Source organism: Lagenorhynchus albirostris, chromosome 3 (assembly GCF_949774975.1).
Source record: "Lagenorhynchus albirostris chromosome 3, mLagAlb1.1, whole genome shotgun sequence".
Taxonomy (NCBI): domain Eukaryota; kingdom Metazoa; phylum Chordata; class Mammalia; order Artiodactyla; family Delphinidae; genus Lagenorhynchus; species Lagenorhynchus albirostris.
In genome coordinates, this window is record NC_083097.1 from 11,415,771 (window position 1) to 11,487,859 (window position 72,089).

A 72,089-nucleotide genomic window follows, 5' to 3' on the forward strand; every position below is an offset into this window, starting at 1 on the left:
TTCTTCTGGAGGTGTTTAGAAATTCTATTATTTGTGTGCATGTGTGTGTGTGTGTGTGTGTGTGTGTGTGTGTGTGTGTATTTTGCTATTGCTGCTATTACAGAGGCACAGGCACATGCCCATGTACACATATACAGCAAAGAAGAATTGAAAAGGATGGGATGGGAGGGAAAGGCAAGAATGGCAGGCAAAATTCGGAGAAAGAGGCAAGACTTCCAGGACTGGCAGATTTGCCGATATAATCTCCTCTCCCTGAGTGAAGGCAGAATCCATGAATATGTTGGGATATCACCTCCATGATTAAGTTACCATACAGGACAAAAGTGAAAAAAAATTAGCAGATATAATAAAGGTCCCTTATCAGTTGACTTTGAGTTCATCAAAAGGGAGATAGTCCTAGGTGGCCAGACCCATTAAGGTGAACCCTTAAAAGGGACTGGGCCTTTCCTGGAGTCAGATACTGGAAGCATAAGAGAGATTCTTCTAGCAGCCTTAAATGAGCAACTGACATGTTGGAGAGAGGGCCTGTGAGAGCTTCATGTAGGAGGGAATGGTGGCCAGCCTCTAGGAGCTGAGAATGAATCTCAACTCACAAACAGCAAGAAGAGGGAAGCCACAGTCCTACAAATGCAAGGACATGAATTCTATTGACAACGTAGGAGCTCGAGAAGGACCCTGAGCCTCAGATCAGACTGAACCCCCACTGACACCTTGATTTCAGCCTGGGAGACCCTAAGCTGAAAATCCGGTTAATCTTCATCTGGCCTCCTAACCCCTGGAAACCGTGAGAAAGTAAGTATATGTTGTTGGAAGCCCCTCAGATTATGGTTCTGTTAATGCAATTCTGGACAACCAATACAGGATGTAATAGGAGGAAAGGGTCCTGGAGGAAAGGAAAGAGAAAATTTAATCAACAGATGAGGTTTACCTCCTTCTTCTACTCTGCTTTAAAAGTATTCACTATATGGCAGGCGTTATACAGCCTGGTCTGGAGGAACGCACCTGAGGATCTGGAAATGGCTCAGTGTCTCACTCCTTTTGTGCCCATGGAATTTTTCACAATGACTAATGTTGCTGTGGCAACATCACGGGATTCCAAATGATTTCTTCTAATTCACTGAAATAGTGAAATAAGGCATGCAGTGAGCAATGCTTAGGCTCAGTGAGAGCTCCAGTCACTGGCTGTGATAAATCTGTTTCCATTACTCCACCTGCTACCTGAAAACATGCTAATAAAAACTTCAAAAGACTGAATAGTTTTTACCTGTACGAAAGTACCCATTTCCCACAGAAGAAATTCAACTGTCCATATTACAGGTAGCTAACTATAATCACAGAAATTATTCTTCATTAAAGCTCTCTTAAAACTAAACTCCAGTGAAACTCTTTCAATTCTGTTAACTATCAATACAGAAACAAGTAAAAGTCATTCAGGTCTTTTGCCTTTAGCTAATTGTTTCTATTATAAAATGAGCACTTTTATTTGAAGATTTATTTAAAGCAAAACTAATAAAGTTTGGCCCTATTCGAAGGTTTAGAAAAGTTAAATGGAGCTCCCAAACAAATGAGGTGTCATTTTGGAAGGTGTTTGAGCACAATTTAACAATCGTTCAACCCTTAAAATGCCTCTAACCATCAGACTGGCAAGGAATAAAAAAGCTGGAAAATCTCTAAGAGCCTTCATGTAAGCAGGTACTACTATGTCACATACCAAATAAATCAGTAAATATTGAGGCCTGTGATGTGGGTTGCTTACCCATCAGTCACTGCCCACTCTTTTTCTGTAAACCAAATCCTGATTTTGTCCAGTGTTTTGTGACTGTGCACTTCTGGGAAAGCTGTACTTCTCCCTATCCCAGAGGGTAAATTGGCATTCAGTCTAAGCCAATGGTTCTCAATCTTTATCTCTCATCAGTTTCACCTGGAGGGCTTGTAAACACAGTTTGCTGGGCCCACCCACAGAGTTTCTGACAAGTAGGTCTGGGATGGGGCCCAAAAATGTGCATTGCCAACAAGTCCCCAGGTGATACTAACACTACTGGCCGGGGGTTGCCAACGTGAGAACCAAGCCAACCATTTCTCTCCCTAGTGAATGATTTGTTTAGATGGGGGCCAATGATACCATTCTGAGCAATAAGCTGAGAGGGGAAATCTGCTGAGGACTTTGGAAAGATTTTCATTGAGTTTTTTTAAAAGTACACCTGAAACTAATACAACATTGTAAATCAACTACACTTCAAATTTTTTAATAATAAATAAATAATACAAAACAATATGAAAAAAATAAAAACCTGAGATATACTAGCAGGTTGCCTCCCTTTTCTGCTTCTGACCTTTTTAAACTTTATCCGATTATCTTACAGGTAGACAGCCTGAAAGAACAAGCCAATGTGACAGGTTGGAAAGTTAGAAAGAACCTGGATCATGAAGCTGGTGAGTTGCTGAGCTAACCAGCCCTGGAGCAATTTCCTTCTGAACTTGTTATTGCACGTGGTTTATTAGCGTTAAGCCAATCTTGGTTCAATATTCTGTTACTTGGGATCTAAATCTCCTTCACAGGACCATCAAAAGTTGGAACACTCTATTTGCCATTAGAGAGCTTAGATTAAATAAATAAGAAAAAAATATTATCATTAATAAAGAATTGTTCATTATATATTATTTGTGTTCTGGGTCTTATTGCCCTAGATATTGAAATAATTAGTCTCCTCTTATGAAAGCTGGACAGGTTCCAAACATTATTTTTGATAGATCATGAGAGTTGGAGGAGAGAGGGTAAGACAAAAAAATTATTAAAATGTAAAACTAAATTTTTAAATATATTTCAAAATATTAGTATTCCAGACTTAATTCTAAGCATTTGCATTATTGCATTATTGTCAATAGTGAGTAGGTTAAAATGAGTTAACTGATTGAAATTAAGTGGTTGAATAGTTGGCTTGTAAAAGGGTTTCTGTTGTCATTTCACTTTTCTTTTCTAGGTCAAGTCTCTGTTTTATTCAGATATAGGTGAGTCAAAGGCTTCAGGCAGCCTATTTTGCAGGAGAATATTTAGCATCTGAGTGTCTCCCTATCTTACCTGTTCCTGCAGATGGAACATCACCCTTTATGTCAAAATGGGGCTCTTCTCTGGGCTTTCAAATCCAGGTTGGGTCTGCCATCCTAGTTAAGGATTCTTTAGGCTGTAAAATGGACAACGAAATATTTGGCTTTGTACACTTTGGTGAGGACATCATACTGGGGACTCCAGCTCCTCTCCCTGGAGAAACCCATGTGGTGTCATGGGTGAGTTCTGCAGGATCCAAGGACATCTTGGTCAACCCCTCTGGTGGAGTCTTTCCCATCCAAGGAACTCCTTTCCGGAAGTAACAGCAAACACCACATCTTTCACTAAGGTGTAAATGGGCTTATCTTTGTCCTCCCTGCCATGGGCAGGGCGCGGCGACTGCTTGGTCAGGACCACAAACAGCTCCCCAGCCAGCGTTAGAATCAGAGCCTGCGCCAGCACCAGGGCCAGCGCCTGGACTGCGACCTGTGGGGCCGCCGCGCTGCCAGCTGCTGGGATTGAGACCTGCCATGGTGAGTCCACAGAGCCAGGCGACATGTGGCCTGGGCAGTGGAGTCCAACGTTCCCACCTGAGGTCCAAGAACCCAGCCCCACACACCTGTCACTTTGTCATTTTGCTTGAGCCTACTATGATAAAGCCTACATTGGCAATCCCAAGGCCTAAATATTTGCAGATGAAAGTCCACTGGCAAATCAGTTTATTACTTTAATTCGGTCAGAAAAGATCAAACCCCACCTATGAGAAGGAACTTACAAAGTTCATCATGAATCCTCCACTATGCGAAGGACAATGGAAACTTCAACTTGAGCTCTGTCTCGGGTAATTCAGTTACTGCAATGCTACAAGGAACTCATTAGGGAGCAGCTGGAGGGTTCCCTAGAAGGCCTCGACATACTAGACATACTAATTACTGTCCATACTTTTAAAGAAAGGGGCTTTTAACATCAAAAATGATGCAAATACACCTGTCTAAAGACAGAGGGATGGAGGAGTTGATCTGATATACATTTAAATCAAGTTCCATCTTTTTTTTTTTTAAAGAAGATGTTGGGGGTATGAGTTTATTTATTTATTTTTGCTATGTTGCATCTTCATTTCTGTGCGAGGGCTTTCCCTAGTTGTGGCAAGTGAGGGCCACTCTTCATCGCAGTGCGCGGGCCTCTCACTGTTGCGGCCTCTCTTGTTGCGGAGCACAGGCTCCAGACGCACAGGCTCAGTAGTTGTGGCTCACAGACCTAGTTGCTCCATGGCATGTGGGATCCTCCCAGACCAGGGCTCGAACCCGTGTCCCCTGCATTAGCAGGCAGATTCTCAATCACTGCACCACCAGGGAAGCCCCAAGTTCCATCATTTTAAGAAAACAATTTACTGTGAAGTTTTCTCCTAGACAAACTCCCTTTTGATCTCTATCATTGCTTCTTTATTTTCTAGTGTAGTTTATTTTCATAGAATTCCCTTTGCCATACACAGAAGTACTGTACACAGTTATAAAGTACAGTGAAGCTAGAAAAAAAGAATAGTCATTTGAAACAGGAGATCAATGGTTTTCCAACTGATGCTCTACAGAAGAGCTTAAGGCTTTCCCCAAAGAATAAAGTATTTTTCATCAAAAATGACTGTTTGAACTGCCTGAAAAGCCTACTCAGTGAGCCTACCATATTCATATATTAGGAACACAAATAATGTTTCATTGATTTTTTAAGTCCACTGCTTAAAAAAAAGAAGAGAAAAGAAAACACAACCACAGCACCAAAGCAACAGACTATTAGTCTATTTGAACATTAAACATTTTAAAGAGAAACTTTCCTTTAACTCATTACTTCTCTGGACTCTAGAAACTTAAAGTTTTTCAGAGTGCACCTTATTTCCAGGTTTTATATTTGTGCCCCTTCCCAGTGACTTTGGAAAGTATTGATCAGTTATTCTTCTCTAGGGAAGAAAACTCCATGAAAAGTATATTATTAAACTTAATTTGTTTTAAAATACAATGTACTTTTTAATTTCAGAAGCAATATCTATAGAAAATTAAGAAAAAGTGGGAAATAGAAAAGGAAGAGAAGCATTCATATTTTCAATGCCCAGAGATTCACATTTTGATAAATTCCCTTCAAGTATTTTCTTCTTGTTTTAATCTCTACATTTTTCAAAATTTACAAACTTAAGTTTATTCTCTGGCAATGGTTTTTCACTGTCTTTAGCTCTTTTCTCTTATTGTGCCTACCTATTAAACTTTGGCATTCTTTAATTTCTGACCTTAATCCTCTTCTAGTCTTACCTGCTGCTTAATGTAATCAATATGTCTGGCTTTATCCCATCTATGAGCTGATAAATCCCAAATAAAGATCTTCTATTTATACAACTTTCTGATGATTAAATCCATGCTCCATTTCCTTACTGGATAACTCCACCTTAATGTCTTTAAAATTAAATATCTAAGCCTGCCCTTTCTTCTCTACTCTCTTAAGATTATTTTAGTTTCAAGTAAGAGAAAACCAAGGTCAAGCTTGGGTAAACAAAAGTAAAACTAAAAATAACTTATTGGTTCTAGGATAGGACTGGCTGAATACAGAAGCTCCAGTACTGATACCAAGTCTGACTGGTCCTGCTCTATCTCTGTTCTCCTAGTTTCTTTTCATTTTTTTTTTTTTTGAAATTTCATCCTCAGATTGATAGCCATTTGTGACCACCAGATGGCTACCACCATCTCCCCAGTCTACATGTTCCAGGTTCTAATTGGGCAGAAAAGAATGAGCAGAACTATGCAGCTTCTGCTTTCATTCTTTTCCCAGGATCCCCACCAAAGTTCTGAGAGGCACTCAGATTAGACTGGCTTAGGTCACATGCCCAACACTCAACCAATCACACTGACCAGAGAGATGCTATGGGCTGTTTTGTTTGGCCCTTGGTCTCACTCTCCATAGGGCTCCTGGGGACCTCCCATGGACTGAGAGTTGGGGAAGGAGAGACAGAACCTCAGATGAAACTCAGAGCTGCTACCAGAATAAAGCAGGCAGATGCCAGGCATTAACAAATAATATTTGACCCTCCTTTTGTTAATGACACTCACTTACCCAATTCCAGAATTTGACATCATACAAGACACCTGTATCTTCCTCCCATAGCCAAATAGTCAACAACCTTGTCACTTCTATTTCTGCAGTTTTCTTCAAAGCCATTCTCTCCCTGCATTCCCACTGCTACTCCCTCACACCCGACTTTCTCAGATCCTCACAACTGATTCTTCCTGCCACTAGTTTTATACCCACAACATTTATTGAGCCACCGTTGGTTTATCTAAAATGTGTATGTGATTCTGCTACTTCACCATTTTAATGGTTTCTTTCACCTCCTACACAAGTGTAGCACCTTTGCACCTCCCTTCATGTGTGGCCTCATCCAGCCTAGCAGCAAGCTTTTGAATATATTCTGATGGTCACTCTTTCTTATAGATACATTGGACAATTTTAAGTTCCCTAAGAGTATAAACTCTTTTCTGTCTCTAACCATTCCAATTTCTATTTTCTTCCCTGGAATATCTTTCCTTCCCTGGAATATCTTTCCTTCATTCCTCCTCCTTTACCACCATTTCCTACCACCAGCTGAGGCCATCTAATTTCCACTGGATTTATTTTCTCTTGCTCCTGTAATAAATTACCAGAAACTTAGTGGCTTAAAACAACACAACTTTATTATCTTAAAGTTTTGGAGGTCAGAAGTTCAAAATAGGTCTTATGGGGCTCAAATCAAGGGGTCAGCAGAGCTGCATTCCTTCTGGAAGCTCTAGGAGAGAATCTGTTTTCTTGCCTTTCCAGATTCTGCAGGCTGCCCACATTCCTTGGCTTGTGGCCTCCTTTCATCTTCAAAGCCAACAATGGCATCACTCTGACCGCTGCCTCCATCATCACATCTTGTATGATTCGTCTCCTACTTTCACTTGTAAGGACCCTGAGATTGCATGGGACTCACCCAGATAATCCAGGATAATCTCCCCACCTCCATAACCTTAATTTAAATATCCATACAAAGTCCATTTTGCCATATAAAGTAATCTATTAACAGGCTCCAGGGATTAGGATATGGACATTTTTGAGGAACTATTATTTTACCTCTCTCACCCACACTTTCCTTAAGAACCATGTCCAGCATCACCTGCTTTTAGACATGTCTCTTCTGGGTTTCTCCTCTTTATTTGCCTACCACCCTGTACCCTTCACTGTGGCACTCAATCCCCACTCTGTCTCTCATGCAACATTAGGAGTTCCCCATGCAAAATGGCTTTGATTTATTCATTTCTGAGTGATAATGTGTGTCTGGCACAGCCAAGGAAATTAATAAATGAATTAGAGTTCCATGGTCCTCTAGCAACCTAAAAGCTTGATAGTTTTTGATCAGCAAATCTCAAGCTAATATCAATGTGTCTCAGAGTGACTCACAATTGAACTATTGAAATGGAACTTGACCAAAATTCACTTTATTTTCTACATTTCAAACCAACAAATTTTATCTCTGAATTTTAGTGTTTTATATAATAATGTGGCATTGCTCTTGGTCAACTAAGAAACAGAAACACTAACTTCTTAAACAAAGCTTAAAGTTAGTTCTTGGTTTCATCTTTTACAATGAAGTTCCAAGTGCTTCCTAGGAAAAATGAAAAAAAAACAAACTGTGGACAGTACACAGCCACTCGTAAATACACTCACTGACAGGTGTATGCCTTACCTTTTATACTCTATGTCACATTGCTCTGAATGTTCACTCTTCAGCCAGTCTTGGAGCACTATTTTGCTATGTGCCAGAGTCGCTTTTCAACTCTCAAAGCACACAACCATCTAAAGATGCAATGGGAGCCCTGCCAGTATCAATGTGAAGCCTCTGGCTGAATGACATATCAGTAGACATTCAATCACTGCCCCTGTGCCCTCCTTTTCATTGGAAGCTGTGAAGTAATTGCACCCGTAAGGCAGAATATAATCACAATTCACAGAAGGACACTTAGAGCTCAGTGAGCCAATTGTCAAGTAACAAGAGAATTGACCCAGATGGTTTTGTGTAAATGAGAAGCTGCTACCCCGGGGGTTCACAAAGAAGGGGATCTGCCAAAAATGTGTAAGAAAGCTGTGCAGATGGCCACCTTGATATTTCAGTGGAAATACATTTCCTTATAGGTTGAAAGACTCATTGTGCTTAACTGGGGATGCTGCAGGGTGGACAGATTTCTGTAGTGCCTTGCCATCACCACACCAGGACACAGAGTCCACAGAACAGGTTATGGTACAGCTGTGGGTAGGTACACATTTTTGTGATTAATCTGCTTGGAATTACTCATTGCCACAACATGAAAACATCTGGAACTCTTGTTTCTTGATTGTGATTATAGAGGCTTGAGGTATGGTTATCAGCTATTTGTTTATGTTGCCTAATATTTGCTCCCACAGAAGACAGTAGATTTAGTAGTCTCCTTTGCTCCACTCATCAAACTAGCCAAATATTTATCTCTCTAATGATGTCTATATGTGTTGTGTGTGTGCAGTGTTCTGGATTCAGCTTCTTGGCAATCAAGTAATACCTTATCTTATTTACTAGGATACTGATCTATATGTCCTGCCTCTTTAAACCTTCTACTTTGTTTTAATAGAATAGTATATATTTTTAATGTGATTTGACTGAATTAGCTATCATTATTAAATTATATAACACATACAGGTAGCAGTCAATTAGAACCGAACGACACAGTTGTAGGTAAAACGCGCCCCTATTAATCTGTCTCAAGTTCTTTGGATGCTAACTGCTTACCACCAATATGACCTGCTTTTCTCACTTTGAAAACATTTATTGATAAAAGAGGCAAGAATACACAGTGGAGAAGACAGCCTCTTCAATAAGTGGTGCTGGGAAAATGGGACAGCTACATGTAAAAGAATGAAATTAGAACACTCCCTAACACCACACACAAAAGTAAACTCAAAATGGACTAAAGAGCTAAATGTAAGGCCAGACACTACAAAACTCTTAGAGGAAAACATAGGCAGAACACTCTATGACACAAATCACAGCAAAATCCTTTTTGATGCACCTCATAGAGTCATGGAAATAAATACAAAAATAAACAAATGGGACCTAATGAAACTTAAAAGCTTTTGCACAGCAAAGGAAACCATAAGCAAGACGAAAAGACAACCCTCAGAATGGGAGAAAATATTTGCAAACGAAGCAACTGACAAAGGATTAATCTCCAAAATATACAAGCAGCTCATGCAGCTCAATATCAAAAAAACAAACAACTCAATCCAAAAATGGGCAGAAGACCTAAACAGACATTTCTCCAAAGAAGATATACAGATTGCCAACAGACACATGAAAGAATGCTCAACATCATTAATCATTAGAGAAATGCAAATCAAATGCAAATCATTAGAGAAATGCAAATCATTAGAGAAATGCAAATCATTAGAGAAATGCAAATCAAAACTACAATGAGATATCATCTCTCACCTGTCAGAATGGCCATCATCAAAAAATCTAGAAACAATAAATGCCAGAGAGGGTGTGGATAAAAGGGAACCCTCTTGCACTGTTGGTGGGAATGTAAATTGGTACAGCCACTGTGAAGAACAGTATGGAGGTTCCTTAAAAAATTAAAATAGAACTACCATATGACCCAGCAATCCCACTACTGGGCATATACCCTGAGAAAACCATAATTCAAAAAGAGTCATGTACAACAATGTTCATTCCAGCACTATTTACAATAGCCAGGACATGGAAGCAACCTAAGTGTCCATTGACAGATGAATGGATAAAGAAGATGTGACACATATATACAATGGAATATTACTCAGCCATAAAAGGAAACAAAATTGAGTTATTTGTAGTGACGTGGATGGACTAGAGTCTGTCATACAGAGTGAAGTAAGTCAGAAAGAGAAAAACAAATACCATATGCTAACACATATATATGGAATCTAAGAAAAAAAAAAAGGTCATGAAGAACCTAGGGGTAAGACAGGAATAAAGACACAGACCTACTAGAGAATGGACTTGAGGATATGGGGAGGGGGAAGGGTAAGCTGGGACGAAGGGAGAGAGTAGCATGGACATATATACACTACCAAATGTAAAATAGATAGCTGGTGGGAAGCAGCCGCATAGCACAGGGAGATCAGCTCAGTGCTTTGTGACTACCTAGAGGGGTTGGATAGGGAGGGTGGGAGGGAGAGAGATGCAAGAGGGAAGAGATATGGGAACATATGTATATGTATAACTGATCCACTTTGTTATAAAGCAGAAACTAACACACAATTGTAAAGCAATTATACTCCAATAAAGATGTTAAATAAATAAATATTTATAACTCCCAAAATAAATACCCATGAGTGTGCACTGATTTAAATAAATGATTAAATAAATAAACAAAAGGAAACGAATAGACACATCCCCCATACAGAAAGATTTTAAATAATTTGTGGTGGCACTCCACCCTCAAAGAGGTAGAAAATAGCTGCCCACTTTGTAAATGTGGCCTTTACATGGTGACTTCCTTCCAAAAACGTACATTATGGAAATGGGAGAAATAGTAAATTTACAGTGGAGAAATCTAAAAAATACTACCTCATTCAGATGATCAAAGTAAACATCAACAATGATAAGTGATGTTGAGAGTACATACTCATAATGTGATGAAAATGACACCTCACCTCAGTGTTCTTCTCCAAAAAAATACATAACCCCAGTCTAATCATTAAAAAAAGAAATCAGGCAAATCCCAATAGCAGAACTAACCAGTACTTCTCAAAACTGTCAAGGTCATCAAGATCAAGTGAAGCCTGAGAAACTGTCATAGCGAAGAGAACCGTAAAGAGATGTAACAACTAAATGTGATGTATCTTGGATGGGATCCTGGAATGGAAAATAGATAGTATGCTAAAAGCTAAGGAAATACAAATAAAGCAAGGACTTTAGTTGATAATAATGTATCAGTGTTGGTTCGTTAATGGTAACAAATGTACCATTCTAATGTAAGATGTTAATGATAGAAGAAATTGAGGTTGGGGGAATGGGAATTCTTCATACTGTCTTTGAATTTTCCTGTAAAATCAAACCTGTTCTAAAATAAAAAGTTTTTTTTTTAATATCAGCATTAAAATCTAGTTTACTTTCCTTCTTATCCTATTCTTTCTCAATTGGTTCAAACTCAGGAGTTTTATTCATCCCCCTGCCCTCAGGGTCATCAAACACCAACATTCATCTTTACAGTAGAATCTACTTTTGTCTTCAATATGCATGAAGAATCATTTTTCCAGAGCATTTATGAACTATTTGCATTTTCAATCAATTGAACCATTAGCTCAAACAGTTGGACCATTATATCAAGAATTTCTAGTCATTGAACCCTACAAATTAAAATGGAAGTTACAGATGTATGATTCAAGTCAATATAGGGTACAGAAATTTGGTTTCCTGAAACAATTCAGTGCATTTTTGATACCTGTATTTCATTTTAAAGGACTGGACAAAAAGCTGAAAATTTAATCATCAGTTTTGATACAACACAAATATTTATGACACTGTGGCTTATTTACTAGGTATCCAAGGTTTGAAAAAGAAAGGCTTCAACAGACTTCTAATACCTAGTTCATGTTAATATATGAAATTTCTTGTATTTCATTAAAGTTGATGTGTCTTTGGTACTACTTCATGTTTATTAATAACAATGCATGCAGCACGGCAAAAACTGTGTAAGTCACTTGATGCTGAGTTTGTGGTTGATGGTTTGAATTTCTTGTATAATTATAAATTATATAAAAGATGTTTCTCGGCCTCAGTGGAGAGCAAATTCTGCGAAATTCTTCTGGGTATTTTTTTTAATGATATTATTGGACTTATCCTTTCTTTACAAGAGTCCTGTTGTTACATTTGTCTTGTGCCTTCTTTGATGTGCTTGGCCTGTTTTTTGAAAGAAAAGAAATTCATTAAAAATACATTTAAATTACATATGCTAAACAAGAAAAATGACATCATTTTCTCTCAGATCTAGAGAATAGCATGGTTGCAGTTTATTTCTTGCTTCAAAAGCCTCTCTCATTCTTATGGACAACCACGTATCAGTTAAAACATTTGTCAAGAATTACTGATAAGGAATCATCTAAGCCACTGACTGAACGCAGATTTGTTCATTACTTAGTCATGGACAGAGGAATTTCAGCCTGCTGGTGATTATTCAACCATTTAGTTTAGCAAACATCTGAGCTTGTTCTTCTGTACCCTGCATGTATCAGAGAGTAGGAGTCAGTACACCCCTGAAAAGGGCCAGAGAGCAAATATTTCAGACTTTGTGAGCCTTAAAGAATCTGTCACATTGAGTCAACTCTGTTGATGTAGCATGAAAGCAGCCATAGAAACTGTAAATGAACTGTGTGGCGTGTTCCAATAAAACTTCATTTACAGACAGGTATCCAGTGCATCAAGTCAGGTTTGGCCCATGGGTTTGGGCCCAGGTTTGGCCCATAGTTTGCCAATCACTGTCATAAATTGTGGGAGAGAAAATGGAGATGCAGAGACTCGTCACTCTCTGAGACCCAGAATGTTCTTTGCTTCCTTCTCTGACTGGAAAATCTCCTCTCACTTTACCACACCAGCTCACATGTCCTTTCTTCCATGAAGTCATTCTCAGCTTCACCAGATAGAGTTAGTTTTCTCTTTTTTTGCACTATACTATCATGACTGTTAATTTTCACATCTTCCATTCTTGCTAAATAATGGGAAAATGCAACCTCTGTTGTCCAACTAAACTCATACTGTGCGTAACGTGGTCAGTTCCCCTGTAGTTGAGCATAACTCATCCATCTCTATTTCCTTGTACATTGCAGAATGTCATTACTTAATGAACACATTAAATATAAAGAAGAAAGTGATGAGTAAAACGTGTGTAGGACAAGAGCATGTTACCTGAATTCAGAGGAAGTAGAGAGTATCTTCAAAGGGAGGGATGAGAAAAAGAGGTATAGGAGGCTGTGTATTGACACAGGGGTATGTGAAGGAGGAAACAGCATTTATTCTAGACCCTGTGTGTGATAGGCAGCCTCCAGCATGGCTCACATCATCCCCACCTCCTGATATTCATTCCCTGTGCAATTGCCTCATCTTGCTTGTTGGTGGGACATGATGACTCACATCTAATGCATAAAATACTACAAATGTGGTGAGATGTGTCTTCCAAGTTCAGATCATAAGAATACTGTGGTTTCCATCTTGCTCACTTCTTCACTCACTCTGAGAAAAGCTAGCTGACACATTGTGATCTGTCCTATGGAAGGACCTTATGACAAAGAACCAATGGCTCCAGCCAACATCAAGCAAGGACCTGATCCACAGGAGGGAGCTTGGAAGTGGATCCTCACCCAGCCCAGCCTTAAGGAACCTGCAGCTCCAGTTGACATTTTGATGCAGCCTTGTGAGGAACCCTGAACACCCTGATGAGTTGCAGCTGGATTTCTGACTCACAGAAAATGTGAGATAATAAATGTATACTGTTTTAAGCTGTTAAACTGTGAGCTAATTTGTTATACAGCAATAGATAACTAATATACAATGTCAGGTGTTTTAGATACATTTTCTCATTTAATCCTCATAATAAACCTATGGAGTACTTATTATAGTCAATTTTCCTGAAAAGGAAATAAAGCCTCAGGAGAGTATGTGATCTATCCAAAAATTCATGGTTAATGAGTAGCAAAAGGGGCATTCAGATTTTGCTCCTTCAGTCATCACAGCAGTAAAAGCACGAACTAAATGAACAATAAGGAAAGAAGATAAGAATAAGGAGAGTGTTCAGGAAACCAGCATGCACGGTCTGTTCTATTTCAGTAGATACTGGAAAACATAGGTGATCTTAGCCAGTTCTCCACACATGCAGGACTTATCGTTGTAAAAGCAATTGTTTTTCTTTCTTACGGGGTCTCTCCCTGTCTCTCCAGATCTGCTCAGCTGGGCTGTCCTTCTGCTTTAGAAAGAAAACTCTGCTGAGTCTCATAATATTTGGGGTCACTCTTAGGTAATAGAAATGGCTGCTTTGTCCCAGACACAATCTAAATTCAGTGATTAAAAGTCTCCAGTCTAATACACTGATCAGCCCTTCAACCTTTTTCCAGGTGTAACATCCCACCATCCATTCCCGATGCAGAAGAGCTGCCTGGTGCTGGCATGTGGCTAACATTTCTCTCTATCCCATGGACCTCTGCCCCCACATACTAGCTCATATTTCTGATCCTTTGAGGGTTGAAGAGGACAGGGGTTTGAAAAAAGTCTTGATGGCTGGAAGAATCCATCCTTGTCTTGTACCGTTGTGAGATGGCTCAGTGATTTCTGGACCTAGCAGCTACTTCAAGTTGATTCTTCTCACAGCACTTTCTCCAGAATCTCCTGTGGGTCCCTCTGCCTGCAGCATCTTTGAAAGGAGCTGGACCTCACCTTCTGCTAGCCTCTCCCCATCCCCACTCAGCCTCTATTCCTGGCAATATACTTTATATCATTTTATTTGAGCACCCACCCTCACATCTGTTCCCTTGGGCAGAACCCCTTTCAAACCATGCCAGGCTTACACTCCTGCTCAGAAGGACAATGGCATCCGTTCTGTGGTACCAGACTGCTTTAGATTCCTCACACAGGAGTCAGGCATCATCCTGCTGTGTCCTCCAACTGAAGGGGACATGTAGCAAGGACTCTGAGTGGCCCCACTGAAGTACCACTCTTTAGTCTTGGAGGTCTCTCCATCCCTACCCATTGCAGGAAGGGGGGACTCACAGTTCAGCTCTCTCCCATAATATCATCCTCAAAATCATCTCCCAACTTCAGTCTCTCAACTCATCAAAACCACCCTTAGGAATGGAGCATTTCAGTGTTGTGAAGCTGATTCTCTGATATTTCCTTTGAAAATCTGCTTATGGTCTAGCTCCTTGCTGAGGCTTCAATTTTAACATCAAGTTTCAAGACAAGCAGAGTTTTGCTTTAAGGGGATTGATCTAGTGTATGCAGGTGAGGCTGAAGGCTGAAGTCACTGAAAGAGAAAGACTTGAAAAGCAGCTATTAAATAATCTAAGCTACAGAGAAGTGAGGTCTGAACTAGGGCAGTTGTCATGGGAATAAAATTAGGAAGAATGTCTCAAGAGGCATGGTGGAGGTAGATCAATAGCAACTGAATGAATATGAATAGAAGAAAAGACTTGAGAACTGGAAGAAAATTCTGGTCAATAATAGAAATCAGAATTCAGAAGGAATGCATTTAAAGGGGAAATGGGATGATCAAGCATGCGGCTCTTTAGGCACTGTGGCAATGTTAGGTAGAGACGAGCATCAGGGAATTAGAAAACGGGTCTCGGAATTCATAATTGAAGTTTAGCATCAACTGCACAGAGATCATTATTGAACCCACAGCAGTCATAAGACTAACATTAAAAAGTAATAGAGGGCTTCCCTGGTGGCGCAGTGGTTGAGAGTCCGCCTGCCGATGCAGGGGACACGCGTTCGTGCCCCGGTCCGGGAAGATCCCACATGCCGCGGAGCAGCTGGGCCCGTGAGCCATGGCCGCTGAGCCTGCGCATCCGGAGCCTGTGCTCCGCAATGGGAGAGGCCACAACAGTGAGAGGCCCGCATACTGAAAAAAAAAAAAAAAGTAATAGAAAATGACTGAGAAAAGGAGGAAAATCTGCCCCTAGATATAGCGAGACTACTCAAAAAACTGGAAACCCAGAAAAAGGCAAGGCTTTAATGAGGGGTAGTCATTAGAACCAAAAGCCGAAGACAAGATATGAAACGAACTATTGAATATAGCCTCAGGAAAATGTCCATCATCACAGATTTTTTCTGTAGAGTTGTTGAAACCAAGCCCAAATTCCAAGGGTCGGAGACTGAATGAACAGTTAAGAAGTAGAGGCAACAGGTATAGAATAATCTTGGGGAATTTGTCTATGAGCAAGCAAAGGTCTCTTGAGAAGACAGCAGGGTCTAGGAGACATTGCAAAATTTGGACATGCTTATAGGCAAAGGTGGAAGAGCCAGTGAGCCAAAGGTGATTCAGAGGATCAAGAGAGAAGGGAGGTAACAGTGAAATAAGATCCCCCCAACATGCAGCAGGACAGAAGGACAGGCACGGGGAAATGGGCTGCCGTTATAATGACAGGGAAGCACGTCTACTAAACAGAAGAGAAGGAAAAGGAATAGTGGGGGAAAGCCTGAGATGCAGAAGAGGAAAGTTGAGAGAGATCAAATTCGATGGTTTTAAACTTTTAATAAAGTACCTCACTCTTAGGGAGTGAGATAGATACGGGTTGGTTTCTTGAAAAACAAAACCCAAAAATTTTGAAGCCATTGCTTTGGGAGGCAGAATGTTAAGACAGAGAGTCAATCAGATACAACTAAAGGACTGCTGATCCAAACTTAGAGTTCACCTGAAACTAAACTTTTCTTCCTCACTGCTCACTTCATTATTAATGTCCTTTTTCTTTAATGTTAACTAAATGGCATTGGGCTGTGACTTTCTTCAGACATGCTTGCCAATTCAAGAAATGCAGGAAATAAGCAACAAGGATTTGCTGTATAGCCCAGAGAACTATATTTGATATCTTGTAATAAACTATAATGGAAAATAATCTGAAAATATATATATATAAAATTGAATCGCTTTGCTGTACACCTGAAACTAACACAATATTGTAAATCAACTATACTTCAATTAAAAAAAAAGTGCAGAGAAAGCAGATAGAGCAATTACCCTGGGCAGGCCCTTGGCAAAGCCATTGTGGATGTAGGTCAGTGTTGGGAGAGAGTCCAGGGTGAAGACAGGTCATCTTTAAGTGCTGGCCACTGGTCATACAAGCAGACAAAAAGAAGTAGTGGGATAGAGGGAATGGTGAAGATCACAGTGATGCAGGATGGAGGTGAAAAGGCAACAGGTAAGAACCAGAAAGAGGAGTACTGAAGGAAGGTGTCAAGGTTCCTCACGTTGGTGGAATACAGAGATGCAAAACGATCTGAGAGTTATCAAACAAGGACAAAGACTAAGAACGCTGAATCTGTAGCTGCTGTTAAGGGGAAGCTTTTGCCCAACTCCTAATATTTTTGTCCAGGTAGTCTCTCCCATATGTATTCACTCTGCCCCACTGGAGGTGGTGTCACTTTCCTGATTGCTAAATTGGGAAGAAAAAATTAAGAGGGCTTAGATCAGCTTCTATCTCCTTCCTCTAGGGCAGAAGCTCCCCCTTAGAAAAACACCATCCTCGCTGCTATTCCATGGATGGAACACAGCTGGCATCAATCATCTTCTGCAACTGGGCAAGTAAATGTAACCAGTCCGGGGTTCTGGTCCATTTGACTCTCACTAAGCTACATCCTTCAGCTTGGCTGTTATCAATCATTTTACCCTCCATTGGTCACTCTTGAGGGAGGAGAAAGAAGGGAATTTTATTACTAAAGCTTCTGAGAGACCATAACAGCCCACTGAAACCTCCTGATGTCTGGAATGTTTCTGGCTTATTTCAGTTACAAACTGAAACTATGAAAGAATCCCACTTAAAAATTCTCCTTGTTCCTTTCCATGCCTACTTTATGTATGTCATGAGTTTAGTCTGAAAGTCATGACTGTTTAGTTTTCTATGAATGGCTATCCATTCCTGGCAATGCAGAATGTCTAATCTAGCCCTGAAGAGTAAGTTGGACCCAATTCTGCTAGCTAAGAAAAGCTTACCAGTGGCAGAAAATTATAATTCCAGACTGGTTCTGATGGAAAAAAAAATGTGTGAAGAATTAAAATTGTTCATATTTTTTAGATCAAAATAAAATATTGACGTATTGAAGGTTAAAAAAATAGAATAGACCCAAGAAATTTAAATTTGATGTAATAAATAAAAATAAATTTTCACATTTTAAAACCTAATTCCCTTGTGCAGATTCCTCTTAGGCCTTTCCTTTGGATGCATGAATTTATAAACATGCAAAGATCATACTAGCCCATCACCCCAGTTCCATATAAGGAAACAACTTCTACGTGATTATCTTTATTTCTGACTTCAAAGGTATAAATTCCAATCCAACGTTTAAATTAAGTTTATATTATATGTATGAGTCTTTGAAAACTCTGTTTCTGCCTATGAAATAGTTGCCATAGTAACTAATGCACTTCCAAAGAGGGGAAAATGTGCACCAATTTTTTTTCCACTTAAAAGGTAAAAATTAAACTAAATAACAACAGATAATGGCCATGTCATTAAAAGGTTGTTCTCTCACATATAGTATTACAAGTCTCACACATTTCTTTGATGTAGAGAAATAATATTCTCTTCCCCACCCTTGTGTGTTCGCACTCAAGGACAAAGAATAAAAAGTCCTTGAATGGGACACTGAGAGATTCATGAAGAATTCACTAAACAAACAATGTGAAGTAAATGATTGCATTGCATGCTGTATCTTAAATATCTTTTGTGAGATAGCTAATTCAATAATAATAATAATAATAATGGTCACCCCATACATAAGGGAAATACATACACAGAATATTTAGGTGTTAAAATTTTATTAAGATCACTTTAAGCTCTAAATTTCAGGGACCTAAAAGAGATCTTGGACCACAAAAACAATTATATTCATCATATGTCACTGAACATCCATAAATTAATCTTTTGCCTTAATTTGTTTGGCTGCTATTTTCGGTATAAAGAAAAGTTTTGATAAAATATTTTTTAATTGAGCTTATTAAACCAATTTTTTCTCTAGTCATGTTGAATCACTGTGATATGAAAGGTAAAAAGAAATTCATAAATTTCCACTTAATAAATTTTATCTTGTTAAAGTTCACTGACTTGTATAAGATAAAATGAGGGAGCCAGGGCAAATGTCAGAATTCAGATTTTGGTCACCTGAATATGTCCTTCTCTAACAGCCTACCATAGCCAAATAAATTTAATGCTAACCCTGAGATTTAAAAACATAGTCTTTCTAAAGTTCAGTATTAATTCTTTCATTTGATGTCCTCACTGCTATCTATTTTGTGTCATTATCTTTTTTCCCATTAGGAAATAACGTCTCCAATAAATATTGGAAGCATTATGCTTTGTATTTTCCATAAGCCACCAACTTTGAAATCTGTGCAGTAAAGCTATATACACTCCCTAGTAATCATTCCTGTTGGCATATGCAATAGGAAAATAAACAATGTGAAATAAACAGAAATAGGACCAAAAAAATTGCACATCAAAAGGTGTGAAAATATCATCTTTCTTTCATTAACAACTCCAGAGTAAGAGACAGAGTTCTTTAAACCAAATATTATAGGTATAACTTCAGACACTAAAGCAATGCTATAATAACAAAAAGAGAAATGAGATTTAGATACCAAACAGATGGATGATACACAGATGTTCCTGGAATGGCTGCTATAACAATAATAGTTGAATAGTCTTTGGGAAAATTTAGGCAATTACTTTCCATTTATGGAATGAACTGTATTTAAGATTTAGATCTAATTAATACTGCTACCGTATGCCTGCATGTGCTTATTAGCCAAATCTGAAGTGCAGTGAATTAGACATTCATTTCAAAATGTCTGCATCTTATAACAATAAAGACGTTCAACCTCGTGGTCACTGCTGTCATTATCAGATTATGTCCCTCAATGATCATAGCTGGCCATAGCTTTCCTGGGAATGATTCTAATCCAAATGTTGTTGATTATTATATACAGCATTCATTTGGAATGATGGATGGCTTCTGGTGCCATGTGAAAGCCATGTACCTTGGCTCCACTTTGCGGCAACCCAATCCATCAGAACTCCAGCCAAACCCAGAAGACATTTTGAGTTCTGCCATGCATGCTGGGGAACTGACAGCTGACTGAGGACAAAAGCTCCATCTTAATGAGTCTCCTTGGTCCTGAATCCATCACTGCCAGACTGACAAATGTCAAAACTTGACACCCTCCATTAGAAACTACTTAACCTTTAAGTCTGTATGGTGTAAAGGACCGCCAGCCTAAACTTTCTAATAATGAAAACTTGCTTAGCTAAGCTGCAGGATCAGGTGATACATCTGCCTCACCAATGAGAACCTTGAGGACTGAGGCATTAAACACTGGTGTTCCATATTTTTAACAAGTGTAGGTAACTATTAAAATTGTAGTTTTTACTACTGGGTGTAAGATAGGTTCAAAGATGTATTGTACAATACAAGGAATGTAGCCAATACTTTGAAAGAACTGTAAATGGAAAGTAACCTTTAAAAATTGTATAAAAAAATTAAATTTTTTAAAAGTTTTTAAAAAAAACTGTGGGTCTTAAGGTTACCAGGATCTAAACACTGGGTACAAAAACAAAGCATAAAAATCCATACATATAAACTATGTGTGTAGAAATTGGCATTTATAGAAATGAATGCAAATATACCCAAAACAGAGCACAGGCCTATCCAAGATAGCCTGGACACTAAAGCAAAATTGACCCTTCACAGTAGAAACAACAATTGTAGATAGTCTAATGATGGAATGAGATCACCCATCTGTGTGAGGCATTGTCTCTAGGACATATGGACAGAGACATGTACTGGTCACCAATGTGCTTCTCAACATGACCCAGCCCCTTGCAGGTAGCAGGGGCTGTGTGACTCTTCAGGACAATGCACTATGTGTAGGAATGAAGTGTGCCACTTCTGGTTTGGGGCATGTAAGACTGGGTATGGGTTTCCCACTCTCTTGTGCCCTGCTATAGTAAGCCACGTTTTGAGATGCCAGTGTCATAAAATAGTGGTGCTTCTGTGAGTCTGGGTCTCTGACCACCACCTGCAACTTGCACTGAATGTAGCTTAGGCAAGAAAAAATTTGTATATATTTCTAACTGAGATATTGAAGTCAATTTGTTGCTGCAGTATAACCTAACCTTATCCTGACAGAGACTGTTGAGAGTAAAAAGTTACCCTCAGGCCAGCAGTGCGTATCAGGAATGTTCTAGAAAATAGTAGTAGGTGATATCTGACTACAAGTACGGCAATGAGCAGTCTAGGTACTAAGTGCATAAAGAGTTCTATGCTGATAAGTAGATGTAGGGCCTTAGTCATGGCACTTTCTGAAGCAGAACTTCATGAATGGGTGTATAAGACCTCATGACTGGAACCGGAATTGCAATGAGGGAATATGATCACAGAAACAAGAAAGATGCCAGATTATCTGCATGGAGACACAATATAAGAAAAGAACCATAAAACTGCCTGTGACTAAGGATAAGACTTTTACCAAGGCTTGAGATGGGAAGAAAAGTAAATCCCAGCTCTGAACAAAGAAGCTTATTCTGGAGCAGAGAGCCAAGCTGGTCCTGAAAACTAATTCAAAAATTTTAATGGAAAAGTTTAAACAAGATGCATATGATGATCAATTCAATGTTTGTTATTAAAAAGATCAAATTAAAAAAAATAAAAAGAATTATTCTGTGTTCAAATTGAATTGCATCAATGAAAATGAACACAAATCCTGGTGTAGAACCCTCAAGCTACCCCGAGGCCCAGTGGGGCAAAGCGGGGCTCCTGGAGATGTGTTTTTTTAATGATCAGATAAAATGATGATGAGTCATTCCTCTCTCATGCTGTGTTGATTCTCATTAGGCCACGTGCCCTAAAAGAAAAGAACTCAGGTAGCAAGAGTTGGTTCGAAGCCAGGTTTGTGCCGAGGCTACTTCATTTGTATATTAGCATAAAAGAAATCTCTTAGCCCTCCCATCCAAAAAGCTTTTCATAGAAATTTAATGTCTGCTGTATCAATAATGGATTATATCCTTTATATATAATATAATAATATAATTATATATTAATTATATAATTATATATTAATTATATATTAATATATTAATATATTAATATATTAATATATTAATTATAATAATTAATATATATTATATATTATATATTAATTAATATATAATATATTAATTATATTGATATATAATATTAATTAATTAATATATAATTATATATTTTATATTATATATTTTTTATATTTATATTTATATTTATATATTAATAATATATATAATTAATATATAATTTATATATATTATTTATATATATATTTATATATATAAATTTATATATATAATTTATATATATATAAATTTATATATATATAAATTTATATATATATAATATATATAATTAATATATAATTTATATATATAAATTTATATATATTTATATATATATATTTATATATATAATATATAATATATATATAATTAATATATAATTAATAATATATATAATTAATATATAATTATATTTTTTATATTATATATTTTTATATTTATATTTACATATATTTATATATATTAATATAATTAATATATAATTAATATATAATATATTAATATATTAATTATATATTAATTATATAATAATGGATTATATCCTTTGATGGCTTTAATAGAATAGTGTTCCTCAATTTGTTCCTCAAATCAGTTCATAAAATTTCTATTTCCACATATTTTTTAAAATGTATTTTCAAAAGAATATCTGACTGCTTTTTGAAATATAGTGAAATATAGAAATGTATAAAATAAAGGAATGTCTTTACCTATTGGCTTTGGGAAAGGCAAGAAGCCTCTATTCTTGAGCAAAAATGCACAAATTTTGTTTTAGCCATTGAGCCTAAGCATGTCAAAAAAGAAAATCAGAAATTAAAAGTAAATTTAGATTTAGACTTTGTCCAGATACAAATTGATTTTGCTAAATTTGGAATCATGAATAGAATTCAGCAAAACACCCATATTAGTCTTTGAAGTATTAAGTCAGCAATTTGGCAGATGTGTTTTCTTTACAGATTTGCTCTGTCATGTTGCAGATAGAACCAGATCTAGTTTTGCAAACCAGGTTTCAGGTGATTTACAAAAGAAAAAAAAGGTTGCCAGCAAGGAACCCCCCCACCCTGAGATTTATGAAGAAGAGGTATACATGAAAAGAAACTGGAATTTCATATGGAACTAAGTCTTGTGGTCAGTAGATTAAATATTTTCTGCACATATACTTTGGCCATTATCTTGGCCAAATAACCACCAAATGGTTGACTCAAATTGATCATTAAAGCAAATGTAAAAGGCTGTTAATCAGTTAGTTAAAACAATAATCAACTTGCAAATAATCATGTATTTGATGTATTATTACACATAGACAAACTATGTCTATGTTCAAAAAAATTGTTTGATTTGATTAACTAGTCAACTAAATATTTAAAGTCACTTAAAGTTCTTTCTTGTAGTATACGTTCTCTTACTGACAGTAAAAAAGCATTAAGTTCTTTTATTCTTTATGAATTAGTGCAATATTATATATCTCTGTCTTCTGAGCATAAACATTGAACTGTCACTCTGGTTGTTTAATAACCTGACGGCAAGTGCGTATACATGGTCATACACATCACACACACATGGGGCTTTAAAACAGCATCCCACTTAAATCAATAGTGTAAAATTTATTGATTTAATTCCATCTTGAAGAGATAGAAAAATGAGCAGTGGTGCTTCCTTACAATTTATCATTGTTCATACAGAGTTTCAAATTCCTTTATGGTTATAATGAAATCCATTTTCTTAAAGTCAAACCTTAAAGTCAAACTTTTTCTTTAAGTCAAACCTTAAAAGGTAGGCCAGGGAAATTTCAAGGGAATCAGATCGTTTTCAAAAAGTCTGTAGATGAAAGCATCAGAAAATATTTTGTGGTTAAAGAATTCGGGAACATTAAACTCTTCTAAAACCATATATTTTACTTTTTTACTAATTATCACAATATCAAAATACTTGGGATTTTATTCAAAGAATGGGCAAAAATATGTATGTGCACATACGTTGTGCATATAGACACACAAGCTCAATTATACACATTCCCCGACACACTCTGTTGTCACAACTTTCTTAAGCAAAGTTAATTTAGCAGATGTGTTCTAGAATATCATCAAATTATAAAATATATAAGTAATATAAAATAACAAGAATACAAAAAATCCAATTAACTACCAAGTAAAATACTGGGGTACCTGATATATGCAATCTTCTCACAAGGATCAAACTTCCTCCTGTAAGTGGGTGGCTTAGTAACCAGTTTTCAGTGGGCATCACTGAGTTTATCCTTTAAGTCAAGACTAGCTTCTCCACCATCCACATGGCCTCAAAATCCAAGGTTACAGATAGGCAGGTGGGCCAGCTTGCCAACTTTCCTGGGACAGGACTCCAGGTCATGATACCTCCAGCCAGGAGCAACATGGGGCTGTGACCCAAGGGCCAAATAGAGAGAAGGTAGTAACCAGATGAGAAATATGATATGAAATACAATATATCATAAGAAAAAAGACCAAAGAATGCTGGTTGAATTAAATATCCAGAAGAGGACGCAAAGGACCAGAACTGGTTACAGGCAGAGTCTATAAGACATCACTGACTTCTCTACTAGGAAGAAAATACATCGCTCCAGGTGGAGAAGGAGAGCCAGACAGTCCCTGAATTGAAGCTGAGAATCACATTCCCCTTGGGAATCTCTCACAGTTCAGAGTTGTGTCTTTGTACTGAGTATATAAGTGGGGTTTCTCCCTATTTTATATCATCCTAAGTGGAGATAAACCCCACCTTTCCCTTGTTTCCAGCTGAGACAAGGCTGGAGTTTCAAAGGTTTTATTAGGGTCTGAGTAGAAAACAAAAGGAAATTAAAATAGAGTGTCATGAATTTAGGCAATCTGACTTGCCAGGTAAAAGAAGAGACTGAGTCCCTTAGGCCTTTTTAAGAATACATGGAGTCAGGAATGTTTATTTCAAAGAAGTCTCTGATCTTGACCCACACTAGGCTCACCTGACCATCACAGACCTCAACAGGATTACCCCATCCTGTTCCATTCTCTCCTTTTTAAAGAAGAGCCAAGGTTTAGTCTTTAAATGAATTCTGCTATAATAATTCTAAATCTACATTGATTCTTTTGCCCTATGACTTAATCCATATATTATGTACATACTCATTTTGATGTTTAATTATAGATTCTCCTAAATATTGATAATATTATAATTGTTTGATTAAATTTTTTTCAACAAGAAATGCAACAAGCTTTTTAATTTGCCTGCACTGGTCTCAGCATATACTAGGCATTTAGTACACAATAAAATTGATGTATATGAGATTTAAATTCTCTACAAAATTTTTACTTAAAATAAGCATTAGCTATATTGCATGGTTGAGCACAGCTTGGCAAGAGGATACTCTTACCATGTATATTAAAATTATCTTATACAAAGCATATTCTTAGAGAATATTCTTAGAGAATGCAAAAGGTGAGGTAAGGATTTTTTCATGTCCCTAGGAGGGCTTTTAACTAAGTACAGTGACTATATCAGGTCTTATAGTCATACTTAGGAAATCTGACCTAAAAGTGGCTGACCATTTTTGGTATCTATGCCATGAGAAGAGATGATTTCACTCCCTTACCTCTTACCCAATTGTTTTTACCTCGAGGTTCTCCCAAATCTCTGGGAAAACAAATCTGAGTCAATCTTCTTTGTGTTCGGTCATTGATTCTATGATTCATTCATGCTATTTTGTGCCAGGCACCTGTTATCATATTCTCACGTTATCATATTCTAGTGGTAGAGATATAATTAACATATGATAAATAAAAGGTGAATATAAACGGTGGTGGGTTCTAGGAAGAAAACACCTGAAATGGACAATAAGATGGGGACCTAGTTAAGTAGGGTGATCAGAAATGACTGCCCTGAGATCTGAATGTTAAAAATGAACAAGCCACACAATGAGGCCGGCAAAGAACATTCCAGGCAGATATTGGTGTCCCCAGGGTTGGACCTTACCTTTCCTTACCTATTAGTACTAGAAAGGAAATCAGGAATACTTTAGCACATCAACTCTAATGATAGAACTTCAAAGAATTGGGTTGTTGTCTGAAAAGATATTTAATTACCTTCCCAGCATTACTGAAATGACAATTTTGTAGACAATTCCAGTCATATTCATATACTCGTGAGTATACACAGAAAAACAGCTGCCTCAATATATTGACAGTTAATCAGAAAAAAAAACCCACAAACCTCAATGATCTCTACATTATTGCCCAAAACAGTTTGATTAATTTTTCACTGAATGGACCAAATTTTTGTCTAAAATATCAGATATTTCCTTCCCACTCCAATCTAGACAACAATCTTCCTTATACTATTTATCCCACAATTACAGTGACTAGCTAGCCCCAGGCCCTTCTTAAGGTCTTCCTCCTGAGGAATGACCTTAGGCCGTCCTGTTCTATGTCATGGAAGGAGGCTTCTCTTTCATGCCCCAGAGTCAGACACATGATTGAGCCATAGGTGGAAAGACACAAAAGCAGGGAGTTGTTCAGGGGCCTATGATGAGGCCCACTCCACATAGCCCTGCCTAAGCAGAGTAAAGCTGCACTTAGCTAAGTTAACCAGATTTTCCCTCTTGGAAATAAACTGAGAAATAAATAAAGAATCAAATACTGAGCAGCAAAAGCGAAAGCTAAAAGTTACCAGACAAGCAAAAGTAATAAAGAGCCTGCAAAGCCCTATGGTACTGGGAGAATAAAAGCAGAGAAGATGCTGACACCAAATAGTATCAGTAGGAAGGGGAACATGCACAAAGAAGCAAAGACCAAAGGAGCACATGAATGGTGGAACATTAGTATGGAGATCAGTCAGTCTGGCAGCTTAAACATCCCTGGAACAGCCTCAGATTCAGTTCCAGCCTCTGTCAGGCTTAGACACAAGGTTCCCATACTTGGAAACTGGAACATCCCAGATTCCCTTATTGCCAAATGGGTCCTCACAATAAACACAGCTTGGTCCTCCCCAGTTCACTGAGCAGGAATGACCAAGATTATTCTTTGACCCAGAGGATGCCTAACAGAAATATGCCCCATTCTGTCAATCTTTTCCCATTGGAAACAATGAGACAACGAACACATTATTTATGTAGTATCATTGCTGAATCCCCAGAGCCTACAGCAGTGACGGATACATAGCACTCAATACAAGCACTCAATACATGTTTGCTTTATAAATGAATTAATGACTGAGTGAAAGAGATAAGAAATAACAAGACATTATTCATCATTAAAAAATGACACTCCTCTCTTCTCAAACCAACTCCTCCAGAAAAAAAGGAAGTTTTTAAAAAAACATAGAAATATCATTTTATATCACAAGTTCTACTAATAATGTACCTTCAGAGATGGAGAGAAACCTTAAGAAATCAGTTCAATATTTTTAGGTCTAAGCAGAGATACCAATAGTAAAAATAAGCCCCAGAGCAAAGTCTAATCTACTCCATTTCTATCATTAAATGTCCAAAAGATGTCCCTGACATTCTCCAATGGTAAAAGGTGGACTACTTCTGGGCAGGAAGGATGGAAGAAAGGTGGGGGGGGGGAGGGAGACAGGAAGAGAGGCTGAGAGAGCAGGAGGGAGGGTGAGAGGGAGGGAGAGAGGGTAGAAGAGAGAGAGAGGAAGGAAAGAAGAAAGGATGAAATATCTCATATTTTCCTTTAGTCCCTTCCCCTTTACCACTTGCCTATCTTTTTGACCTCCCTCCTCTGAGAGCTTTTGATTGCACAGAGCAGGGAAATTGTACAACTGCCTTTTAATGGAGGTCTCTCACCCCAGAAGCAGAGATGTGTCCCCTTGCCCCTCAAAACCCTACTCCTCTCAGACTTGCCTCACTTTATTCCCCTCAGGCTCTGACAGTTAAGTCAAGGTTGTACCCTAATGTAAATGAGATATATAGAAATTGGAAATGTTGAATTTAGAGTGTTCAGATTGGAACAGACACTGGTCTTTCTTCCTTTCTTACTTTGTTTTTTAAATAATATTTCTTTGCACACATGGGGCAAACTAAGAAGGAAATCTCACCATGTTCACAGTGAAACAACCCTGAGTTTAGAAGCTACCCCTTCATGAAGTTGATTAAGCTAGGAAAGCGAATATTCATAGCTTAGATTCTTACGCTTATGAGTTCTATTCTTTAAAGAATTTTTAGATTAATTCAGCTGAAGGGTAGTATTTGATGGACAGAATTAAAAGAAACCCACAAGGGATTAAGTAGTCCCTAAAAGATCCTTATGTCAAACTTGAGAAAAGAGTGGAGATTTGAGTCCATTGCATCTGAGCAATTCCTGCCAGAAGTTAACAGTATAAAAACAGGTGGGTAAATTAGCATAAACAAAATTGTATTGGGATACGAATTGTCATTTTCTTAGCCACACTCAGTCCTAGATATCAGAGGTCTTCCTGTGGATGTTTAACATGATAATTAACAGCAAGTAATAGGGCCTTCCCTGGTGGCGCAGTGCTTGAGAGTCCGTTTGCTGATGCTAGGGGACAGGGGTTCGTGCCCCAGTCCGGGAGGATCCCACATGCCGCGGAGCGGCTGGGCTGATGAGCCATAGCGGCTGAGCCTGCGCGTCCGGAGCCTGTGCTCCGCAATGGGAGAGGCCACAACAGTGACAGGCCCGCGTGCCACAAAAAAAAAAAAAAAAAAATTTCAGGTAATAAATATTAGTTACGCCTTGAACTCTCTGTGACTTGCTCTAATTGTTTAATTCTACAATGGAATCAGTGCTCTTTAGCTGCATCCAAATAAAAGATTTTAGCTATTAACTATGGATGAATTGCTTCCATAAAATTTCAGAAAAGACAAAGTTGTTTGTTAAAAAATAACTACTTATTTTTGTTCTCTACATGGATATATAAATCATACAATGTAACAAAGCCATACTTTAAAGTTGCAAAGGAACAGCAATTAAAAAAAAAAGTCCTCCATATTCATTTTTTTCCGCTTTGAGCTTAAAAAACAACATGGTCAAACTAATTTTTTTTCCAAAAACTTGCTCCTGGGCTTAACAGCTTGTATGATAAGTTACATTTCAGCCTTGGAGGGAAATTTGACAACTGACCTATACAGTTAGAAAAATAAGGCTATAATGGAGAGTTTGAAGTTGTTAGCTATGACTGTACTATAGTATGCAACAATTATGAGCATTTCGTGTACATTTTTTGAGTCAGTTTGGTGAACAGAAATCATATCTATATGTGCAAATTATCAGTCTTTACAAAGAGCTCCTTTGGTTCACCTGTATGTGCATATACAATGCTAAAGTAAATACTGTGTCATGAGTATAACTCGTTAAATACATGCCAAAGGGGGGGAAAGGAGAGAATAGGGCAAACATTGTACAGCATTTAATGTTTTCCAAATAATGACCTGTTGCTGTTGAGTTGGATAAGGCATAGGTAAGGCAGTTCCTTATATGTGAACACACACAAAAAATAATAACAATAAAGACAAAACTCCCTTGGAAGGACTCATACCTGGGATTAGTACTCGTACTTCTCAATGGCAACCTGAAGTTAGATAAACAACCTAAATTGGGCTTGTTTATAGCCCGAGAAGAATTTTCCATACTGCTTCCAGAGTCTTGCACATAGTAGGCCAGACAGTGCCACACTATGGCAGGCTGTAAAAGCCAAAGGAGGTTGGCTACAGGTCACTGCCAATCAGTGTCTCGAGGCAAGGGTGCAATTATAACTAAGAAGTGCTGTGAGTAACTTGGAAACATGTTGCATCACCCTCTAAACATCTCTAAAGTAACTCCCAAACTGTGGAGGCGAGTTTTCTCCATAATAGCTTGTGCCCGTGAAAGAGTAGAGCACAAGGGTCCTAACCTTGCCCTAGAGGCGGATTACGCGGGGTCAGTTGTAGCTCCTCCACACTAACTCCCTGACTTTGTGCGAGTTACTTAAACTCTGCTTGATTAAGGATTTTCATCTGATTATGGTTGTAATAAAGTTATGATAATATAGTGATGCAACTTGTTTTCCTGTCTGGCGGGCTATTTAATCATCAACACAAAGACTACAATGTTAAATCAGAAAAGCAAAATGTAGAACAGATCCCAAACTCACAAATATGTATATGTTCTATATATATATATATATATATATATATATAGAATATAAAATATATTTATAAACTTTTTTTAAATATCTTGTTAAAAAATACAAAAAAAAACAAAAGAAATCCATGGCAGTCATGTCTAGGTGATGTGAGTCCTGAGTGAGGGAAAGAGATGTCAGAGGTAGTAGACTTCTTGTAGGAAAGAGAAGCGAGCTTCTGCTGGGAGGAAGGAAACAATACATACAAAAAGAAGCTCTTAGAGACAGAAAAATGACTGGCAAGCTAATTTCATTGTGCTGGACGGAAGCCTGGAGGAGTAGAAGGAGTGAGGAGTCACAATTAGAAAGTTACTGCAACGTCAAGAGAGAATTGGGTAGGTACAGAATCACAGGAATTTCCAAAATTCTGATCTATTATTTACTGAATTCTCTGAATGCACCCTCCATTACCTCATCGCCACCTACTCTTGTGTTTTGTTTCACTTACTTCCTCCATCCACGATGGTGAAGATATAAGTTATTTATTTTGTATGATGGGTTTTGTGTTTCTTTAAATCAGACACCAACCCTAAGCAGCCCTCCAAGCAGTCCTGATTTTATGTTAATCACATGAAAAATCATATTTAAAAGGTGCATTTTTATTTTTTGCACAAACAAAATCATACTATTTATTTATTTATTACATATCATGGACATCTTCCCATGTCAGAACTCATGGACTTACCCCATTGTACACTTTTCCTTACTGCATAGCATTCCACAATGTGAGTGGACCAGGATTTATTTACACTGTTGCTGTGTTTCTCTTATTACAAACAATACCATAATGTGCGTCCCAGTGAATGTACATCTGAGCTTATATGTAAGTATAATGAAGAGTCTAGCTCCACTGTTGGGAGCCAAGAAGTTTTCGCCATTAGAAGATGGCCGACACCCTGCTTCTCTTCCTGATTTATGAGATAGAAGTTCGCGCCTAAAATGAAAGCCCGCGCACGCAGCACCAATGATGATTAGCCAAGTACTTCCCTCATTCTGAATCCCGCCCCCCTTTCTCTGCAGTGTATAAATACAGCTACCGCAGCAATAAAAGTTTGAGGCTTGATCAGGATTCTGTCTTGCCTCCATTCTTTCGCGTCTCCTGCCCTTCCCCCTTTTTTCAACCCCCACAGGTTCCTCCTCGGACTCACAAGGATTTGTCCTGCTGGTCGGGACTCCCGGGGACGCCTGGGGCCGTACACAATTGGCGCCCAACGTGGGGCTCGAGGAACGGATCCTGACGGAGGTAGCACGCTTACGAACGCCTGGCCAGGCACCCACCGAGCCGCCGCGAGACTTACTCGAAAGTGCAGCTTGATTAGGTCCCCGGAGGACTGGCCGCCCTTCGGCAGTCGTGACCTGAGGATAAGGTAAGCGGAGCTATAAATATGGGACAGGAATTGAGTTCCCATGAACTCTTTCTTCAGGGGATCGAGGATTCCCTCAAGATGCGGAAGATTAAGGCTAGAAAAAAAGATTTGCGTGAATTTTTTATGTTCTTGTCTGATGTTTGCCCATGGTTCCCACAGGAAGGGACAATAGATAAAAAATGCTGGAATCGTGTAGGAAATTGTTTAAATGATTATTATCAAACCTTTGGGCCTTCTAAAGTGCCTGTGACTGCGTTTTCGTATTGGAATTTAATTAGGGAGATTCTCATGGGTCATTTTTTTGACCCCGATGTCCAAAAGGTTGTAGAGACCGGGGAAACAATTCTTAAAGCAGCCTCTCGTCTCCATTCAGCTTGTCCATCCGTTACCATTGATATGGGTTCAAATGAAGAGTTCCCAAAAATTCCAGAAACCGGTCATCATTATCCCACAGATGATAAAGTTATCCCAAAGATTTATCCTTCCCTTACTGCTATTAAGGGTGATCCCAATGATGACCAGCTTTCCCCCCAAGATCAGGAAACTCTCGATGAGCAGGCTGCTCGTTATCATCGCAATGATGATCCCTGGGGATTCCCCCTTTTGAAGCCTCCACCATCTTATAATACTCCTCATCAGATGCCTGCCTTTAGCGCCCCTGCTCCCATTGCCCCCCTGATTGATCCCCTTCGACAGGCTAAGATGGCCTTAACCCAGGAAATTTCCTCTTTGAGAGATGTTTTACAACAAAAACGGGAACGCTTGGATCTCCTAAAGGAGCTTAAGGCCCTTGAGGTGGAGCTTACTTCTTTTAATGTCTCGAACGGTCCCAATAAACCCCCGCTTCGACAAAAACCAGGATCCATTAAGTTAGCCTTCCCTGTTACTCGCAGTCAAAATTTACCCACTCAAGGTGAAATTCAAGCTGAAGATAGTGAGGAAGGGGAAGAGGAAGAGGGAGAAGAATCTCCTGAACCTGATGAGGGACCAGATATTCATAATTCTTCTGGGGGCGGCCCTTTTGAACATAAATATCGCCGCCTCAATTTAAAACATATAAAAGATTTAAAATCTGCTGTCAATAATTATGGGCCCACAGCCCCTTATACATTGGCAATCTTGGAGGGATTAAGCGATCGCTGGCTGACCCCAAATGATTGGCTTACCCTGGCTCGGGCCACCCTTTCTGGGGGAGATTTTGTTTTATGGCGCACTGAATTTGCAGAAAATTGTAGAGAAACTGCCCAAAGAAATGCTGAAAACAGAACTTCCCGATCATGGACCCGAGATAAATTACTTGGCCGTCCCCCCTATGAATCCAATGAGTCTCAGGCTGCTTTTCCCCCTGGTTTGTTGGCTCAAATACAACATGCTGGCCTTAAGGCCTGGCGCCGTCTTCCGCCTAAGGGTTCGCCCACAACTTCCTTGGCAAAAATTCGCCAGGGACCAGAAGAGCCTTATTGTGAGTTTATTAGCCGCCTCACGGACGCCGCCGAGCGTGTAGTGGGTGATAGTGAAACTGATAATGCCTTTGTTAAACATTTAGCTTATGAAAATGCCAATCCGGCCTGCCAAGCTGCCCTTCGGGCTCATCGTGGTGGTAGCCTGGCTGATTACATTAAGTTGTGCTCCGGAATTGGTCCCTCCCATTCTGTTGGTCTTGCGATTGGAGCTGCTCTAAAAGATTTTATTAAAGATACATCCGTCCTAGATAAACAACAAAAAACTTGCTATAATTGCAAACAACCTGGACATTTTGCCCGGAATTGTTCATTACATAGACAAGGACAGTCATTAAAGGCTAACCCACAACAACCCCAATATCAATCCCGGGCTCCTCCCACCACCATTTGCCCTCGTTGTAAAAGAGGCAAACATTGGTCTTCAGAATGTTTTTCAAAAACGGATATAAATGGTCAATTGCTCCCCAAAAAACAGGGAAACTTTTCACGGGGCCAGCCCCTGGCCCCTTCCTTGGAACCAAACCAAGGGGCAATTCGGTTTGTTCCTCAAAAATCTGGATAAGTTCCCTGCACCCAGATGTTGGCTCCCTCTGTCGAGCCACACCCGGAAGCGCAGGATTGGACCTCTGTGCCTCCACCGACTCAATATTAGTCCCAGAACAAGGAGTACAACCAATTCCCACAGAAGTTTATGGCCCCCTGCCCCCAAATACTTTTGGTTTAATTTTAGGAAGAGGTAGTTCCGCTTTGGCTGGCCTCCAAATTATACCTGGTGTTATTGATAATGATTATTCAGGTCAAATTACCCTTTTGGCATCTGCTTTACAAGGCCCTATATCAATCCCTAAAGGTCAAAGGATAGCACAGTTAGTATTGTTGCCCCTAAATTCTTTAAATAAGAGCCATACTAATTGTCCTAGAGCAGATGCTGCTTTTGGCTCCTCAGATGTTTATTGGGTCCAACAAATTACTCCTGAAAGGCCACTCCTAACCCTGTGGTTAGATGGAAAGAAATTTGAGGGTTTAGTCGATACAGGAGCCGATGCAACAGTTATTTCGGAAAAATATTGGCCCTCCTCTTGGCCTTGTACAGTGTCTATAACTCATTTACAAGGCATAGGACATTCTACCAATCCTAAACGGAGTTCTAAAGTTCTTACATGGATAGATACTGAAGGTAATACTGGACAGGTACAACCTTATATTTTGCCACATATCCCGTTGAATCTTTGGGGACGTGACATCCTGTCACAATTAAAGTTAATCATGGCCAGCCCCAATGAGGTGGTGACCCAACAAATGCTAAACCAAGGGTTTCTACCAGGCTTAGGCTTAGGAAAAAATAATCAGGGTATTACACGACCTATTTCCCTGGCATCTAACATAAATCGCCAGGGCCTAGGCAGTTCGCCTTTTTCTTAGCGGCCATTGACCTTCCTGTGCCCCATGCGGACAAAATACGATGGAAAACTAATGATCCCGTTTGGGTGGACCAATGGCCTCTAACAGAAGAAAAACTTACAGCTGCCACAAAGCTAGTGCAGGAACAATTGGCCGCTGGACATTTAGAAGCCACTACTTCGCCATGGAATACCCCTATATTTGTGATAAAAAAGAGATCTGGCTCATGGCGACTTCTCCAAGATCTTAGGGAAATTAATAAAACAATGTTTACCATGGGAGCTTTACAGCCTGGCTTGCCTTCTCCTATTGCCATTCCAGCTGGCTATTTTAAAATCATTATTGATCTTAAAGATTGTTTTTTTACTATCCCTCTCCATCCTCAGGATAGAGAGCGTTTTGCATTTAGTCTCCCAGTAATTAATTTTAAAGGCCCAATGCCACGTTTTCAATGGAAGGTCCTCCCGCAGGGTATGGCCAATAGCCCCACCTTATGTCAAAAATTTGTTGCACAAGCTGTAGACCCTCTTAGGGCTCGTTGGCCTGGTATCTATATCATTCATTATATGGATGATATTCTTTTGGCTGGAAAATCAACTGATGAACTCCTTAAGTGTTATCAAGATTTAAAAGATAATCTTGCTTCCTCTGGCCTTCAAATTGCTTCAAATAAGGTACAATTAAAAGATCCATACTATTATCTTGGTTTCGAATTAAACAAAAAAAATAATTACCACTCAAAAGATACACATACAAGTATCACATTTGCAAACCCTCAATGATTTTCAAAAATTTTTGGGAGATATTAATTGGCTACGACCGTATCTTAAACTTACTACGGGAGAGTTAAAACCCTTATTCGAAATTTTACAAGGGCCATCAGATCCCTTGTCACCCCGTAGGCTGACTAAGGAGGCTAAAAATTCTCTTCAATTAGTAGAAAAGGCCATTAGATGTCAACAGATTACCTTTTTAGATTATGGTCGTCCCTTTAGTTTGATTATTTGTGCCACTGCACATACACCCACTGGAGTCCTATGGCAAGATCATCCCCTCTTGTGGATACATTTGTCCGTATCTCCTAATAAAGTGCTTAAGACCTACCCTTCCTTAGTAGCACAGGTTCTTACTTTGGGCAGAGAAAAAAGCCGTCAATTTTTTGGCAGAGATCCTGATCATTTGATTCTCCCCTATACCAAAGAAGAGCTTAGTTGGTTATTACAAACTGATGATAAATGGCTTGTTTCCTTATCCTCCTTTCAGGGTAATATTGATAATCATTATCCACCTGATAAGCTCCTTCAGTTTGCTAGAAAACATCTGTTTATATTTCCCAAAATCACTTCTGCTGTTCCTCTGGGAGATGCTGCCCTAGTATTCACTGATGGATCATCATCCGGTGTTGCTGTATTTGTTATAAATAATCGGCCCTATAGGGTACAGTCCCCCTTTTTATCAGCACAACTTGTTGAGCTTTTTGCCATTCTTCAGGTTTTTGAGATGTTACAGAATATCCCCTTTAATTTATATACGGACAGCTCATATATAGCTTTGTCCGTCCCCCTTTTAGAAACTGTTCCATATATTAAACCCTCTTCCAATGCTGTTCCCCTTTTTCAACAACTTCAAAGTCTTATACTTCAAAGACAAGCGCCTTTTTTTATTGATCATCTTAGGGCTCATACAGATCTTCCTGGACCCCTCTCTCAGGGCAATGATTTAGCTGATAAAAATGCCCGCCTGATGTGCACCGTAACCTCTGATTCTGTTTCTCAAGCTACTCAATTTCATCAGCTACATCATGTTAATGCACATACTCTTCGCTTAATGTTTAAGCTTACTCGAGAACAATCAAGACAAATTGTAAAAAATTGTCCAGGGTGCGTTACATTTTTACCTCTTCCACATCTTGGGGTAAACCCAAGAGGTCTATTACCTAATGAAATCTGGCAGATGGATGTTATCCATCTTGCTAAATTTGGAAAATTAAAATTTATTCATGTGTCCATTGATACCTTTAGCGGCTTTATATATGCCTCCCTTCAGGGAGGAGAAACCACAAAAAACATTATTTCACATGTGCTCCAATGTTTTACAGTTTTAGGCAAGCCTCAAATAATTAAAACAGATAATGGGCCTGGGTATACCTCCCAGGCTTTCCAAGATTTTTGCACCCGGCTTCAAATAAAACATCTTACGGGAATTCCATATAACCCCCAGGGTCAAGGCATAGTAGAAAGAGCCCATCAAACCCTTAAAAATACCATTTCCAAGCTTAAAAATAATGATTTAACTGCTACAAAAAATTCCCCCCAAAATATTCTTAGTCATGCCCTGTTTGTAATTAATTTTTTACAATTAGATAATAATGGTAGATCTGCCGCCGATCGCCTTTGGCATCAAGAAACTAAAAATCAATATGCACAAGTTATGTGGAAAGACCCTTTGACCTTTAAATGGCATGGACCCGATCCACTCCTCATCTGGGGGAGGGGATCCGCATGTGTATATAATACCAAAGAAGGTGGAGCACGCTGGTTGCCTGAGCGCCTTATTAAACCTATAAGTTCTATAAAGTAATAAATTTTATCCAGGGCCCTTTTCCCTGAGATTGTATTTCTTTTTCTTTTTCAGAAGAAGATGGAGACCCTCCTAATATTGAAAGAGCGGCAGAGACGACATGAGCTATCCGTTGTGACCCTGATCCTGTCATCTTTGCTGGTTGTTGGACAGGCTGAAAGCACTCCCCACTTACCTCAAAATTTAACCTCATACATTACCATCGCCTCGCCATTACAGAAGCAGAACCAAAGGATGATTCTGGCTGCCCCTCCACTGGAGCGGCATGAAACAGAGACATGCCTACCCCCCTCTTTGATGGAGGGTATGGGTACCGAGTTGAGTGTGGCAGCAAAGCATGCACAAGGGAAAACGTGTATATATGTATATACAAGGTAATCTCTGTTATTCCCTGTGAGTATACCTGAATTATGATAGAGGTTGGTATCTAAACATTGTTTTTGGCTTTTAGTAGCTAAGATTATCTTTGGCTCTGCCTCTCCTCCCCAAAAGATACCAAGAGCCGATGAGTGTGGACACACATACCTTGTCCACGGGAGGATTCAGGTTACTACTCCCTCACTCGGTTAATGCCCACCTCCTTAAAAGAAATAAAAAGGGAGGAAATGTTGGGAGCCAAGAAGTTTTCGCCATTAGAAGATGGCCGACACCCTGCTTCTCTTCCTGATTTATGAGATAGAAGTTCGCGCCTAAAATGAAAGCCCGCGCACGCAGCACCAATGATGATTAGCCAAGTACTTCCCTCATTCTGAATCCCGCCCCCCTTTCTCTGCAGTGTATAAATACAGCTACCGCAGCAATAAAAGTTTGAGGCTTGATCAGGATTCTGTCTTGCCTCCATTCTTTCGCGTCTCCTGCCCTTCCCCCTTTTTTCAACCCCCACAGGTTCCTCCTCGGACTCACAAGGATTTGTCCTGCTGGTCGGGACTCCCGGGGACGCCCGGGGCCGTACACACTCCACTTTTTTTTTTAATTGAACTATAGTAGGTTTACAATATTGTGTTAGTTTCAGGTATACAGCAAAGTGATTCAGAAGTATACATAGTTTTTACAGAGGAAAGAGTCTGACTGCTCGCAGCTTTCAAGCCTCACACCAGTCTCTCCTCCTGTCCACGTGTGGGGAAGGTGATGGAAAGCCCATGCTTTCCCTTCCTGGGTATCAGTGGGAAGGTCACACCATGCAGCCCCTGGCTCACCCTCAAGAACCCTCTTCCCAGTCCCATCCACTAACCACAATAAAAACCCAAACTCACTTCGCTTTGCTCTCTCAATCCACTTCAGACTTTCCTGGGAGCCTGCCCTATGTTCCCAGAAAGCCTCATTGTGTGAGTAATGAATTTTTCATACTCTCTCAGTGCATGTGTGGAATCTAGACATGTCACCAAATGCAGGCGGGTGGTTGATCCTGTCCCTCCACAGGGGAGTTGCAAGACAGCAAGTGTTTATGTGAGACATATTTCTAGAAGTAGATTTACAAACACCAGCAGGCAGTATAATGTCCCATTTTCCCCATTCTTAATAACTGTGATTTTTTTAATCTTTTGCATACTGATAAGCCAAAAGGGAAATAGATAGAATTTATCAATAATTGCATTAATTTGTAATTATCTGATTAACAAGGAGTTGGATATTCTTTTCATTTATCTTCTGGCGATTTGTAATTCTTTTACCGTGTACTGTTCACATTCTGTTCTTATTTTTCTATATGTAGAAACATTTATTAAGAATACTAGTCTTTATCTGTGGTATATATTGCATATATATTATCTAATTTTAATTGTTTAACTTTGTTTACAGTTTCTTTTTCTGTAGACAAGTTGTTAATCTTATATAAATAAATTATTCAGCCCTTTTATCTTTTTGGTATTCAGTCATGTTTAGGAAAGACTTCTACATCTTAAGGTTATAAGGTTGTATGCCTGAGGCTAAGCAGGAAGACTGTGTTAGTCTCCTGGGATGTAAGAGGTAAAACTAGTTTTCAGCGGGTCAAGGTCCTATACGTGAACAGGAATGATACCGAGCACGGCCCTGTGGGGCTCCTGGGCACAAAGCCTTTCTGTACGTCCCATTTCTTTGATTACAGGAAATAGGCTTCAGTCAGCCTCCATGACCTTCCCTGAGCTCCAACCGGCAGATTCAAGCAGTTGTTAATTAGGGAAGGGAGGGGATGTGAGACTAGGGAGAAACAGTCAAGGGAAACAGTAGTACAGCCTTGGAGCAAGGTCCTGGTTCCCCATCAAGAGATACACACAACAATATCTTTGAGCTGTTTTGCAGATACTGAAACCCCCATAGGGTGGGAGAAGTTAAAACAGCATGCTGCCCCCAAGCACACAGACCCCAGACCTGTTGGAACCAGAAGGTTGATGATGCTGATTCCCACTTACCTCCCCACCAACCAATCAGAAAAATGTCCACGAGCTGATCACGCCCCTTTGAACCATTACTATAAAACTTCTCACTACCCTCTCCAAGGGGGGACACACAGTTCTGAGGACTTAGCAGAACTGTGGCCCCCTTTGCCTGGCAAAGCAATAAAGCTATTCTTTTCTACTTCACCCAAAACTCTGTCTCTGAAATTTAATTTGGTGTCGGGGTACAGAGGCTGGATTCAGCTTAAAGTTCTTCTCCAGGCTTCCTTTTCTCTAAACCCAGGTACGATTTCTATCTAATAATGTATTGAGTATACACATGTGCCAGGGATTGTTCTAAGAAATACAGATGAATAAATGAATAAGGCATAGGGTCTGATTTCCAGAAGCTCATGGTCTAGTAAATGCCTATTTTAGAAAAGAAATACAGTATAGAAATAGACCAAAATTGCCTGATTGCTTTTGGAATGTTTGAAGAAGTCACCTCATTTTTAATTACCACTGCCTCATATTGTCTAGGATATGATATTACTATTTCATCAATATCTGTTCTTTGGATCCGTGGGAGTCTTTAGCAGATGTGGTACAATTCAACCTTCAGACTCAAATCCAGACTTGGGCTCTGTTAATGCAGAAAAGGGAAAGCAAGCCCCTCCCATCTGTCCAATGCTCACCTCTCTAGGCTTACCCTGCAGTCAGGAGTTGCCAGAGAAAAGAAACAGTAGTTTGACATTTCTAACTTTCCTATATTCTGTTGTATCTTTCCATTCTAAAATAACCCCTTGATTTTCACACATATTATGTGCCTGGGATACAGGTAAATCTTATAAAATAGGAAAACATAATATCATGCAAATAATTAAAGAATACTGCTTTTTGTAGCCACTTATTTTCTCTCTTTTAATGTAGTAGGGGGAAAAAACAGAGACAATTTTCTAGTATCCATTTCCACAGTAAGGAGACAACTAGGGTTACCTAAGAGTCCATTCTTTACCACCCTTCAAACCAAGTTGAAGTGCTAACTCCAAATCTACTGCTAACATATTCAAAAACCTGGTCTTTGGGGTGTAAGTTCTTGGCATGTGGCCTCCTCCAGATTCCCTAGACTCTAATTCCTCATCTACAATGCAGCTTCTGAAGAACAACTGTCAAAGCTTCACACACATTGGAAAAGAGATTTTCCATTCACTGCCAAAGGAAAAGTTAAATACCTTATTGAAATGCATAGCAAAATCCTCTATCACCAGAGGGCAAAAGTTGCTTTCAGCACTTTATTTAAACTTACATATGTTATTACTGTCTGGCACATAAAGTAGCTGAAAAGCTTTCGAGATGTTTTCTTCACTTTATAGGAAAAAATGGTCTGTTAATGTTTTCTTTTTTCCACAGAAGCATCAGACTATAATTACACCAAATCTCCTTATGTTATAACTAGGGGAAAAGAATGGGGGTGTTTACATATTTAAATGAAATTCTTAATTCCTCCAAATTCTGCAATGATTTTGAAAATCTGTTTACCTCATATTCCAAAGGCCCCCATGACATATGCTACCTATGAATAATATTTTTAAACCCACATATGCTAAATACACTGTTACTGTTCTCACATTATTAGTCAAGTAAAGTTCTTCACTAATTCTACATAACAAAATGTTCCCAACACTTGAAGACACTTGCAAATTATCATATTTTTTGAATTAATTTTTACCCTGAAGCTCACAAAATTAATTTTTAAATTCCTTGAGGAAAGTGTGAAACCAAAAGTAGATTTAAGTAGCAAAGTTTCATAACAGCCATTAGGCCTTTTAACCATAGCCCAAATTGACTATTTTCGTTCAATCTTTTGTTTTATTGCTGCATCAACATGTATACCGAGAAATGTTTTGCCTTCTCATTGGGCCTTTTTGCCTGCTGGCCTCAACTATATAACGGTCAACACCTTTTATTCCAATCCTCAAATAAAACTCTAAAGTAATCATGGCCAAGCTAAGTACGGGAAGATACAGAAATAGGAAAAGTCTTCAAATGCCCTCCTGTTTCTGCCGTGCAATCTTCCAAAGCAACACTGCTTTGACCACCCTTTCTGCCATTTTGAATACCTCTTATGACAATCTCGCCTCTTTGGGGCACTCAGTTTTGATTTTATCACGTGTCCATTTCTATCGTCCTAACCTATTGTCCTATTTTATTTTTCACCTTTTCACTCAATTCCTCTCTCATGTTCTTCTTTCTTGTGAAATGGAGCTGCACCAGAAAAAAACAAGAACTAAATGAGAGAAAGTAAATGTCTGTCCTCAGGCTATTATCTGAAGTTACGTTGACTTTTTTTCTGCACATTTGTTCTTTTTTTCCCCAAATATCTTCAGGTTTGTGCTGCTTTTTTTTTTTCTCTTATTCTCTTTCTACTGAACCTATGTCATTTCCTATCCCCTGAGGATCAACCCTCATTCTTTGTCTAGCAGATTCACCTACCCTGGTAAACCAAGTGTTCCCCAGATGATTATTAGCCATCCATCCACTTCAAGGTAAGATGTATTTTAATAATTTTCTCTTGCCTTTGTTCTAAATCAAAGGAGTTATTTTAATTTGGGGAAGTTGAAAGATGTCTGAAATCCTTTGACCCTGCAGCATCTCTCCTAAAATAATGCCATGTTCTTATGTATATTACCTATACCTAGGGCACTGTGACAGATTCAACGTCCCCTCTTCCCTTCAAAAATAGTTACTGTATGCAAAGAAGATTAAGCCTTAATAATTCAAAACATTCATTCATTGTTCAACAATTACAGTTATGATATGGAAGCTTCCATATACCAGTTGTAAAGCTAGGCATGAGGGATACAAAGATAAATAAAAGGTAGTTCCTGCCCTTAGGCACAGTCGACTGGGGGATGCACACAGCACCATACGATCAGTGCTGTGACTGTGACCATCATATCATGTGATAGTAATTGGGAGTAAGGTACCTAATCCAGATTGGATGGAAGGAGTCCTGGAAGATTTCCAAGTGGAAAGGACAGCCAGGCTGGGCTGAAAGACCAAAATGAGACAGCCAGACATGAGAACGGAACTGAAAGAGGGTGTGTCAGAAAAATGTGCAGTATTTACAAACATCCTGAAATTACGAGTTCAGATGTTGGGAGCAGGATGTATGTGTGGGGATGAGGGGGAAGATGAGGCTGGGAAAGAAGGAAGGGGCCAGATAATGAAGGGCCTTTCATGCCAAGGTAAAGATTGCGATTTTATCTCAAAGACAGTGAGGAATTACTGAATAATTTACAGCAGAAAAATAGCACATTCCTGTGTTAAAATATATTAAAGTTAGTGTTATGTAGAGGATAAAAACACCACATTTGAGGACATACAGATCCAGGTGTGCATTCCAGCTCCACCCTTGCTTACCTGTGTGCTCTTGGACACATTTAAGGTGTCTGATCTCTACTTTCTCCATTTATAAATGGCAACAGAACCTGACAGGTTGTGGGGATAGATTACAGAGGGAACTTACTTAAAACATCTACTATGTTACCCTCCGTGCTGCTTATTCTTTGCCTGCCCTCCCCCTCCCCTGTCTCCATCCATTCTCCACCCTTTGCTCCCTGCTCTATGCCCTAGAAGTCCAACCCTGAAAGACTGAACTGTCTTGGCTCCCTTGCCGTCTGCTTCTTAGCCAGTGAGAGGCACCGGCAAGAGATGGGAAGTGGGAAGACAAAAGGGCTGGTGCATTTCTTCTCTACTCTCAGTCCTTGCTTTGATGTTGTGGTTCTGATGGTGGCTGCATCCTTTCAATACCAAGGCTTCTCCACAGCTCTAGTCCTCATGGGGCTCCAGGAATATTTTTTCTTCCCTTTTCCCTTCACATTTCCCACTCTGATAGCCCCTAGGTGCCTCAACATCCTCTTTTGGTTTTCTTAACTTTGCTACAACTCTACAGTTTCTCATTAAAGTTTCTTTAGTTGATAATCCGAATTCTGTCCTCTGACAGTATTCCGTCTGATATACCTGGTTTATAAAGGGCCAGTGGCCACAATTGTATAGAGGACTCCAGTACCAAAGAGTGACGTGGGAATGGCCTTCTTCTCATGTTAGCATGCTCCAAAATGTGCTATCCAAATAGAAAGCAACATGGTTATTTATTAGTTGTGGTATAACACGGATTGTTAATCCTTTTTCATTAGTAATATAAACAACGGTAAGCAGTTGCTAAGCAGTTGGTATGAGGTTTATTCTTCAAAATCTGTTACTTCTTTAATTTTGAATCCTAGGACTTTTTTCATGAAAAAAGTGGAACGACTCTACATGTGGGAGAGGTAAGAGTACATCTGCCATCATAGCTCTTTTGGTGCCAAAGTCCCTGCAGTGGGAAGACTAGAGTCTGTTGTAGCTATTAATATTGCAGAAGGAAAACCTACAGGAGAAGATATTTGCAGTCAAACACACTAAAGTCAGAATATTAAAAAGTTAAGAATTTTTTAGCCATAGTGGCATACCCATAATTTGATAGTGTCTTGGTTAAATATTAGTCCATGTTTAGATTTTTTTCACCAGGTTTTTACAGCAGGGACATTTTTTTTTTCTTTTGGTGAGGAGAGAAGCCAAAAAAAACAAAAAACTCTAAATCATTTAAGAGCTTATACATTCAAGAGAAATTTTCTTTATCAGAATATTTTTATTTCCTTATCTTAGAATAATAGAGCATTTCACAAACTCAAGTATTGCCCCTAAAAAGATGGAAGAATGAAACACAAGGCTGTCTTCCTTTACGTAAAATCTGCCCCAGGGAAAAGGATGGACCATATAAACAGGCAACAATATTTTTGAGGAAGCATGGTGATTAAAAATTCTTAACAATGTTGGAGACTTTTTCAAAAAGTAGGCAACTGAGGCTTCCCTGGTGGTGCAGTGGTTGAGAATCTGCCTGCCAATGCAGGGGACACGGGTTCGAGCCTTGGTCTGGGAAGATCCCACATGCCGCGGAGCAACTAGGCCCGTGAGCCACAACTACTGAGCCTGTGCTCTGCAACAAGAGAGGGCGCGATAGTGAGAGGCCCGCACACCGCGAAGAAGTGTGGCCCTTGCTTGCCACAACTAGAGAAAGCCCTCGCACAGAAACAAAGACCCAACACAGCAAAAATAAATTAATTAATTAATAAACTCCTACCCCTAACATCTTCTTAAAAAAAAAAAGTAGGCAACTGATTAATAATCAAGTAAATCTGTTATAGTATAAAATTACAGATATTAGGCCAAGAAGGGTATTCTTTTCCATGTTATATCTAGCTTGTATCTTGTAAGTAAGAATATCTTAGTATCAAACAAATGTACCTTGTTTAAAAAACAACAATAAAAACAATGGTAAGCCTGATTGATTAAAAGGTCTACAGGGCTTCCCTGGTGGCGCAGTGATTGAGAGTCCGCCTGCCGATGCAGGACACACGGGTTTGTGCCCAGGTCCGGGAAGATCCCACATGCCGCGGAGCAGCTGGGCCCGTGAGCCATGGCCGCTGAGCCTGCGCGTCCGGAGCTTCTGCTCCGCAACGGGAGAGACCGCGGCAGTGAGAGGCCCGCGTATCGCAAAAAAACCCAAAAAACCAAACAAAAAAACAAACAAAAAAGGTCTACAAAACAGTTAACTTAAGGGAATTAAGGGCTTGTTCTTTATAATGCAAAAGGATTTGCCACTTTCCATAATGTTTTGCTTTCTACAATGTGTCCTACTAGGGTATACAAGTGTTTTCTAGATTACTAACCTCTTCAAACTTAAGCTTTTCTGGAATTTAATAAAAATTTTGGTGAAAGTAGGCATCAGAACAACACACAAGGAGAAAGTCTTCTGCACATTCTGGTAGCACTAGCCACTCAAGGGAGTATTTGAGTCAGATATTTTGGGAGGAAAAAATAGGAGAACCTTCTATTCAAACGAGCTAACAGATCACACACACGTTTGCCCCTCTTTGAAACCAGGGTCCCACTGATATGACTGAAGTAAAATATAACAGCAGGTAAGTTACAGCTGAGTCAGAGAAGGGCTTCACCAAACCAAAACAAAGAAAGATTTCTCAAAGATATAAACCTGATGAAACCAAACCAATGATAAAACTCAACACAGAAAACCCAGAATGCAGGCGTATGATTGAACTAAGACGAGGGACATTTCCAAAGAGAACTGAGAATAACCCCCACGGTCAGGGCAGAGAGCAGGGGAAGACTCTGAAGCCAGAACACCTGAATTCAAGGTGATCCAGGTTCTAGCACCTCCTGCTCCCTCAGTGTCCTCAGCTGAAGCGTGAGAATGAGAATAGTATTTACCTCAAGAATCAGGTGTGAGGATTACACGCGATAATGGATTTAAGGTGCTTAGCAGAATGTCTGGCTCACAGGAAGTGCTCAAGTATTCAGAACGCAACAAAAATAAGCATACAAAATATCAAAACCTAAAGAAAGCAGCTAAAAATAAACAGGAAAAAAGTCATAACTTTAAATGCCTTGTTACTCAAGAAGAGAGACTGAAATGCATAAACTAAATTGCAGCAGATCCTGTGGGTTCCCTGGCCAGATTCCCAGGGATACGGTCTTAGCTGTGGAGCGTGCTCCTGCTGGAGACCTACATCTGCTCAATTCTGCAGTGGGTTGCCCTTGGACAACTGCCTCATTGAGAGGTACCCGGAGTTATGTCCCAGCTCCCTTTGCTCTAGTGGCTGGTGCCAATGGCTGACTAATGCTGGAATGCAAAGGTCCCACATCTTTGCCTCAAGTGAGGACATGCTATGGTACCGTTTGCTACAGAGCTCCCCACAGGATCAGGCTGAGGTTAGACATCCCCATGCCCTCCCTGCTACCTCACTCCTTACAGGTTCTCATGAGCACTTCCATAAAAAACCACTTTCACCAGAATGCCATCTCAGGCTCTGCTCCTGGGGAACCCAGTCTAAGATGAAAGCCTTCAGTTCCAGAACCTAGAAAAAGTACTCTCCCGAAACTCAACCAAGATAACATATAAGCAAGGAATTAATAAAATGAGAATGGAAATTAATGAAAAAGGGGGAAATGAGAGCTTGATAAATTGAACAAGAACTTCTACTTCTGAATACTTTTGAAATAGACCTCTTAACTGACCTTCACTTACCTGAGGCACTGGATTAATCACAGATGTCTCCATTCATCTTATAAATCATAGTGCTTTGTATAAAAAATAGGTAATTTGGAACTCAAAATAATTTATGCTCAAAGAAAGGCCTTGTCCCTAAACCAAACACTGTAAATGAATTCCTGCCTGTGCATCTGTATTGTAAGAACAAAATGTTTCCAATCAAAAAGCGTATCTGTTATGTTTTTGAACACTGTTTTTTTTTTCTTCAGTTTAATTAACCAACTGCTAGTACCAATCCCACTGGATTAGTATGCTTCTATTCTATTCAAAAAGGACTTCAGAAACCATAAGATAGGAAAAGAAAAGAAGAAAATATATACGTATCTGCTCATTTGTGGAAGAATAAACCAGAAACTAATCCCATTGATGGGTGGGGAAAAACAGGGTTGAAAAATGGTTTTAGGTATTTTTGCCGTAAAAATCTTTGCTGCATAAGCAGTTTCCCTGTAAGCCGTTTCATCAGACAAGTAATTGGCTGTAAAACAATTTGCCATAAAAGATAAATACTGAAAATAAAATAAAAGAGGGACATATAAAAAGCTACAATGAAACATAAAAATTAATAATACATTTTTTAAAGATTTTATTGTAAAAAATAAAAATACAAAAAATATTTGAATACATTTAAAATGTGCTTAGATTCATGGTTACAGTTGTATTCGGGCATACAGTTGTCCCTCAGTATCCCTGGGGCATTGGTTCCAGATCACCCCTGCAGATACCAAATCCACGGATGCTCAAGTCTCTTACATAAAATGGCCTAATTCAGTCCCATATCCGCAGGTTCCGCATCCAAAATGGGTTGAATCTGCGGAGGCAGAATCTGGGGATAGGGAGGACCGACATAATCTTAGAGAAGGGAGAGATACTTCCCTTCTCAAAGTCAATCATTAAGTATTCAGGATCTAATGTTGGACGTAAGCTCTTTACAATATTAAAAAAAAATCTGTACATCTCTTCCGATTTCCCTGAAAGTAAGATGAACAGATGAGTGATGCTGCTATTTCACATTGACATATGTAACATATTTAACTGATAGTACCTATCTAAACTACATTTAAACGTTCCATTACATTCCCAGTCCTTATATTTCACCAAATCGTCTAAGCCAGATTCTGTGCCAAATACCAAAGACCTGTCTCCCTCACGTTCTCCACTATCAAAAAAAAAGGTGCAAAAATTGTTCACCATTTTCAAGAAACTTATACTCATCAGGGATCCCATAACCATTTCTTTGGGAGGCATAGGAGGAGCTTGATTCCTCTTTTGACTCCAACGTCTAACATTGTGTGATAAATTTGGCAAAGATGCCTTAAGAGAACAAGCTGTTGTATTTAAGTTAGCTAAAGAATCGATCATTAATGATCTCAAAGACCGTTGTGAATTACTAGCCGCCTTTTGTATTTGCCATAGCTTGGTAAACTTTTGCTTTTGATGAGTGGGAGGGATCACTGCTCATGAAGGATTTGCAAAAACTGATATGTTACCATTTTCTAGTATGGTATGCAATCTGGCTTTATACTCTCTTACTTCACACTTCCAGTAAGTTTTCTTATCACTGCATATTCTGTCAAGATGATATACGTAGTTGTTACCATCCACTATTTTAAGACCAGCACGTTTTCTTTTCACTGCACAGATCATGATGAGGCCTAAGATGTATATAATATAAAAAAGGAAGAATGTATGCCTCAATGGAGAAATGAAACCAAACTGTCAAACCAAACTGACAACCAGTTATTTTATCTTTTACGACAAAATTGCCTTACGGCCATTAGATGTGTGGGTAAACTGCTTGCAGCAAAGATGTTTAAAGGGAGACCAAAATACCAGACACGGAAAAAATGGGGGTGTGGAAATGGGGTAAAAGAGTGAAGTGGAGTCACATTCTCTGAGTGTACAGTTTTGTGCACCTCTGACTTTTAGAACCATTTTCATGTTTCACATGAATAAAATTAAATAATTGAAATTGAGCAGAATGTGTATGGGGGCTGGAGTGAGAGGGTCTCTGGTACAGGGTGGAGAGAGTCGACTGGGCTCCATCCTGCAGGGTCCTCCATGGCCAGGGGTAGGAACATATCTCTGCTGGCTCCTGCCTTCTGTCCAGTGAGGACAGTCCACAGAGCTCTGTCCCATAGGGTCTGAAGCTGAAATTTGGGCAGGAGAGAGAGAGGGGACATCACTATGGCTTCTGCTCACCTCAAGTAGGGCAGGTAAAGTCAAAAAGTTTTCTGTCCCATAGGAATTCCTCTTGGTCTTCTGGCTAGAAAGAGTGGGCTCTTCTGGGGCTTTTAATATCTCCCCCCAAAGGCAGTCTGCTGTCAGATTGTTCTAGCACCCAGGCAGCGATAAATAGTAGGCAAAAGAAAAAATTCAAGAAAGACTGCCAGGTCATTCCATAGGTCTAGAGATCCTCACCCAATATGCATACATTTTTCCACCTTTCAGAATCCTCTGATCATTCAGGGTTATAAGTTGTTCCTAGTGTGAGAGAGAGGCAATAGGGTATGCTTATCCCATACTACCTGGAACCAGAAATCCAAAAAACTCCCCATTTTTTTTCTTTCAGAATATCAGATTTCTGCTGTTTGGCTGTTTCTGGCTCTGTCTGACCATTTTATGTCCTCTGAATTAATTTCCTTGCTTCTGTTCTTTCCTTTCAGTGGAGCTACAATAGAGTAATATTGAAACTCTATTATTCCCTTCTTATGTATTAAATGAAACACTTATCTGAAAAGAACTTTCTTTCAGCAGCTATTTGGCTCCCTTGAAATAGAGTATTTTTAGGAGAAGCCAATGAATATTTGATTCATTCCTTTTATTTACCATTTTTCAGAATAATGTGTTGTTGCCTTAACAACCTCCAATGATGAGACCAATGAAAGGGGTTTTTTGGGGGGATCCCAATGATGTCATAGATTATAACCTATTTGAATTCACTGTATTTCAATTCCTTGAATTGAATCCTATTTCAGCCCATCATAGGCATTATTTTTTTGATGTTCCCATTGTCCTAGTTTTGTCTAGTAGGCAGCCTTTAAGGATGACTTCTTTATCCTTTTGACACAATCCCCAGCAGTCCTTGATACTTTCCTTGCTTTTTAATGCAGAAAGATCTTTTAGGTATACCTCGTGCCTTTCCTGCCATCAGACAATTTGTTATACATATCCCCCAAGGAGTCCCCCTAAGTTAACTTTAGGGTCATGTGATATTTAGGAACAGAGTTTAGGTGCTAGGGATGCTCATTGATACTGAGTTGTTCACAACTTCTGTTGCTTTTCTCTGGAAACATACACATGGATGAAGAAAGACAAACCATGAGTTCACAGTGATATTTTTCGTTTTATGATTGTATCTCTTTTATGCTGAAATTTTTGGTTGCTAAGGACATTAATACAATTATATATTTGTTTTGTCATTAATATATTTGTTTCTAAAGAACAAAATTTTATTTATTTATTTACTTATTTATTTTAGGGTTGGCCTTCTGAATTTTTAGTTTTTATTTATAGTTATGTGAAACATTTTTGTGCTCCCAAAGATTTTGTGCTCCAAAACTATTAAAAAAAAAAGATACATTCAGAAAAGTCTAGTTTCCATCACTCTTTTCTCAGGCTGTTATAACAAAAATACCATAAACTGGGTGACTTAACCAAAAAACATTTGCTTCTCACAGTTCTGGAAACTGGGAAGTCCAAGATCAAGGTTCCACCAGAATTGGTGTCTGGTGAGAGTTCTTTTCCTGGTTCACAGGTGGCCATCTTCTCACTGTGTCCCCACATGAGTGAAGGGATAAGGGAGCTCTCTTGGGTCTCTTTTATAATGACACTAATTCCACTCATTAGGGCTCCACCCTTATGACTTAAGCACCTCCCAAAAGCTCACTTTCTAATACCATCGCATGGGAGGTTAGGATTTCACCATATGAATTTTGGAGGGACAAAAATATTTAGTGCATAACACTCCCTCTTTTCAAATAAATAGCCACCACTGGTGTGGATTTTGGTCTATGTGTGTGTGTATATCCCCTTTCCTGAAATAAATGACAATATATTCTGTACAGCTTGTATGTCCATAATTTTTTACACTGACCTATGTGTATCCTATAGACCAGACATATCAGTACAAGAAGATATCACTCATTTTTTTTTACAGCTGCATCGTGCGTTTATTTAACTAGTCCTTTGTTGATAGAGATTTGGGTGGTTTTCAGTCTTTTCCTCATGAATACTGCTGCAATAAACACCTTTATTCAGACGTAAATTTGCATTTTTTCCTGTTTGTCTTCAGAGACACTAGGGTGAAATTTGTCATACATATGAAATTGCTGGGTCAAAGGGTAAATGCATGTGTACTTTTACTAGATGTTGCCACATTACTCTCATAAGATTGTCTATTGTTTCATTCCCACCAGCAATGAGTAAACATACCTGTTTCTGCTTGCCAACAGATGATGTGTCAAACTTGTAGAATTTGGTCAATTGGATAAGTGAGAAATGGTGTCACTGTGTAGGCTTATATATTTATCCACTTTATAATGAGTGAGGTTGGGCATATTTTCCTGTTTAATGGCCATTTGCACTTCTTTTTCTCTAGAATGTTTATATTTCTTGTTCATTTTCCTACATGGTGGTTGACCATTTTCTCCCCAAATTTTAGAAGGGTAATATATATTAGGGATAGTAACACATTTCCTGTGACTAAACCATTAACATCTTTTCCAGTTTGTCATTTGCCCAAGGCATTCTTAAAAGGAAAAAAGCAAACTGTACATGAGTATATAAAATATACTATTATTTTAGTTTTTAGAAAGTTTTTGTGTATAGATATAGTTATTCTATTCATATGTTATGTATAATATATTATATACCACATATTATTATAGTGTAAGCCCTAAGAGTTGGTTGGGTTCTTTTGTTTTTTGTGTTTTGTAATTTTTCTTTTGCCTGACTTAAGCTTTAATTGCCAAGGCATCTACTTCAAAGATGGCATCTACTTCAAATATGGCATCTACTTCAAAGATGGCATCTACTTCAAAGATGGCATCTACCTCAAAGGTGGCATCTACTTCAAAGATGGCTGTCTCCAATAAACACAATGCCAGTCACAGACTAGATCAAGAACCAGGGTGCCTCCACCTCCTTCTCCCTTAACTACACACAAAGTCTCCTTTGTCTTAAGAGGTCTTGGTGGATTTCCGTAATTGAACATTTAGGCTGCTTGTTTGTTTTTTCTCTTCCTACATTTTAAACTGTCACTCCTATGTTTTAAATTCACCAATAAAAAGTCAACCTAGCAACCCTAGGCCCACACCCTCAATCCCAATAAAGATAGAAACCCAAATTTCTTTTCTCTCTCTGTCTCTCTCTCTCTATTTCTCCCTTGCTCTGTGGCCCCAAGTGTGCCCTGTATCCTCCAAGATCTGTGAGTAATAAAACTTTGTTCTTTTTTCAAAATGTCCCTGATAGTTATTGCTGAGGGGGTCCTGCAATTATAATAAGAACCCCAAAGGCTGATCCAGCCACAACACTGGTTATCAATACGCTCAGACCATCATAAAATAATTATATGTCATAATAGATGGTATATGGCATATATTATATACACCATATAATATAACATATAGTATATATTCTATACCTAGAAGGATATACGCTGAGCTGCATTTAGTGATTATCCTGGTAAATGGAAAGGTATTTAAAGAATGGAGGGGGAACTTCCACTTTTACCATATTAGCTCTGTTTTGCTTGAATTATTTTCAACAAGCAAGCACACACTTCTTTTACAGTTTTTGAACCAACCTAAAAGGAGAAGTAACTCTTAGTTTCCAAGTCAGTTTTCCTAAAATGCTTTGCCAATATCTAGTCCATTTATGTTGTTTAAGGAGAAAACTCTGCTAGTGAACACTCAAAGTCCAAAGTTCAAGGTAAAGAAATGATGTAAGAATTTCAAAAGAACTGAGCGTTCCTCTTGACCTTGGTTCAATTGCCTGAAGAAAGGAGAATTATATTAATTGCTTTCCTGACCCGTTTGACTTGACCCTGTCTTTGCTGAACATTGTTAGTACCACTTCCTTTCTGTGCATCATCTCTAATGGTTGCCTTCAGCAGTGAGTTGGTAATGGATTTTAATTCAGGAGGTCCATTTCCTCCCTGCTAATTTGATTTCATAAGGCACAGTAGGGACGAGTAATTTTTCTAGTGACAATATGAAGCTATGAGGTATTTTCTCAAATACGTAATTAAAATGTTTCCCTTTTATCTTGGTAAATAAGCCAGGCCAACCAACTCAATCCAAATGATGAGGAATCCTTGTCTGTATTTGGGAAAGGTAACATCAGTAAAGACTTCATTTAGTATCACCCCATGAGACATAACATATGGGAATTACATCATACAATGTAATCTCTTAAGGACTTGAAACGCACTTGCAAATGTTCTAAAACTATAAAAGAATGATAGATGTGCAACTTGAGGCATCATGTCTAGACAAATGAATGGCCCATTCCTGTAGCATTTGTTTCAGAGATAATTAACACTCCCTTTGTATTTTCTGAGCTAGTTTGCAGTGTCAGAATTGTTTTACAGCATCATTAACAAAAATGACCAAGTCTTTATCATGTTATCAACTTGCATCACATCAACACTTTTGAGCTTAACAAAAACTCAGTGTAAGACTACACTAAGTTCTGCCACTTTGGTAGTGTTTGCTCCATTTATGGAAATATAAAATCACACCTGCACATCCAGGAACTATGGAAGGAATTGCATGAAGCTGGCATCCATCTCTACTATAGGATCCCAGACACTAGCTTCAGGGGGCCCACGTTTGGTGTTTGGAATGGATATGTGCACGCTGGAGGGCTGGAGAAGCAGCAGCTCTCTGGAGATGCATACAAAGCACAAATCAAATCATGCAGCCCTGATGTTTATGAGGAAATTTTTGTAGCTGACAAAGTCACCAGACCTGCTGCCAGGGCCTCAGTTATATTGTGCGAATATGACAAATGAGATACCAGGATGGTCCCAACGACTGCCTAAAAGTATTCTCCACAGCACTTATGCACAATGCCTGCGGCTCCACCATCCTGGTCTTTCCTCCAGTCTCGACACAGGGCAAACACTCCTGGGACAGTAAACAGGACAGAAGTTTATCATTTCTTGAAGATTAGTATAAGAAAAATCCTCCAGGTTAACCTAACTTCCAGGTTAATCTATCCTCCAGGTTAACCCATCCTCCAGGTTAATCCATCCTCCAGGTTAACCCATCCTCCAGCTGCTTTGAGTGTTGGCTGCTAATGGCTCACAGCTGCACCTTCTGCAGAGAGTTATCATCAGTCTTATGGCAGCAACCTTGCCTGGGAGCTTAGGCAGCCTTCACCTCATACCTGGGGCAGCCAATCACTGACTGATATGTGGTAGCAATGGCAGGTCTCATACCTCAAGGTGAAGTGACCCTATGGTGCAGGTCTTGCTTCACAGCATCCAAGCCAAGACCACAACCATCAGCATTTTCCCTTCCCTACCCTGCTTCCTCACTCCCCTTCTCCCAAGAGCCTCCCCTCAGTACATCACATACCTCTGAATCCCAGCACTCCTTCTAGGAACCCTGACCTAAGACCTAGGAGTACAACTGAAGGAAGGAGAATAGAGAGGTGTGTCCATGGCAAGGGGGACATGACTAGTTAAAGAGCTATCAACAGGTCTTTAGTCAGAGAATGATAACAAGGTGCTGGAAGAGTGAACCTGGAAGATAAAAGAGGAACAGAGGGGTGGATTCTGCCTGCTTCCCTCTCCTGACGGCAGCACACTGTGATCCCAAAGGAGAGCCACATTGCACAAAATAACACTGACAGCCTGAGAATGTGTGGAGTCGAGCTGTAGAGGGGTAACAGGCTTTGCAAACGCTGCCAGGAGCAGCAGGCAGGGATCCATGGACACGTGAGTGAATGTCTTTGCCAATTCAGTTGCAAGCCCAGTACTTTTGGCTTCCATTGCATTCCAACGCTTTCTCCCCAGACTCCTAGAGAAATTGCCTAGTGGCCTTCACCTCTCTAATGAACTCTTTTTTGATGGATTGGCCCCCTCTGGGAGTGTAGTTTCTGCACAGAGAGTAGATTTGTTTCACTTGTCATTCAAATCTGTACTTCCTATAAGCCTGAATAACTTTCTCTCTCTCCTGTCCTGAGAGAAATGGACCAGCTGGAGAGCACATCCGTGATGCAAACGGATGATACACTCCTTGTGGCTTTCAACTTCCCTGTCTCTTGTCTTTGCCATATTAAGATTGTGTCAGTGAGATCAAGAGACAAGAGAAATGGAAAACCTGAGTAAAGCTTGAGGAAAGTGCAATATATAACTAGAGGAGGGGATCTCTGAGTTGGGCACCCTCCCTCAAGAGTTTGAGTAGGGGAATTTCTTAATAATGAAAGCAATAAAGGATTACCCTGCAGAGTATTTTATTTAAAGTAAAATATCTGTAGAATAATAGAAATAATTTAAATGTGGTCATTCCATAGAACCATTCCTAGATCTTCCCCTCAGGGTTCCTTCCAAAATCCTTGCTTAGAGTTTATTAACCTAGATGTATCTAACTTTAAGAAAAAGAGACAGAGAGAGGAAAAGAGAAACGTGTTTGGGTTTTTTGTTTGTTTGTTTGTTTTTCTTGTTTTTATTCAGATTTATTGGATTTTAGCAACCACTTTCGATAGTATTTCTTCTATCATTTCTCATTTAATATTTGATCCTTCTTATATTTCCTCAATTCCATACACTAAATATTTAAGTTATTTCATATTTAAAATAATTCTAACATTTTTGGATCTCCTAAAGAATTAATGTTTGTGAGAATTGTGTTTTTAAAATGTGAGTAAAAGACAAATATCATATGATATCGCTTACATGTGGAATCTAAAAACATGGTACAAATGAACTTATTTATAAAACAGAAATAGAGTCACAAATGTAGAAAACAAACTATGGTCACCAAGGGGGAAAGGGGAGGGGAAGTGATAAACTGGGAGATTGGGATTGACATATACACACTACTATATATAAAATAGATAACTAATAAGGACTTACTATAGAGCACAGGGAACTCTTCTCAAGATCTGTGGTGACCTAAGTAGGAAGGAAGTCTAAAAATGAGTGGGTCTATGTATATGTATAACTGATTCACTTTGCTATACAACAGAAACTAACACAACATTGTAAATCAACTAGACTCCAATAAAATTCAATTTAAAATAAAAATAAAATAAAATTGACTTAAAAACTATTTAAAAATTTAAAAAATAAAATGTGAATGAAGTTATCCAATTCTCTTTTAGTTACTAGAAAGTAATTCCTGAATTAAATAAATGAAGGGAATGATATCTTTGAAATGCAAATAATCACTCAGTTTTTTCATCCCTGGCTTGTGTGTTCTTGTTTTCAGATGATAAATGCTTGGACAAGTATTGATTCCATGAGACAGTTGGAGCTAAGACAGTCTAACTTGGTTTGTGTTTACTGCCCTTTCTTGCTTTCACACCACAGGCACAATATCATTCTTTATTACAATACTATTGTGTGTCTCTGGCACTTAAAAAACTTTCAGTGTCTTCTCACTGTTTATGGAAGTAGGATGGATAACAGCCAAGCACCGCCAAAATCTTTCTTCACCTCTTAACTCCTGCTTCACCAACACCCTCTCTTTCTCCATCTCATTCCCAGATACCTGAGAAACACCAAATCCTTTGTCAGCATCTTCGTAAACATCTCCTTTCCATAGCTTTTTTAATCACCCCATCATTTATATCCAGTGGTACTGTTATTCCAACTTACAGCACCACAAAGACCTGTTAGTACACTCCAGCTTCTTCTAGACAGTAAACTCCTTAAAGGGTGAGTAGGTTTTTTAAATTGAATACTTAGCACTTGTCACAATATCAGGCATTAGCTAGGTGTACAATAAACATTTGTGGAATTATTAAATGAACTTCATATTAAATTGCAAAATATCTTCTTGCTTCAGGGCATCAGAAGAAATACAAGATTAAATTCTATTTAACCTACTCGAGAGCAAAATTCAGAAATGCCAACTTTCTGCCACATAACCTTTCCAAGTTAGAGTCAGAAGACTCAAATTTCCCCCAAGAAAAAAGGTAAAAACTTGACATTCTGGAATGAAACATTGTTTGATGTTCAATGTCTTGCTGGAAAAAAAATCAAAGTTGTAACATCAAAGCTTTGGCTCCTTAATTTCTAACAAATCACAGTGCTTTCATTACTTTGCCTCCATGGCAGTGTTGATTTAATGTAAATTGTATACTTTAATTTTAAAGGTCAATTCTCAAGTATTTCAACCTAAAGGGAAATTGGGAGGAGAGTTTGTTTTTAATACCAGAAAACACCAGAGTTTGATTTTATGTTTTTGTCCTCTTTTAGGTTCTGTCATTCTTTGTTGTAAGGATTTGAGGCAGATTGTGCCCTGTGGTTTTGGACTCAATAAGTAATTGATTTGAAAGAATCTCATTGTCTTCTTGTCTGTTATTGCCCAATACAATATATTCTGACAAAAATCGGGTCCAAGTAAAAAGAAAGCCACACAATATGTTAAGCCTATGTTCAAGCACTACAATTTATTTCCATGTATACCATGAAATTCTAGCTACTTCAGAGTTTTAAGCATTGCTTTTGAAGATACTAATGAATCACCTGTCAGTATGTCTGCTTCAAAAGACTCATAATGCTGAGAGGCTCTTATTCTAGCTTGGAGACCTTAAATGGAAGCATGTGATTATGTTTCTCAATGACTTTGGAACCTGAACCTCACCACCTGTAACTAACTTGATATTAGACCTTTGATGAGCCTGAGAAAATATAAAAACCCACTTTCCACCAATACTCTCAATAACTATGATGTTATGCAGACAAGTGCTCTGTGAATAAGATCAGAATAATAGTAGCTAAGATTTCATTACCACTTACTATATACCAGCCACTGTACTGAGAGCTTCACATACTTTATCCCATTTAATTCCTTCAACAATCCCATGGAGTAGATACTTTTAAGTCCATACTTTACCAATGAGGAAACCACAGCTTAGAGGGGCTGTGTATAACTTACCCAAGATTTTCATTTTTTTTGGAGGGGGGGATTTCAGTTGAATACGGTAAGACAGAAGACTGACTCACAAAAATATAAATGAGGAAATCTTATATTTTGAAATGCTATGTATTTGAGGAAAGAAAAATGAACAAGAAGAAAAGGAGGAGGAGGACAAATGTAGTACTGGGGTTCCCCGTATGTCCTTCTGACTAATAAAAGAAGTTTTCACATGTTGAGGCATGGGGAAATCATTCTGGCTTGTACGTGACTAGACTTGAAGTTTATGCTAACAAGAATAGCCTGTCTTATGGCCTGTCAAACAGCATTGTACATCTGTTTTAACCATTTATTAAAGAAAAGAACGCAGCTAAAACTCACAAGTGGAGTAACTGTGGTTCCAACATTCAAAATGGAGCCAGGAGGGCATAGTGGATGTGGTTTAAAATGCTTTTCCTGTATCACTGGGAACTTGAATTTTCTGAACAGTATCAAATTCAAGGGCACCACCAGCCATTTTCAAAACAATATTTGCTATGGTTTTCTCTGGGTACATGCACAGTAGTGGGGTTGCTGGATCGTACGGTAATTCTATTTTTAGTTTTTTAAGGAACCTCCATACTGGTCTCCATAGTGGCTGTATCAATTTACATTCCCACCAACAGGGCAAGAGGGTTTCCTTTTCTCCACACCCTCTCCAGCATTTGTTGTTTATAGATTTTCTGATGATGCCCATTCTAACCAGTGTGAGGTGATACCTCATTGTAGGTTTGATTTGCATTTCTCTAATAATTAGGGATGTTGAGCAGCTTTTCATGTGCTTCTTGGTCATCTGTATGTCTTCTTTGGAGAAATGTCTATTTAGGTCTTCTGCCCATTTTTTTATTGGGTTGTTTGTTTTTTTAATATTGAGCTGCATGAGCTGTTTATATATTTTGGAGATTAATCCTTTGTCCGTTGATTCATTTGCAAATATTTTCTCCTATTCTGAGGGTTGCCTTTTTTGTCTTGTTTATAGTTTCCTTTGCTGTGTAAAAGCTTTTAACTTTCATTAGGTCCCATTTGTTTATTTTTTTTTTATTTCCATTACTCTAGGAGGTGGGTCAAAAAAGATCTTGCTGTGATTTATGTCAAAGAGTGTTCTTCCTATGTTTTCCTCTAAGAGTTTTGTAGTATCTGGTCTTACATTTAGGTCTTTAATCCATTTTGAGTTTATTTTTGTGTATGGTATTAGGAAGTGTTCTAATTTCATTCTTTTACATGTAGCTGTCCAGTTTTCCCAGCACCACTTACTGAAGAGACTGTCTTTTCTCCATTGTATATCCTTGCCTCTTTTGTCATAGATTAGTTGACCATAGGTGCATGGGTTTATCTCTGGGCTTTCTATCCTGTTCCATTGATCTATATTTCTGTTTTTGTGCCAGTACCATATTGTCTTGATTACTGTAGCTTTGTAGTATAGTCTGAAATCAGGGAGCCTGATTCCTCCAGATTCATGCACCCCAATATTCAGTGCAGCACTGTTTACAATAGCCAGGTCATGGAAGCAACCTAAATGACCATCGACAGATGAATGGATAAAGAAGATGTGGTACATATATACAATGGGATATTACTCAGCCATAAAAAGGAACAAAATTGGGTCATTTGTGGAGACATGGACTAACCTACAGACTGTCATACAGAGTGAAATAAGTCAGAAAGAGAAAAACAAATATTGTATATTAATGCATATATATGGAATCTAGAAAAATGGTACAGATGAACTAGTTTGCAAGGCAGAAATAGAGACACAGATGTAGAGAACAAACACATGGACACCAAGGGAGGGAAGTGAGTGGGGGGTGGGGTGTGATTAATTGGGAGGTTGGGGTTGACATGTATACAGTGCTGTGTATAAAATAGATAGCTAATAACAACCTGCTGTATAAAAAATAAATTAATTTAATTAAGTTAAAAAAAATCTTCTAGTAGCTGCCAGCCATAACCTTATGGTCTCAAGGTCTCCCCTTGTAATTATGCAACTGTTTTGGACCCCAAACAATCTTTACTTAATGAGCACCCTTACTTCTTGCCAACTCCAATCCTAATCCTTGCAAACAACATATGTAACTTTGTGGGTTTTGCCTATATGAGTCTCCCCCATTTTGTAGTCTGGTGGAACACAATTCAAGTGCTTCTTGAATCTGTGTTTCCAAGGCTATAGTCCTCTTTTCTAGTTCTATTATTGATTGTTTATTGATTATTTTCATTGACATGACCAATCCCCTGAAAGCTGTGAGCCTTTACCCATTCAGCCTGAGGTGTAAGCAATCTAGCCTGCATGCCTGCCAGGAAGCTTGCAGGCTTCTGGGAGAGACTCAGGAGACAAGGGAGGAGGGACAGTAGAGAAACCACATTGGCCAAGAAGCAGCATGCATCCCATCCAATCACATTCCATTGATAAGAAAAGGCCAAATGGTCTTAACAATTATATATGCAAGGGGCACTGGGCAATGAAGTCTCAGACCAAGAACCCACTTCCCAGCAGCAACTCTGCACCATGCGAGAGGACATAGATCTCTGATAAAGACCTACAGACATCTCCCACCTGTTTACTGCTCAGTCCCTACCTCCAGAGTGTAAGCTTTCTGAGAACAAGAACCATATCTTGTTCAGCATTATGTGTCCAGCAGTTAATATAATCACAAAGAATGCCTGTTACACTGATACATGTGGATCCCAGTGATTACCTAAGCCCTAAATTATTATACTGTAGGGGCAGTGCATGAGTCTTTTTCATGGTTGTCTTTTTTCGTGGTCATGACTAAGACCAGGGAAGAAGACGACTGCCTGCTTGTATCCTGAAATACCTATCATGGCTGGTCCCAGATTACTCCACCAGGAGCACTGACTTCAGCAAAAAAAACTTAAGGTTAATTAAATGACATTATTATTCATAATATTAAACTAGGAGTAAAGGAATGACCAATAAAGAACTCAAGAAAACGGACTGGTTTGCAAACTGTAAACAAGAGCCCACTCCCATGAATGGTGCCTGTGTGAAGCATGGCATTGCTTTTCCAAAGGGAAATTTTCACATTACCTCTGCCATTCTAGCCCTCCATGTAGTGTCTCTGTGCATAAAAGCCTCGGCTGCAGGAAATGCCTGATGGCCCATAGTGATTTTAACACTGAAAAGATTAACGATGTGTAACACAAGACAGGATAGGCAGCATCTCACCAAACACATCTGCTTTTCTATGGTAAGTAGCCAAGCTGTGTTTCCAAGGGTCCATATGGTCCTTGTAGAACCATTCCAGAGAACAACACATTGTTTTGAGAGACTGCTTGAACAGAGACTACTCAGTTCCGTTCCAATGCACAACCTTACCTTAGTGATTTGCTAATGTGACTTGCCAGACATAACACAATCATATAGCAGGTTTCATTAAGTTTGAGAATCTGTGGGCAGAAGCTTTACAACAAACAAAAGACAGGAGAAGAAAGAGACTGGAAAGTATTATTACCCTCAAACAAATAATGAGCTGTAAGTTTAGGCAGACATCGGAAGGTGACTTGAAACAGATTATTGAGTGAGATTTGTTAAAGAAGTTGGAAGTCTTGGGCATGACAAAGAACCAGAAGCTAGTCCTAGTAGAGGCTGGAAAAATCAACAGGGTATAGAGCCTGGACTTGGAAAATTGAGGCACAGCTAAGGCAGGCATGAGTAGCTGGATACCCAATAGATATGATGCTGCCGGCATCATGACACCATTTATTTATCAAATAGAGATAACACATTACAGTGAAGGTAGGTCCTTCCATCCATAAGGGATTTTGGTACTCCTCTGCTCAAAGCCCTCCAACAGCTCGCCAGTCTACTCAGGTGAAAACTAAAGTCTTACCAAAAGCATCTAAGGTCCTGCCAGGTATGAACTCATCTCCTTCAACTTGGACCACACTGCCCCTCTGCTAGTCTTTAAACTTGACAATCAGGCTCCCACCTTGGGTTTTGTATGACCTGTTCTCTCTGCCTAGAAGGTTCTTCTCCCAGAGGCCTCTCTGCTTAGAAGGTTCTTCTCCTTCATTGCCTGCTTATTTCCTACCCCTTTAATCCAGGTTTCCACTTGAAGGTCACCTTCTCAATGGGGTCCTCCATGCCCATCCTTCCTAAAATAGCAGCTTCCTTCTACACACACCTCAGCACTGACCTTAATTTACTTTTGTCCATAGCACTTGTTAGCATCTGACATACTGTAAATTTTCCTGTATATTTGTTCATCTTCCTCCCTCCCTAGAATGTAAGTCCTGGAGGGGAGGGACTTTGTTTTGTTCACCTGTAGAGCCCCAATGTAAGGACAGTGTTTGAATCAGGGTAAAGAATGTCTGCCAAGTGCATATGGAGGGACCATAGCCACTGGGCCTCAACTGGTTGTGAAGGTGACTTCTGCATAGGAACAAATAGTGGAGAACTAGTCAAAACAGAAGTATTTATTAATGTTTGTATTGTCGTGGTTAGGCATTGTTCCAGATATTATTCCAGGTGGGGCTTCCACAAATTCAATGAAGCAGGCATTATTTTACCTAGAGTAAAGATGGAAATATGAAGTGATGGAACAGATAGTAAGTTACAGAGCAGGACTGAATCTCAGGCCGGCATGACTCCATGGTAAAAAGCAATCTTAGATAAGGAGGCAAAAGTTGGGCAATTAAAAATGTTTTTTATCATTGTTCCTTTCCCAAGCCCCTAAAATAAAAAAGAAAAATTACCAAAAGAAGGTTTAAAACCTACACAGATAAATAAAAATTAAAAGGGAAAATGCAGAAAGAGAAAGAGATCAACACATTTTGGGACACAAAGTGATACCGAGTCTGGTAGATGTGTAAAAGCTGATTTCTAAGAGACAGCAGAGGATGAAGCCAATGACAAGATAGCCAGTTTGAGCCTCAGAACCCAGGACAGGCTCAGGTATTGGAGACATTAGCTACCATGGAGGGTGAGGGTAAAACGAGGGGCTCAAAACACATGAATTAGTGGAAAGTCTATGTAAGAACTCACATCCGGCCCTCCTCCTGCCAACAATTCTTCCCACCATTACTACCTTCCCTTGGCCTAACAGGAGATGTAAATCTACTCTGTTGAGATACTGTACCAGAACAGGCTTCAGACCGGAGAAAACAGTGAGAAAGAAGAGCCTTACTGAGAACAGAAGCACAAGTTAAGGGAGTAGTAAAAAGGGAGATCTCTGGGCCCTTTCCCTTCTTGGCTCCCAGAGATGGCAGCTGGCTGAGTACTGTCCACTGAACAGTCTCAAAAAGTGTACTTCCAAAATTTGTATCATCTGTGATAGGAAGATGACAGATAATTTCTAAAGTGGATAAACAGGGGAAGAGGGAGCATAGATATTTTCTTTAGAAACAGAGATAAATATCAGGGTGAATAAAGCAGGACTGATTTAGAAATAATTTGCTCTTTGGAATGGAACTCAGGGGTGAGAAAGGGTAAGACAGGGGACAGCTGTTTATCATTAAATCTCCTCTAATACAACTTGACTTATTAATCTTTATACTCATATTACATCAACAAACGTTTTTCATTAAAAAAGACAAAGAATGACAGATAAATCTGCTATGTTTGTTATCACCCAAAATGTGCTTTTCAACAGTTCTATCAAATTTCTGATGAAAGTAAGTTTTGAGTATTGGACTAAAACCGTCCAGAAACAGTTGTCATATGCAGACCTGACTTCTCTGCCTGAGTTCCTGAGCATTTGTGCTACAGTAATTAGTCCACGCTGATAACTAAAGCATGGGCTTTTCTGTCACTGGAAATGTTGCAATATTTCCTCACTTGTTGGGTGGCCTGAAGCTGTCTATTTATAAGTAAGACTGAGATACTAAAAGTCCAGTTTGAAGCTTTATGGACCGGGTGAGTCACGTTGATTGGTGGCTTTTCTGTTTCTTTGCCTGTTATTCCAGATTCTGATACAGAATCTGTGTGTCTGTGTGTCATCTTTATTTTGACCCACGGTGACAGGACTCTGCCCAGCACAGCATGACAATAGCAGAAACATCAGCTGAAGTCCCTAAATCATCCTGTGCTGAATTCCCATCCATAACCACTGAGGGCTCACAGAAGTCTCCTTTACCCAGTAAAATGGACAACAGTTTTGTATCCCCTGACCATTCTGATGTGAGGACTGCTCATATTTTTGCACTCAACACAGAAGCAATCTCAAAACAGAGCTACATACATAACACTTTCTCACAGAAAGAGTAGTATGGAAACAACAGGAACTATGCTTCAAAGGAACAGTTTTATTTCATTTGAGCCACTGAGGTTCTGAAACATGTGAAAGGCTGGGGGAGAGGAATACAGGTGGATACTTGAGTCTCTTTGGCATGTAATCATAGCTTTTGCTAAAGGTCTACTCTTGTGTCCCCTGTTTACTGTCACTGTTTGCTGTCGCCCCACAGCCAGCAGAAGAGAAGGTGACAGTTTCTGAAGCCCTGCCAGAACAGAACTTCTCTTTCCCTTGCTATTAAGAATTCTCTGAGAAAATTTACAGCATCCGTGGATATTAAAAATAGGCATCGTTTTGTCAAGTGCTCTCATAGGAGATGAGCTGTGTTCCACACCCCCACCTCTTTTGAGGAGAGATGGAAATCCCATGGCCCCCACTGCTGGCTGTCAGAACAAAAGGAAAAAGGGGCACATTACCTGCCTGTCACTGTTGGAGACCAAAAGGCAAGGTGGCTGTGAAGATGCGGGAAGAAACCCTTTCATCAGAATGAAATTGAAGCATTTCAACATGCTTTTTCCTCTAAATTCCTTCCTCTTCCTAGAAGGTTGCAATCAAATCAAAACTATTATTTTATGAAATAATTTTAAATTAAGTAGGAAGGTTTGAAAGAAGATAGTGTTGTTCAAACTTCTACCAAGAAAGAAACTCTTCATCGTCATTATCACTCTCACTCTACACAAAGATGCCATCATCTCTAACTTAGAGATAAGGAAACAGGATCAGGCGGATGACTAAACTGCCCTCAGTGGTGCCGTCTAAGGGTAACAGGGACATGGAACCATCTGACCTGTGACATCCAGAATGCAACTTTACAGAACGGTCCCTGCCTTAAGGATTGTTGACTTAAGCTTTTTCAATTTTACGATGGTGTGAAAGCCATACGCATTCAATAGAAATTTCAAATTTTGAATTTTGACCTTTTCTCAGACTAGCGACATGTAGTAGAACACCCTCATGATGCTGGGCAGCGGCAGCAAGCTTCAGCTTCCAGTCAGCACTGTGATCACAAGGGCAAAGAACCAATATACTTACAACCATTTTGTATTCACCGTATTCAATTACATGAGATACTCAACACTTTATTATAAAATAGGCTTTGTTTTAGGTAATGTTGCCCAACTGTAAACTAATGTAAGTGTTCTGAGCATGTTTATGGTAGGCTAGGCTAAGTTATGGTGTTGGGTAGGTCAGGTGTATGTATTAAATGCATTTCAACTTATGATATTTTCAACTTCCAGTGGGTTTACCAGGACATGACCCAATTGTAAGTTAAGGCAGATCTGTATTTTTGTCTCCCTGTGTCCCTTTAAAATGGATGAAAAGTTGGACAGACTCAAGACTTTACTGGTCACGCTGAGGAAATTAAAGTCACAGCCAGTTCACTGTCACAATTTGGTAATCACATCTGATCGGTTCCCCACAGAAAGCCCAGAAGGGAACCTCAATCTCCTTGCCTGGTTGCTCTTTCACCTTCTCCCTGACCTGTCCAGCCCCACCATGCTGCCTCTAGGTTTTCTCTTCATCAGATAAAGGAAAGGAAGAAGGGGAAGGGCACAAAGACTCCTTACCTTCTGGTCCTGTCTATGCTGACTGCATGCTAAGGGGCTGGCACATGAGAAAGCTGACTCCATCTCTTATGGGCACCTTCATGGACTCTCTGACAATAGCTCCCAAGACCCAGGAGATGCACAGTTTTCCCCTGCATGCCTCTTGGCCCTCCAGCTTGGTTTCTGCTTGTTAACTCCATAGACATGCTCTTTCCACTGGAGTCCCATCACACTCCAAGGAGGCCATCTCAGGAAAAATATCAAATGACTCCAGGTCAGCTCTTTTACATTTGGCCCACAGGAAAGACCCACGCAGGACCCAAGACAGCCCCTATTCCATCAATGAAGTCCTCAGAACACATCACCAGCCATCTCTCTGGGGCAAGAGATTTGTTCAAGCAAAAGATAATTTCTGGCCATTGTGCCCATCCTCAGAAGGAGAAATTCAGCCTATTCAAATGGCTTTCTTGTTAAAGCCCCCAAAAGATCTCATTAATAGCTTGTGGAGGGGAGATAAGACTCACAGAATTCTAAGAACCCTTTCAAAATGTATCCTCTCAAATCTTCTCTATGTATTTTTTTAAACATTTAAAAAAATTTTATTTCATATTGGAGTATAGTTGATTAACAATGTTGTGTTACTTTCAGGTGTACAGCAAAGTGATTCACTTATACATATACATGTATCTATTCTTTTTCAAGTTCTTGTCCCATTTAGGTTATAACAGAATATTGAGTAGAGTTCCCTGTGCTATACAGTAGGTCCTTGTTGGTTATCTGTTTTAAATAAAGCTGTGTGTACATGTCAATCCCAATCTCCCAATCTATCCTTCTCCCCCTGACCCTTCCCCCCTGGTAACCATAAATTCATTCTCTAAGTCTGTGAGTCTATTTCTGTTTTGTAAATAAGTTCATTTGTATCATATTTTTTAAGATCCCACATGTAAGCAATATCATATGATACTTGTCTTTCTCTGTCTGACTTACTTCACTTAGTATAATAATCTCCAGGTCCATCCATGTTGCTGCAAATGGCATTATTTCATGTTATTATGGCTGAGTAACATTCCATTTATATATGTACCATAGCTTCTTTATCCATTCCTCTGTCGATGGACACTTAGGTTGCTTCCATGTCTTAGCTATTGTAAATAGTGCTACAATGAGCATTGGGGGGCATGTATCCTTTCAAACCATGATTTTCTCCAGATATATGCCCAGGAGTGGGATTGCTGGATAATATGGTAGCTCTATTTTTAGTTTTTTAAGGAACCTCCATACTGTTCTCCATAGTGGCTGTACCAATTTATATTACCACCAACAGTGCAAGAGGGTTCCCTTTTCTCCACACCCTCTCCAGCATTTATTGTTTGTAGACTTTTTAATGATGGCCATTCTGACTGGTGTGAGGTGATATCTCATTGTAAAATGGATTAAAGACCTAAATGTAAGCCTGGATATTATAAAATTCTTAGAGGAAAACATAGGCAGAACAATTTTTGTCTAGTGTCTCTTGAGATTCCTCACTTAAGAGTTACAATGAAACTTCTGTGACATGGGTAAAAGACTGAAACCAGGATTGAAACCCAGGCCTGGGGATTTCAAACTTGTCCCCTTTTCTACAGGACCATACTGATCCCACAAACACTGCTGCCATTGACCGGACCACAAGGAATGCCCATAACTGTCACAAAATTTGACAGCACAGCCTCTATAGAAAAAGAAAATATTCAAAGTCTTTTAGATACAGAGGCCAAAGTAAGGTTGACATTTTCCATAATATGAGTTTTTGATAGACATAGGAGGTTGATAATCTGCAGGGAAACCTCTCATGACCATAAGACATCAAGACAATCAACGTTCTTGGTAGTGAATACACCAAACACAACCTCATCTAACATAACACTCATTGGCTCACCCACAGGAGTTCAGCAACTCTAGTTGTGTTATTTCATGAATTATCAGAAGTGGAATATCCCTTAGGAGCCATCTATCCAGCACCTTCATCTTACAGTAGGGAAACTCAGAAAAGTGAATGACAAGTCCAACGAGCATAGAGTAGATCCAGAGCTAAGATTCAGGACTCAGGATGCTGTTTCATGTCTTCATTTCTTTCACTTGACATTTGGTGTGGGTTCCCAGAAATTTTAAAAAAGAAAAAAAAATCAAATGATAGTAGATATGTTTTGAGACATTTCATTTGCAGTAATGAGGCTCAATGATATTCTAAAATGTCATCTATGTTTCCGTTGAGTTTTGCATTATTAATATATGCTACTTTCTTAAGACCAGAGTATAGAAAAAGACCAGAGGTGATGCTTATTAGATTCCATTTATATGTCATCTTTCCATTTTTTATGTCAAAGCATCCCAAACTATGCATTCTGCTGTAAAGATAATTTCCCTAGATGTACTGAAAAATGAATCTGAATGGTCCAAAGTATCATTTATGCTCAGCATGACACACCTATATTGCACAGTGCTTAGTTTAAAAATAATACTTTATTGCAGATTTTATATTTTAGACTTCATTTACATATTTGTTGCCAGTCTTTGAAATATTTGTCTTATTAATATTAACAGTTTCCAATGAGCCAAATTCTTCTGAGAGCTAGACTAAAACACACCGGTGGGTCAAAATATGTGTGTTTCACACAATGGGAAGCAAGGAGGACAGTGATCCCTCCACCAGGTCCTGAGGCACCTAAGATGCTCAGAGAAAACAGTTTTCTCTTCACAGGGTATCCTTGGAAGAAAACCAGCTTTCAGTCAGGAGAAAAAAGGTGAAGGAAACATTTCAGAAAGAGGCTGTGCAAGAGATCATAGTGAAAGAGTTTGAGAAAGTGGGGAGGGCATGAGATAGGGGTGTGCAGAGTAGGTAGGGAAAAGTATTCTTATTCTGACAGATGGTATGGAAGGTGTAAACTTATAATGGTGACTGAATGCTTAGGGCTATGAGGCATGATGGGTAAAATATAAGAACATTTTCCTCCTTAGTAATTTGTATACATTCTATATAGTTCTGGGACAATTAGCGGAGGCAGGATCATCTCCCCCACTTTCCCTTATACCTATCAACTTAGGAGACACTTATTTCCCTTCTCCTGGAACCCTGGCCCATATTAACCTAGAATAATTGAAGGTAGTCTCTGACGAGAGAAAGAAATGAGACAGACATTCCTAAGCTTTATGCTTGGAGGTGGTGAATATTTGCAAAGGAAGAGTTAGTTTTGTACACAATCTACCTAAAGCTGGATGAAGTAGGGCCAATTTTTCATCCCCTCGCCCTACTCATAGGAACTGAAGAGACCACATTTCTAACCCACTCTACAGAGGATAAATCCAGATGGAAATGGATAGGCAGAGCCAGAGGATGAGAAAAAATAAGATCAGGAAGACAAAAAAGTGTTTTTTAAAAGTTCCAAGAGGATCATTGGGACCAAAAGGACAGGAGAAATGGGAGAAAGAGAGAAAGATGAATTAATAGAGGAAAGATACCTTGACACTTGTCTGAAGTCAACTTGTCATGAGCCAAAGGGCACTCAAGGAGCAATGTTTTGGACGATCAACTGGACTTTGTGTGATGCTTTATTAACCAATAGTAAGATTTAACTTCTACTGGCAGATTGCTTATCCCTCAATAAATATTTACAGGTGTTTATTCATTAACTGTTATTATTATTCATTATTTGCTAGTTGCCTGTTAATGTTAATTGCCTGAAATACAAAGATGAATAGGACAAGGTCCAGAGCCAACTTTAAAACATTCTCAACTTGGTTGGGGGAAGACAGGTAAAACATAAACAAAGATAATGCCTTGAGAGTAAGCGCTAACAGAGAACAGAGAAAAGTGCTATCCGTTGAGCCTGGGTAGGATCAGATCCCACTAACCTCAAAAGCTGGTGTTTTGATCAGTTTGGGGGTCAGTTTTCCAAAACGAAAAATGAGGCAAGTGTTTTCTAGACAGAGGAACCTGCAGCAGTTAGGAACACCTGGGAAGAAATCATAGCACATCCAAAAGGCAGAAGTCTTGTGGGCATAGGCAAGGGCAGTGGGTGGAGATGGCAAATGTCAGAATAGATACAAAAGCTGTATAGGGGCCAGACCATGAAGCACCTAAAGTTTTGATTTTATCCTCAGGTTTCTTGGAATTCCTGAAGGATGAACATCTGAGGAATCAGCAGGCAGTGTGATGAATTCACCTTAGAAAAAAATAACCTGGCAGAAAAATGGGATGAATTGAAAAAGACAGATAGAAGGAAATAGGGCAACTCAGGAGGCCAATGCAAAAGTTAATTAAAAGAGGGAGACAAAAATCCAACTGTGATAGAAAAAATCCGAAAGCAAAACATACATACATTGTTTCAAGTCAGGGTTTATGGTCATTTCATAAACAGTTAAGTATCAGGTTCTTCAGTGGGACCATACCCTTTGTTTTCCCATTGTTTCTATGGAGACATTTGATCCAACTTACATCATTTTTACTTGTAGAGTAAGTATCCAGAATTAACTGCTTGGAGCATGAGAACAACCTAAACTAATTTTCTGTCTCATGACTGAGAAGCCTCACATACATCTTGGGCTCCTCTAGCATTAAGAGTACAAGAACTGACCACCCACAAGTCCTTGCTAAAGTGATTACTTAAGGATTTACTTCAAGGAAAAAAAGTGAAGCTAGAAGGTTCACAATGACTATTAAATATTTTGATATATTTAGTTAACTATTGATTGTTTTGATAAAAAATAAGTTTGCATTTCAAAAAGGTGCAACAAAATTCTAGACAATAATAAATAGAAAAATCATTAGAGTTAAAGCAAGCTAAAAATCTGTTGTTAATTTCAAAATCATTAGAAAAAAAATGCACTTTACTATGTATACTAAAATTTGGGGCCTGATGGCCAAAGCTGAAACCAACTGAGCAATGAAATAACACAAATAATCAAATACATATCCAGCAGTTCACAATGATTTTAAAAATGATTGACTAAATAAGTAAAATGGGGAGAATAAACATATATCCTGTCCAGAAGAATTCCAAATAATTTATGTATAAACTCTGGAAGAGTATAACTCCCCGCCTCTTAAGGGTAGGCTATGCTTCTCTTTCTTCATTATGGTGAATTTCTTCCAGAAACACAGTATGAAAAGAGAGAGAAAACGAGTAACTTCACAGTAGAAAAACCTGGCAAACTCAGCCTCTGCTTTCACGTGCCAAAGGTCAACGTTAGCCGTGATAGATCATGTTGATAGTATGTACCCTTGACGTGATGTGATGAAAATGATACTTTATCCTTGTGGTCTTCCTCCCAGAAAACCATAACCTCTGACGAATAATGATGAAAACATCGGAAGAATCCCAATAGTGAGACATTCTACCAAAAACATGACAAGTATTTCTCAAGACTGTCAAAGTCAACAGAAACAAGGAAAGTATGAGAAACTGTCATAGCCAAGAGGATCCTAGGGAGACATGACAACTAAATATAATGTTGTGTCCTGAATGGGATCTTGGAACAGAAAGGGATTAGCTTAAAACTAGAATATCTGAAAAAAAATATGGTCTTTATTTATTAACAGTACATCAACATTGGTTTATTAATTATAAAAAATATATCACAATAATGTAATATATTAATAGTAGGAGAAATTTGTTGTAGGATCCATGGGAAATCTGTGTTATCTTTGTAATTTTCTGTCAATCTACAATTTTTCAAAAAATAAAGTTTATTTTAAAATCTTTTTAATTTAAGGACTTCAACTCCCCAGAGAAAAAATAATAGGAATAAGAAAACTATCAATTATCTAGTCAATGGCAAGAAACGAGAATGAAAAAAGCAAAAAACAAATATGGTAAACAGAAAAGTTTAGAATAAATCCAAATATATCAATAATCAAAGTAAGTGCAAATCTTTTCAACTCATTAAGTCATAGATAGAGTGTCTTAGGGGACACTTTAGGGCATTTAAGATGAAAGAAGCAGATCTCCATGTATTACATAGATAGACCTCAAAAATATAATGTAGTATGAAAAACACATATGCAACAACATGGTGACATTTATGTAGGTTAAAAGCACATACAGGGCTTCCCTGGTGGCGCAGTGGTTGAGAGTTCGCCTGCCGATGCAGGGGACACGGGTTCGTGCCCCGGTCCGGGAAGATCCCACATGCCACGGAGCGGCTGGGCCCGTGAGCTATGGCCACTGAGCCTGCGCGTCCGAAGCCTGTGCTCCGCAACGGGGGAGGCCACAACAGTGAGAGGCCTGCGTACCGCAAAAAAAAAAAAAGCACACACACAAAAAAAAAACAACAACAAAAAAAGCACACACAATAATTATATATACTGTCAGTGAAAAAATATGTATATAGTAGAAATGTGAAAACATAGCTAGAAATGATACACACAGCTTTAAAGAGAGTGATTCCTTTCAGGGTAGAGAGGGGAATGGGATTGTGATAGGGTACAAAGGAGTCTTTAACTGTATTTTGCAAGGTTTTATTTCTCTAAAATAAATCTGATAAAACCAAAAATAAGAACTATAGTGAAAATTAAATTGTTTTAAGGTTATTTCTGGATTAAATAAAATAAATCAGAGCAAGCCTGAACTATATTAATTAACCTGTATTAACCTCATCACCCTGGTGTTTATCTCATTGTTATATAAACTATGACGCTATGAAGTTTTTAACTTACATGACACAAAAGTTCATTCATCATTAACACGATTAAGTACAATTAAAGCCATA

The 72,089-nt window shown here is 38.9% G+C and overlaps 1 protein-coding gene across 1 annotated transcript; it reads left to right on the forward strand.

Moving 5' to 3' along the window:
* Nucleotides 1–31,470: 31,470 nt before the first annotated feature.
* LOC132517939 (endogenous retrovirus group K member 8 Gag polyprotein-like) lies at nt 31,471–33,477 on the forward strand. The gene has a single exon (XM_060145961.1). The coding sequence runs from the start codon at nt 31,471–31,473 to the stop codon at nt 33,475–33,477; it is 2,007 nt and encodes a 668-aa protein (XP_060001944.1).
* The last annotated feature ends 38,612 nt before the right edge of the window (nt 33,478–72,089 follow it).

Coding starts and splice junctions, on each gene's coding strand:
- LOC132517939 (XM_060145961.1), top strand. CDS start 31,471: ATGGGACAGGAATTGAGTTCCCATGAACTCTTTCTTCAGGGGATCGAG.